Here is a 50,668-nt window from a genome sequence, read left to right as displayed (position 1 = left end):
TTTCAAACTTCTAGACCTTAATATTGTCTAAATTAATCGGATTTAATAGGATCATTGTCTAAACCCTTATTATGGACTATTGTAGGCTACTATTATTTGGTGAGGTTTGATACGAAGAGTCCTAAACGCGCTCTTGAAATGTTTTATTTTATGCTACACAGTATCGAAATATTTATATTATTTTGACTTGATCTTTTCTCTAATCACACTATGATAACACAAGATTAAATTTGGTTTGACTCAGGTTGAGGTTTGGCAACTATTTCGCAGGGCCGACTTCCCTTTTAAAGAACATCCTGTAGGTGGTTTGGAGTGTTTCAACCTCAGATGATTATATCCAACCTGCATATTTTACACTAAATGAAAAAGCAGCTTGTATGTGAGTCGAAGCCGTTTCTGTTCTCAATTTATTTGAGCCGCAGAAAAATACGAAACTCTGAAAACAGAATCGAGTCTGTCTCAAAATGTGTGAAACACCTCCTAGAAAATATGCTTATTTTAAAAATTTTAAAAAAGTAGTATCTTAGTCCTCCTTTGGCGATAGTGCAAACAAAATGAATTTAATCAATACCATATCTTGTTTTCTGACGCCTGCAGAAATCCCCATATCTATATTACTCACCATTGGACTGATATTAGCGCGCAGCACAAGTGATTGTGTGCTTTAACTGATAGTGCACTATGAAGGACGGATGTTAGGATTAGAGCCCAGCCTTTAATAAATCATCACATGTACAACAGGCCAATAGTGACTAATAAAATGACCTATGCTACCTGCAGAATTATTACATGGTTTATACGATGGTGATTTAGACACACAGTTGTTGCAAGTCATCAAACTTTCTAAAGTAAACCAGCGTCTAAAGGAATAATAGTGAACTTCTTATCAGTTTTATTAGAAACTTTTTGTTCTTAGTCCATATTACTCCAGGCTTTATATGTCCAGTTTTTTTTTCCATTTAAATTTTACATACTAATATTCCTGTATTCTTCCCATTATTGTTATATAGGAGACTTAAAACTCAGTCAGTACTGATATTCCTAAAATAATGATTTAACCATAACCTGAAGAGTGTCTGTGACACTCAAAAGTGAATTTATCTTGACCTCATGGTTGCTTTTTGAGAATTACCTTCCAACAGAGGGCCTATTTCTATTATATTCCTATAATATTTTATCTTGACTTGTGTCCTGACGTGTGTCTGTAATACTCAAAAGCGAGTTTATGGTGGCTTTTTGGTAATTGACCTACAATCCTCTAATACTTCTATTATATTCCTCTAATATTTTATCTTTACTTGTGAGTGTGATACTCAAAAGCGAGTTTATGTTGATCTTAAAGTGCCTTTCTCGGGAAATGTATTTCCTGGTGATTCTATAATATTTTACTTTAACATGTAGCGTGTCTGTGATATGAATTTATGACCTTAAAGTACTTTTTTTTGGCATTTTTATTTCCTGTGGTGTATATAATATTCATATAATATTCTATCTGGACGTGTAGCGAGTCTGTCACACTTAAAAGTGAGTTTGATATTTCCAATGATATTTCTGTAATATTGTACCATAATGTGAAATGAGTTTATGTAGACCTTTCGTTTTGGTGATTTTATCTCTATATGCTAGTGAGTCTGTCACACTTTAAAGTGAGTTTATGTAGATCTTAATGTGACTTTTTGGTAATTTTATCTCCTATAATATTCCTATAATTAATCACACCTTAACATGTTGTGAGTCTGTCACACTTTAGAATTTATGTAGCTCTTAAGGTGTATTTTTGACAAATTTATTTCCTATAATATTTCACTTTAATTTGTAGTGAATCTATGGCACATGAAGGTGAGTTTACGTAGCCCTTAAGGTGCGTTTGAGTGATTTTATCACCCATAATATCCCCATAACGTTTTACCTTAACATGTAGTGAGTCTGTCACACTTCGAAAGGGACTTAATGTAGATCTCAGGAGCATTTTGGTGATTTTATCTCCTATAATGTTCCTGTAATATCTTCTCTGAACATATAGGCTAATGAGTCTGTCACATTTAAGAGTTTATGTAGATCTGGAGGTGCCTTCTTGGTCATTTGATCTCCTATAATATTTCACTTTAATATGTAGTGAGTGTATAGCACTTTCTGGTGAGTTTATGTAGACCTTTCGTTTTGGTGATGTTATCTCTATATGCCAGTGAGTCTGTCACACTTTAAAGGGAGTTTATGTAGATCTCTAAAGTGTTTTGGTGATTTTATCTTCTACAATATTCCTATCATATCTTCCCTGAACATATAGGCTACTGAGTCTGTCACAATAAGTCTGAGTTTATGTAGGTCTTAAGGTGCCTTTTTGTATATGTAATATACAAGAAGAAAATGTAATAATTGTAATATTTCACTTTAATATGTAGTGAATCTATGACACTCTCAGGTGAGTTTATGTAGACTTACTGTAGGTGCGTTTTGGTGATTTTATCTCCTGTAGACAGATACGACTGGTCACGTTTAAAGTTAATATTCGTATATTAGACGCACTGTGTTGTTTCTATTTCTGTAATTCTTTTTACTTACTGTCACAGGTTCACTGAGGCTCTTGTCGTTGAAGTTTACCATTTATAACAAGTCGCAACAGCAAAATCAGCAGCGCGCGCGGCTTCAAATTCTTTCCTTGGGCGCGCCCGCGTGCACGACGGAGACAGAACATTTACTCAGGGCGGGCATGCGCACTGGCTGTAAATGCAGCTATGCGCTTTGATTTGGAAATGTTTGACGGGAGTACAAAGCGCACTCGAGGCTCATGGTGATTCGCAACAAAAACAAAGCGCGCACGCAGTTGTAAATGTAAACCATAATAGTTGTTTCCAGTAATAAATACGACCTCGCGGCACCGTGAACGCGCCTCAACCTGGAGGGCAAAGTTCAACACGCTGCTTTATTGCCAGTAAATATTTGAACTAGTCTAGTAATGGGAACTCCCCACTTTCTCTCAATTTCAAACTCTCAACAAAATAGGATTGAATGTGTCTATATTGTATATCTAACCAGGTGTGTGTTGTGTTGAGTCAGTGTCTGTTCTCGAGAGTATAAGGTCACACATAAAAATGACTTAAATTGTACACAGTGATAACTGAAGGTAATATCATGTGTGTGTGTTCTCTGTGAAATACAGCTCTTACTCACACACACTCTGATACAGAGTGTGAAATATAACCTACTACTGTATATACTGTACATCTTTGGCTTTTGGACTAGTTGTAGGACAAAACAAGCAATTTAAAGACATGTCCTTGTTAATGTTAATGCCTTTCTGCCATTTAATTGGCAAAATGCTTAATTGAGTAATTGAGAAACGACTCAGAAGATTAATTGTGAATGAAAATAATAGTTGCAGCACAATAAGTGAAGGTCACAGCATCAAAAGGGGAAGACTGCAGCCAAACTGGACGCAACATTTTCACCACTGACACTCAATGCAAATTAACCGCAATGTAAAATCAAAACAGGATGAAAGAGAAATGATGCTGGACTTTAAAATGTCATCACAGACCTTTTACGGTTAGTTGTATAACTGCTTACTCAAGAAGAACTCAACCAGGAAATTTTGGGTTTTTTTAAATACGTCATCATGCTTCATTTTATACTTTTATTTGAATATCTAAACAACAATACTGGCTTTCCATAAGGCCTCTTTAGACTTTAACTGCTCTCAGCTTGGCCACATTGAGGCAAGTCTGAATTACCAGCTGGGCAGAACAGGCAACTTCCACGGGGCCTCCAGATCCTAAAGGAGATCCCCAAATATTCATTGTTTTTGGTATTTGCACCACTGAATATTAACTAAGGTTGGTCCTGCACTATTATGTTGTGGCCTTATATCAAAATCTAGTCTTTTATTGTTTTAAATGTCATTGAGTTCACAGGGTGCGTATTCCTTGATAAAGTTGTGTTTAATCAGATTATTACTAAATGACTGACATAAAAATCTGGAGTCACGTACCATTCAACAGGAGTTTATCTGAATGTCATGTACATCCTGCTGTGTGCACATATTTAATGGCCACTTGAAGGTGACAGGGTACATACACAACAAACATAACATGGATGAGGTTAAACTGTAGAAGACTATAAAGGAAATGGAGTAAACAAACAAAGAGACAAGAGTCAAATAGGATTTGAAAATATACTGAATGGTTGCACAAAGAAGGCAACAACCACTTTCCTTTTTATTTACTTATTTCATCTAACTTTTTGACATACAACAATGTAACAAGAGGCAGTATGTAGTATTTTTAGATGCCATTTCAATGTCACACTTCTCTGATGTGACATCTGAATAGTCTCTACAACCTTGTCGATCTGGTGTGCCCTAATTAACAAAACAAGCGCTTTTAAACCGAGGCCTCCCCTCAACTATGACTACAATGCTGCTGAGCTTCTGTTGGTTTTCTGCTGCCAGGTCCCTGCAGCAGCTCATCTGATCCTGAACCTACACCGCTGCATCCTATAAACACACCAAGTCCCTGTTTAGATCCACACCTGCAGTTTATTCAGTAGCCTTCCTGGTCTCTATAATATAACAACACTGGCCCTGTAATCAAACAATAGCAGCGCCAGCCTTCATCTTTCTTAATGAGTGTGACATTTATCTCTCAGGGTGCCAGGCAGCTGCTGCAACCCAAAAACAAGACATTAGTCCTATTTGTTAACTGAAGACCATTTTCTAAAGCACACCATATTTTTTAAAGCTTTTTAAATGTTTTTCCAATCTTCCAGGAAGCTTTTGATTTATGTTCATTTTCATATGGTATGAAAATCAAATTGCAAAGACCTGAAAAATGCATGAGATGGAAAATCCATCACAATGAACATCTTGTCTGCTTTTATTAATGTCAAAGTGATATTGTGTTGTAATGCAGTGCAGAACCTCCAATCAATCAATGAAAGTGAACACTTACTGTGATAGGTGACTTATATATAAGCCCATTTCAAAAGTGTCTGCATGTTGATTTGGTACAATACTAAAATTAATCAAAAGTAATGGCTGGTTGGAAAGTAGGAAAAAATGCACACAGTCAAAAAAAAATTGTGGTATGCTTTGAAAAACTTGTTGATAGTGATGTGAAATATGCCTGATTTGTAGTAGCAAAAAAAAGCTAAAACGTGCACAAAAAAAAAACTCGGTGTGGCCCTTTAGCTGCACAACGTCGTCCTGGAGAAAAAAAAAATCTTTTCTTTTACAATTACATGAAGCCTTTTCAGTTCTCAAACTCACAAAGAACAAAACAGGAGAGTTAACCAACAGGCTGAATCCTGAATTTCTGTTCATATTTGAGTGCTTTTGGATTACTGTTACCATGAAACACGTATCACAAACAGTAACTCAAGATGTTTTGCTTTTGCTCGTTTTAAATGCACTTTGGTAGTATAGAGTTCGGTGTACACTAACACACAGCAGTTAAGTCACTGTTTGGCTTTCTGTCCCTTGTTGTATATCATTGTGGTGCAAACTAACCACAGCTCAGCCACACTGCCATAGGTAATAAACTTATGGCAACTTATGGCAACCACAGGTGAGAGACACAAGACTTGTGGTTGCAAAGCTGACCAGTTTTGACATAAATGTTAAATTGCAAGCTGCATGTACAGAAAGCCGCATGCCCCCAGATCCATTTTTCTTAATACATATGCTGTCCAAAGTGGAATTTAAGAAATACAGCATGAGTCATCAGGTGTTTGCTGCTCACATTGATGAAAAAAAAAATAAGATCTGTTTAATATCTGAGAGGGAAGTGGTTTTTAGTGTATAAATTTTGACTTTTCCACTGCAATTTGCATGCTCTAAAGAGATCATTTTGCATTGTAAAAACAGTGTGAGGTGACCAAAGCTTCCAAGGATCTGATTTGATCACTGGCTGACCAAATGTGGACACTTCTGTCCATCACTGTTGGTTTGGGGTTAGGCCCCTTAGTTCCTATGAAGGGAAACCTTAATGCTACAGCTTAAAATTATATTTTAAACAACAGTGCTTCCAACCTTGTGACGACAGCATGGAGAAGGCACATTTCTGTTGATGACCACAATGCCCTGTGCACAAAGTGGGGTTTTCCCAGTTTGACTGGCCTGCATGGAGCACTGAGAGCACTGATCTCAACCACATCCAACACCTTTGGGATGAATTGTGTCAGACTTAATCACCCAAACCAGTGCCCAAACTCACTAATGCTCTAGTGGCAGAATGGGAGAAAATCTCAGCAGCCAGGTCCCAAAATCTTGTAGAAAGCTCTCACAGAAGAGTTATAGCTGCGTATTAATGCTCATGGTTTTGGAACAACATTATCATATGATGGTAATGTTCAGGTGTCCACAAACTTATATAATGTGTATAATATTGATATCATGACAGTAGACAAAGCAGTTCCCTGGTTATAATAACATGATACAGCTTAAATCTTACCTGCACAATAAAGTGATACCATTTTCCTAATCAGACTTTTCTAGCTGAGTGAACTTAACATTTAAAGCCAGTGAGTATAAATATATTTACATTTGATGTTCTGAATAGCTGGGTTTGGTACCATTGATTATTGATGACATCTTTCCCTGGAAAAACCCTTCAAATGCAGCATAAGAATGATTCATTTCACCTGTTCAGCTGAAGCAACAGGACTTTTCCACATTTCCACATTCATGAGGCGGCGCCTTATGTCTTCCATCACTCTGAGCAACATGTGCATGATACATGTCTTCTTCATATGCTCCAGTCAAACTCAACCCATGGACTCTTTCTGAATTTTGTGTCCCATCCTGTGAGCAGATGAATTATTTTACTTTGAGAGGTGAAGTCTTTGATTTCTGTGCTTGTCGCAAGTCACAGCTAGATGAATTTGACTAAACGATGAGCAGATTAAACTAATTAAAACTACTCTTTGTGTGCAGACATTATCACACCAAGCTCCATTTAAAAATGTAGTAATTTAATGTGATTTACTTCCTCACTAGACAGACAAGTAGCAGACTTCAAGCATGCAGCAAATGAATAAATCAAACATTTTTCAGTTCAGCATCAATCCAATCCACAAAGCAGTTCTTATGTCAGCAGAATCTCTATTTTTATATCAAGCGTGTTATGATCCTCTCAGGCAAAAGACAACAGAGCACATCTGGTATGGCCTACATGATGTGTGAGGGCAAAACAGTCTCAGCCTCACAACCCTTAAATTTGACAGAAACCCTCATGGTTTCAAGATAATTTTCCATAACCTTCTCATTTACAGTGTTTCTGTGTAACTATCACTTGATATCAAAAGTTGAACAGATGTCAACCTTGCTTAGGTGAGCATTTGAGCACATTGGCATGAAAAAAGAAAACACCATATTTGAAACTCTGGGAATACAGGCTAATGGCAAAAAAAACATGGATAGGCTCATGTCCAGTGCTATGCTAACTGGTAATCAATGTTATTCAGTTACTACTTTAGAAAATGTTGCTATGTTAAGGAACAAATACGATCTCTCAGCCTCACACTTACACAATATCACAATATCTACAGATCCGTAACTTTATAAGGTGTCATATCTACATTTGCAGACATACCACAATATCATGCACTTGAAATGATAGTTAATGTTAGACCAGGATGAAGAATAGTAGTGTCAATACTATACCAGACACTCATTAGTCAGGAAGTAGTCAGCACAGAAAAGTACAGAACTAAGTGGGAGATAGAAATGGGTGTAACCCTCACTGAATTTTGGGAAACATGTCTTATATATATATATATATATATATATATATATATATATATATATATATATATATATATTCGCCGGTGCTCAGTAAATGCTTGACATAATCTGATACAATTTAAAGTAATATATAGGTTGCACCACTCAAAAGTCAAAGTAAACAAGATGTATCCCAGTATATCAGCATTGTGTAACAAATATAAGAATCAAGCTGGTAGCCTTTCACACCAGTTCTGGACATGCCCAAACCTCCACTCATTCTGGACTTCTGTATTTGATTTTTTTCTCAAAAGCATTTGACAAACAATGGGAGCCTGACACCCTTGTGGCCATTTTGGGGTCTACGAGTAACATTGCTCTGAACTCTGGCAGTGTCAAATGGCCGGTGTATTTGGGTGCTGTATTGACTAAAAAACCTATTTTGCGTTTATGGAAGTCTGATGCTGTGCCTTCATTTGAGATGTGGTTGAGGGAGCTGGGTGAGATCCTCCATCTGGAGAAGCTTAAGATTCAAGATTGCAGGAAGGAGGAATATGTTTGGGGACCAGTGTTGATGGTCCCAAAATGGTCGACAGAATTAATCCTGTAACAGTGGTAACTGTATACATGTTTAATTATTTGTTTTATACACTTTTTCTTGTGTTGCTCTCTTGGTTTGCTCTCGTTTTCTAGCATGAGTCTTGCTTTTTAGCTACCTCGCCCATTCATGTGTATAAAATCTGCCAAATAATTGTAATTGTGTGTTGTTTTACACCACTTTAATGCCATTTTTGAAAGAAAAACAGAAAGATTGCTTTTATGTACCAGTGTGGACTGTATCCAACCTGCAATAAAAATATTCTTGAAAAAGAAAATGCTACTATGAACACTTCTAGGTTGTGATGAGGAAGCTTGTTTGTTTTTATAATTGCGTATTCCCCTTTATTCCATGGTCCATTTCATGCTGCGTGTGCATTCATGTTTTTTACTTATACAACATAGGAGGACTCATCATGGTGCAGTTCTTAGCAACCATGGAAGTCAGTGCTACACAAAGCATGAAATGAATGAGCAGTTGTGCTAGTAACACAACCAAAATGTCTTCTGTCTACTGGATGATCATTAGCTTAGACACGGCTAACACACTTGCAATTTTCTTACCTTAGTTTCTCATCTGCTTGCTGGTTCTCAGGCAAAAGGTTCTGCCAAGGATCTGCAATCTATTTATACTTCCTGGTTGTACCATGTTTGAAGAAAGGAGGGGGGGGGCATGTTTCTAATGAAAGGTGTCTTTCTGAAGCTGGTGGTTACATAAATGTTTGGTACTAATTTTTTCTGTCAACAAATCTCATTAAAAGGCCAAAACCAACAATGAATTGAGTCTAGTAACAAGTTTAGCCTATGTGCTATCAACCTGCATTATTAAAAACACATCAGTGTCATTAAAGGCTTTTAAAAACACATCAATGTGCCACACCGTTGTGCTGGGTGATGTACAATCTAAGTGTGTTTAAAAGATGAACAGCTGCATAGATGAGAGTCTGAAAGCTCACAGGAATGATCCATTTGACTCTCATAGTGTTTCCAAAAGAAAGTCCTTGAACAACTGACACTCTGCTTAAAATCTGTTTGGATAGGAGCATCAGCCAAATGTCTCAAATGGCCAAATGGTGGCTTATTTTACTTCCTTCCTCCAATATTTCATTGCATTTCCAACATTAACAATGTAATACATCCACTTACAGCATGCACCAAAAGTGAAATGTGTTATCTTTATGAATGTATTTTAATTAAATTAGCCTAAGGCCGACCTGATGACTGCAATGCTACCTGATATGACAAGCCAAAATTTATGCTGTGCTGCTAAGAGATACAATTTGATTAATTGAGCAGAGGTTTGATTACAAAATATTGGATTCCATGCAGTCAAAAGAGCATTTGGCCAATAACTGCATGCTGTTGCAAGCCCAAGTACAACAGCATCAATTACTATAATTATATGTGTCCTGAGAAAATGATTCAATTACCGCCAAGACTCCATCTCTGTACCGCAGTAATTCTGACAAAGCTGACACATGACAGTCATTTTGGGATTAGTGACCGTGCTGAGTTGAGCTGCAGTGACTTCACAGCCTAGTCTTTTGCGTGTCATGTGCTTAAAACACACCAAAGAGAGCTGTGGGTGGCTCAGTAAAGAATGAAGTCTACTGCATGAGAGAAAATATTTTATTTGTTTTAAAGAAAACCAATTATCTGACTTCTTTGGTGTGCACAGATACCTCCAGGGGCAGGCACGAAAAACAGAAATCCTGGGTTTAACTCGTCGTCCTTCTTCCTCCTCTTTGAACCATGAATTGCAAGTTCACACCCATACCGGGAATTCTGGGAGATGTAGGAAATCACTACTTGAGGCAGATTAGGCATGGCAGAAAAAAAGTAACAAAACACCTTATGGTCAAAACACTAATAATCAAAAGTATGTGGACACACAAATACTACACCCATATGTGATTTCTGAATATCGCATTTCAAAACCACAGGCATTAATATACTGCAATAACAGCCTGCACTCTTCTGGGAAAAAATTCCACATGATTTTGGAACCTGCTTGCAGATTTGCTCCCATTCAGCCACAAGAGCATTAGTGACGTCCAACAATGATGCTGTGTGATAAGGTCTGGCTCGCAGTCGATGTTCCAGTTCATTCAAAGGTGTCGGATGGGGTTGAGGTCACAGCTCCGTGCAGGCCAGTTAAGTTTTTCCACACCAAACCAGGAAAACCATTTCATTTTGGATCTCACTTTTGTTATGTTGAGACTGTTACCATTAAGTTGTAATCACCATATTGTCTAAAATAAAACTGTGTGCTCCAGCATTTGGAACAACAGTTACACACCAAAAGTAGACAAAAGTATATGGACATGTACTATAATTTGTATGTATTCAGGTTTTATTTATATTGCAATATACCCCAACCCACAATTTTTATTTATAGCCCCATTATAAGTGATTTTTTTTATATGTTCAAAAAGAAAATACTGTACGTAACACATAGTTTCCTGTAACAGTGTTATGCAACAACCGCACAGTTTAATCAATCAGTTTAATCAAGTTTAATATTTTTAGCAACACTAGCAGCATTGCTATATGGAAGGCAATGTCAGACCACTGTGGTCCAGACTGAAATATCTCAGCAACAACTGCCATGAGATTTTGTACAGACAGTCATGGCCCCCAGAGGATGAAACCTACCGACTTTGATCATCCCCTGACATTTCCTGTAGCACCACCATGAGGTTGAGATTTTTGGTTTTTAATGAAATGTCTTGACAACTATTCCCATTCCCATGATATTTGGTACAACCATTCATATTCCCCACAGGATGATCTGAAATAACTATAATGATCCCTAAACGTTTAAACTAGTGCCATCATCAGCTCATTTTTTATTGGTCAATGTATTAGTTTATGACCAGATACCTGCGAACTAATGATATTCCCATCATAGACATATTAAGATTGGCTCCTTGTTACAAAAAACAAATTAACTCCATTTGACACTACTAGACAGCAATTCCTTTCCAGTGAAAATCATGTAATTTTGGGGTTTTACATTTTTTAGATAAACTACAGAATTAAACATTCCTTTATTGCCTGAGAAAATCCCTCCTACTTCTCATGTTACATAAACCATAAAAAAAAAAAAAAAACACTGGACTTACAAGTACATTGTAATTAGCTTTAATTAGCTCATGAAAAGTTGGCAGTTTGGAGACACATGGTTTTCACAAGACAGCAACAATTGTAATGCATGTCTGTATTAGAGAGGTTTTCTGTTGCTGACACAGTACTTTACTTCACTCTGGTATAAATGTGACATCCATTACAGATATCCTTCATAAGAAAATGTGTTTTTAACAAAACAGAATTGCACTGACAACTTGTCAGTGCAATTTTTAAATGGAAGAAGACAGCATGAAATTGCCATTCATCGGCAAAAAATCAGCAAAACAGACAACAATATGTTTCTGTTCACACAGATGAGAACAACCAGTGATCGTCCAGTAGTTACTGAAGCACCACATGGGAAATGTACAAACGGGGTGCATTTGATCAAATAACAAATGCCGTACAAATGCCTCTACAAATGTTAAGCTCCTGGTTGCTTTTTGGCATCAAGCACACACTGTGATTACTATCAGCGGTGTGTCTGCAGCAAATCCCACAACAGACGAGCTCACATGCTAAACACTGGCCTGTGCACTCCCCTAGAGACTCCAAAAGCAGACTTATGTCAAGATTGACTTTCTATGACCTTGTTATCTTTATTTGGCAGTATCAGATTGCAGCTACTGGACCCCCACGCCATTCTCACATGGCCAGGGAGTGAAACTAGGATTCACACACTAGTAGAGAAATATGGACCACTATCAAGCACAGCAGGAAAAAGCCCAGAAAGCCTCTCTCCTGCTCGCGGTTTCTTCTCTCACTCACTGATGAAACCTCCACTCCATCTCTCTCTTTCCCATTCTCTCGCTCTCAGGGGCACTAGACATTTATGCTGAGGAGAATTATTATTTTTCCATCTCAAGGTCTGCACAAAAGAAGAAGGAAAAAAGCATCCCCCACCTGGCTTGTCCCACTCATCTATTCTCGACTCTATTCCTTTCCACTCCTCTCTCTCCGTTTGTCATTTACTCCCCTCCACCTCTCAATCTCTTATCCCCCTCCCCATTTTCTCTGCTTCTTTCTTCCTCATTCCTTCCCCTGTCTGTCTCCCTCTTGTTCTGGTGTGTGTGTGTGTGTGTGTGTGTGCGCAGGACTGCTGGCGGTGCAGAATTAGTAGGTGAAACTGAAAACGGATTAAGGAGCCAGAATCCAGGGAGTTCACTAATGGGAGGGCTGGCTTGGCTGCCTGCTGCGTCTGGCCATCAGCTGAGGCCAATTATCTAAAGGGGCCACATCTGGCCTGGTCTGGCCCAGTTTGGCCTTGTAGAAATGGCTGTCTGGTCACTTAGAAAGTCTCCCTCCTCAGAGGACACAGGGTGGCCTCACAGAGAGGCTTGCTTTGCTGAAATTAGTCGATTAATTGATAAGCTGATTATTAAATCACAAACAAAAATTTTGAAAGCATAATCATCGAAGGAAAACTGTCAAACATGCAGGTTTCAAGCATCTAATATGTGAGGATTTGCTGTTTTCCTCAGTAAACTAGAAATTATGATGGGCATTTTTTACTCTTTTGTGACAGTTTGAAGACTAAAAAATCAGTACAAATAATCAACAGATTAATCAGTATGAAAATAATCTTTGTTTTCATATGTAGAGGCTTGAAATAAAAGGTCATAAGTTGAAGTGAGTAAGACACTGGAGCCTTAAGCTCTGACTCATTAGTCAAAGCTGCATTTAGTGACTACTGACTGTATTTCATCCGTTCTGAGACCCTGTAGATTCAATTATTTGCTCAAGTAAAAGTCTTGAGACATGCGTCACAAAGCATAATTTCTTATAATTTTAGGGGGGAGGGGGTCAATTGTGTACAGTCTGAGGTTTTTATGCATTTTATGTGGATATTCAGAAGGCCCCTCATCCAAGACAAATTCCCTTAAGAGTGATAAAGATTTGGATTTATTCATAACTGCTCTAACCTGGCTTTACTTCAGAGAATGTTCTCAAATTTTGCAGGGTTTCAGGTTTTCTTCAGCACCGCTATCCAGCTAACAATCCTGCTTCATGAGACAGGCCCGTGGTTTTGAGTATGGACAGCCCTCCATCCACAGGAAGTAATGGATACAAACATGAGAGTGAAATCCAAACGTTCTGTTTAACAGCACTGACTGAGAGCTCTTTGACAGAAAACTGGACTCATAATGTTACATCTTTTGGCTGCATCACCCTTTTGCTTAGCATAAATGATGAGTTGAGTTGGACATGAATTTCCTTACTGACATGACCTTTCTAAATATTGAAATCACAACACAAGTTAAGAAAATTGGCAAGTTCAGGTTCTATGCAAGAAATTCCTGTCTGTGTACAAACTGAACCATTATCATTAATAATCTGTATTTTACAGTTAAAGCTTTTACCTCAGCTTTCAAGTTCCTACTGCCTGGAGCAACATAAGACAGCAGAAAATGTCAGCATGTATCTCAGAGTAGGAGGTATAAATGCAATGCCATGAAATGAAGCTCCTGGCACAAGTTCAAGCATGAACACACTCACCTGCCTTTGCCAGCACACATTACTCGCAGCTCTTCGTGCTATAAAAGTGTCCCACTGTCATGGTGAGTTTTCCTACTCAACCTATCACAACCTTTCTCCAGCGTCTACAGTCCTCAGGATCTCAAGAGTCTTGATGTGTGAATGTGGATCCATGTAACAGGGCCAACACAAAACCTCCTGTGCTAAATGAATTCATAGTTCATGCCGTTGTTTCCAGTCTTTCTGGATTGAGAGTTTAAATATTACTAACTAAATATTACTTATATGCAGTGGTGAAAAGTAACTAAGTATATTTACTCAAGAGAATAGAATTTATATATAAGTTTATATAGTAAAAGTCATTCTTAAAAATTCAACCAGGGGCTTATGACCCCTTACAAAAAGCAGCGTCTCGTACGGGCTCCTTATCACGTTTATGAGTTGTTAGCACTTCCACCAAAGTCTGTATCCTGCTCTAAACTCCTCAGATGGTTTCCTTTAAATAACTTTTTGGAGACCGAGGAGGTAAAATTATCCAACATTAAAGGTGCAGTGTGTAGGATTTAGTGGCATCTAGTGGTGAGGTTGCAGATTGCAACAAAATGAATACCCCACCCCTCCCCCTCCCGTTACAAGTGTGTAGGAGAACCTACGGTGGCCGCGAGACTTGCGAAAAACATGAAAGGCCCTCTCTAGAGCCAGTGTTTGGTTTGTCCGTTCTGGGCTACTGTAGAAACATGGCGGTGCAATATGGCGGGCTCAATGGAAGACGACCCACTCCCTATGTAGATATAAAGGGCTCATTCTACGGTAACGAAAACACAGGTGATTATACACTAATTAAAATATACTGCTAGATGCCACTAAATCCTACACACAGCATCTTTAACAAAAAGTATAAATTGGAGTAAAGTCAAATAAATGTATACAAATTTGTGAAGCAGAATTTAGTTTTTTCTTCTTTTCTCTCCTATTTATCAGATTTATCTTGTGACTTATCAGATCTTGGAGGGGTCATTTATCATATTATCAGACATAGGGACAAATTTTTCTGCAGAACCAGTACTTTTACTTCTGATCTTAATAATAATACTTTAACTTACATAGGATTTTAATTGTACTGGCACTTTTACACAACTTAAGGATCTGATTTCGACTTTTTACCTGATTCCTACACACAACCTATGAACATTAAAGAAAGAGCTGCTTCAGATGCAAGTGTTGGCATGCTGGTGTCCACCTCAGACGGTACAAATGAGATAAACAGTGCAGTACAAACAGAGGCAAGTTGGTTTCATTACAAAGACTAGAATTGTCTGGTATTGTTTCCAGACTTGCAGTTGTCTTCCTGTACAAAAAGCAGTTTGAGGGGTGGCTGCATGGGTCAGTGTTGTGCAAGTTAATACACAACAGATGCAATGGTTGTCTAATGCTGGTCAGAACTTGCTTATACAGGTGAATGAATAGTGGGTTAAGTGCTCACAAATCATGTATGCAATATGATATATATCTAACTTTGGCCATGTGCTTTATCCTTACCAACATGTGTGTGGGCCTGGATGGCCTTCACTGTGAAAAGGGAAAACAAAGTGAAGATTTGACAAATTATCTAATCTAATGTAAATGCAGCCCCTGTAGAGCCCATAAGATTCAAGTTACCATGTTAGCCAAAGCCTGGAAGAGGATAAAATACAGGAATGGGAAAACTGAACTTAACATCCAACGGCAACATTACTCCAGAGTTCATGGTTTTGAACAGGGCTGTGATACAGCAGTCATCCAAAAAAACACACACATACAGTATTATGCACCAGCTTTTCAATATGAACAACCCAAATGAGAGGTCATGTGAGACGAAGCATGAATAAATGGAAATCAAGTGAAACATTGACAGCGAACAACTTACAATGCACTCATCCAGCCCAGTCAATCTGTGATGCTTTACACCAAATTTAAATTCATCACTTCTTATGGGTGTAGATTTTCCCACCAATATCCATATCTGACACCTGTTTTGATTTGGACAAACAGAATAAATATGCATCAACTCATGTGGAAGGAATGGGATGTTCTTTTTCTCCCGCAGCTGCAATATTTGTATCATAAATATAATAACTTTGACATTTTCACAATGCATTGGTCAATTGAGTGTAGAAGTTTCTGGCCTTGAAACAATCATTGATGACAAAATGCCCAATTCTGTCATGTAGGAGCTAGGAAATTTGCAGTAATTTTGATGACCTTGGCTTCTCAGTAATTACTTACTTACTTGCAAGTCTGCCCCTGATAGTGGAGGCACCACTCATCCATGCCGTCACGCCCAAGCCATCACCCCCGAAGCGACTGTCAAAATGCAATCTCACCACCTTTTCAACTCTGTGCATTAACTAGAAAAGTCACTGCTAGGCATCCTTGGCTATGCCACCCAATCCTGTAAAAGGTTAAGGGGCAGAGTGTCTATAACCTGGCATATCTAGCGTTTACAAGATGCTAACAGGACACTAATTCTTTGATGATGTGCCCCACAAAGGCTCTATTGCTTGTGGAGTTTCCCATGGTTCCTGGAAGGAGCACTTTAAAATCAATCCTACCATCTAAAAGACTGCAGCTTACTTTCTGTTTATTCCTAGCACATACTACACTACTGGAGACAAATGATGATCCAGTAGTGCTCAACGTAGTCCAAGGAACAGTTTGACATTTTGGGAAATACAGTTATTAGTTTTCTTGCTGAGAGATCAATACCATAGTGCCGAACAATTTCTCGGATAAATCCAGGATAAAAACTCAGAGCACAGAGAAAAGCTTTTTCAGCATAGACTGGAAGCATGAACACAGTCCTACTGATTTGGCTTTTATTACACTCTTTTCTCTTAGCTGATCTTCTCCTGATGGCAATCCAGTCAGGAAAACACAGCAGCACTATCTGACTCATCCCTTACCAAATCGTAAATCAAATAAATCCCCCTTCCTACTGACTTTGACCCCTGACTCATTTCGCTCCACTCTCCAGCGCCAAAAGGAGAACATGTGGTCTGGTGGAGGACTGACAGGGAAAAGTATTCTCTGGATCCTTGCTGGACAGAGTACAGCAGAACAATTACACTCTATTCTAATTCCATGTGTGAAAACCACAGTGACACACACGATGAAATTAAATCTGCCAGAATCAGTTAGTAGAAGAATTCTGAATCTAAACCGCAGAGCAAGATTTTCTACAAAGCCTTTGAAAGTCCATCTTATTCTGGAGTCAGCGCGGAGTTACATCATTGTAAATCAATTACAGACAATACATTATTTCACAAAATCAAACTTTTATTCTCATAGACAGCTTATACAAAATATGCTGTAAAAGACAAAAATAAAATATCTTTTTATAGATTTTACTCGAGACAAACGCAGAGGCCTGCAGAACATAGAGACTGAAAATGCTTCTTTTTTTTTCGTGAGGAATATTTATTTTAGTGTGTGACTGAAAGTGAGGAAACTAGGAAAAACTGGAGAAGCTGAATCAAACTTTCAGATTAAAGACAAAAACATTACATGGAAAGTACAATTTTGTCGATAAACTTGGCCATTTTGATGTCCCGTTTTGACAGTCCTCCACAGTCATGTGTAGTCAATGTAATCTGGACCTGTGAGGATACATAAACATAGTTTGCAATCACAAGTAACCACAGATCAGCCAGAACAAAGGATAATTAATGCTGAATCAAGTTTAAATTTTTTTTATGGTCTATGTTACACAGACACAGTTTTTTTTGTAGTGTTCCTTTAAGTGTTGCACCTAATGCTGTTTTGCAACCTTGAAATAATAATATGTATATGTATAATAATGATGAGAGGTGTCTGTTAGTCCTCTGACTGCAAAAACATTTATGCATACTTGAAGAATCAGCTGTTGAAATTGCTGTATGATGCTGAAGGAAATGTTGTCTTGCTATGGTAAATTAAAGGGCTCATTTGTTTACTTTGATTAGTTACATTTTTGCTGAAAGCTAACTTTTATGTTGGAGCTATTTCTTGACAAACATCAGTTTATCCATCAGCCCGGTCCTTCTGTGTGCGTTGCCAATTTTATATTTCTGTTTCATGAGCTTTAGAGGTGTTAGTAGGTGTACTTTTTAACTTAGAGCAGAGGCTAGGCTAGCTGTTTCCCCCCAGTTTCCAGTCCTTATGCTAAGCTAGGCTAGCCACATCCTGACTCTAGCTCTGTACTTTGATATTGATCTTCTGATCTAACTCTTGGAAGGACAGCAAATAATCTGTCTTCCCAAAATAACTCAAACGATTACTTTAAGCCTTTATCTAGAAAGAGTGACAGATATTGTCTGGTTATTTGGCTGTAACTGTGATAAGTTCAGTGCATGTCCAACTCCGCCTCTAGCAGGCTGCATTTAGGATTTGAGTGGAAGTTTTTGGCTCCACCTTTGAGATTTGCCTAAACCAATGAGGTTATTCCCTGGAGAGCAGTAAAAATGTTAATAAACTCTGATTTTAATATTGACAGCCAAGAAAACAGAACATGATTGAATATTAATAGAATATTAGCAGGAGCTCACTGTACAGCATCTATTTTGTTGAGGCTGAACCTCAGTCAGCGTGGGATTTATGTGTAAGTGTCTGGTGGAAAGTGCTGAGGGGGCCCAGAGACCTGTAGCACCATTCTACAGCCACTTTAATAAAGAGTGGATTAGGAGCAGCATTCCTCTCAGAGCAGCCCGGTCCACCACACAGTAACTCAGTGGCTACAGCCTAATGCTGAGAGATTTTCAGGGACTGGGTTTGTCATATCAACCACTACTTTATTTCTGAGGCAGAGTGAGAGAGTGTGTGTGAGTGTTGGGGTTGTGGGGGCTACGTGGAGGGGAGGCAGAGATATTTGCAGAGCTTTTCACAAGAAAAACGATGGGATTACAGTGTGAAGCTACTGCGTTTTTTTTGTCACTCTGACTAACGGAGTGTGTTTCAGACCTTTGAGTGGAGAGCTCTCCAGAACCGGCGAGGATTGTTTGACATGAAAAAATCTGACTTTATCCGTTGTTGATTGATCTCAGGGTGTCTGTAATTTGTTATAAACCAACCGTAGCATTGCAAACATGGCAGTAAGTCAAACACGTAGTCGTGATAACAGTTTGATTATACAAAGCGTGATTTCTGTAATGGATACTAAGCAAATGCAGCGCTGAAAGTGACTGTACGATCACTATTACAAAGTGTGATGTAGACAAAGTTATTACCTTATTATAAACATTGAACCATTCTGGGTGATGGTTCAACTTCTCTGCCTGCAGCGCCACCCGTGACATGAAGCCAAATGCCTGGTTGGAGGAGAAACAATCAACAATCAATCAATTCAGGAAGTGGATTTATCTTATAAAATACTACAAAGTTATTACCAAATAACATAAACGGGATGGACAAAATATTAGAAACACCTCTCAATATAATACTGTTAAACAGCATCACAAACTACAGCTCCCCAAATCATACAGTCATTAGAAAAATCATCATATTGAATCAACACCTCTGTAAAGATGTTTCAACACAAACTGAACATTATAACCCTCATAAAGGTATCAGACTACATTAGTTTAATGAACAGTAGGTGGACCTAATTAACTGGCAACTGAGTGTATACACAAATACAGACATTACACACATCAGAGGTCTTAAACTACAGCTGCAGAGGACCAGAGCAGGAGACAAACAAGCAAATTTCATAAGTCCAACCACATGATTATGATTTATTGTTGTATTCGGCACACACATTAATTTATTTCTTCAGTTTTTGGCTGCAAAATTGAAGCAAAGTTGACTATTTTAAAACTGCAACAATTAGTCAATGAATCGATTACTGGCTTAAAGGAAAATTAATCAGAAACTATTTTGATAATTGCCTAACCATTTTGTAAGCAAATATGCTAAAAATTAGCTGGTTTCAACTTCTCAAATGTGATGATTTAATGCTTTTATTTGTCAAACATTACAGTAAACTGAATATTTTTGAGTTTAGGCTTGTTAAATCGGACAAAAGACATCACTTTTGACTCTGGGAAACCGGCATTTCCATTATTTTTTAGACAACAATAATTAATCGGCAGATTAATGAGTATTGAAAATAATTGTTAGTTGCAGTCCTACTTTATTTCACATTTAACGTTTAGCAAGCTGTACAACTTGTCAACATAAACATTTAAGCTATGACCAAATACATTCTGATTTACCACAGTGCACTTGACACTAAAAAAATACATTTGTAAACCTGAAAAGAAAGATTGGGCTGGAGCACAGACAGATTCAAGAGAGGTAGACAACAGGTTATATTGTGTATATATAGTTTAATGCCAGAATTTAAAAATCTTAGCTGCAACGGGAAAGCTGCTGTTCTCCAAGAGTCCAATTTAAAGTACCGTTGCTCTACTAAACATGTCGAGCAGTATGCTGGAGAGGAGAGGAGAGGAAAGGAGTGGGAAAGATGAATTGCTTAGCTGCTGAGTGTATATAGGATTTGAAATTTATTATTTAAGAAACATAATAACACTGGAGGGTGTTTTGTCGGCGATGTGTCCAAGCAGCCCCTCTAAGAGACAACAACCTGGCAAGTGGCCCCCAGATAATTGATGGTAAAAATGCACTTCATAAAAAAAGAAGCTTACAATAAACATAGTAATTTAGTGAAACTACTAAATGAAAACATTTAATTTGATTTGACAAAATTTTCCTTAAAGAAATTCTGGATCTTAGAAAATTAAAATATACGTTCATAACAAATGTCACTGGACCCCAAAAAGGTGTCGAAGCACTTATTCAACTTTTGCTAACAAGGTCTAAAAAAAGTAAAATATGTAGTGGCAGACGCCCACAGCACAAAGAGCAATGCTGCCATCTGAGGCGCGGAGAAGCACAAGTCAGCATCTCTGTGTATGCAGAAAACCCTCATGAAGGCATGTGTGCATACTTCCACACCCACGTAAGAACCAATGCATGGGCGCACTCAAAAACATACACACTCTTCATATTTCGGGTTTGGCATGTGGCTCTCTCCAATCACAGGCCATCCAGGGAGTGATTATGGTTATTCTAATTATCTACAAAGAGGAGAGTGAAATCCCTCGTCAACCCACTGTGAAAAGACGGGAAAAAAAATCAGGTAGACCTATTTCAGAGCAATTTCCCACTGCAATCTCAATTAAGCCCCTAAATACTTCCTCCCTGCCTAATTAAATCAACTGAAACGCCATTGTTTACAGGCCATGGCTTCGGCCCTGTCCACCACCTGACATGACGAAACAGAATTACTCTCGCAGAGGAAATTGCGTTTATCCTTTTTAGTGCATTGTAACCAATTTCTGAGACGTCCTGTTCAGTGCTCGTGCAGCGCGGCGCATGTAACTCGATCAGCAGCTTGATCAAATTGGTTATCAAGAAAACCGTCTCCTGATCAATTTAAGTAATTGACATATTCCTGCAACTTGACCCCACTGGCACTAATTTGGAGTCCGAGGCGGTCTGCTTTTTCTCACTTCTCATTGGCTCTAATGGAGATGGTTAAGCAGCCTGTCATGTCAGGTGTTGTTCGAACATGTCCTCTCTCTCTCCCTCTCTCTCTCTCTCTCTCTCTCTCTCTCTCTCTGTCTCTCTCTCCCTCTCAGGCTAATCTGCTGCTGGGGAACATTGATTGACAGGTAAAAGGATTCTGTGTGGGTTCCTGCACATTGTCCCATTTCAAAACACCATGTACTTTCTAAAACTCACTTCCCTGCCTGGATTCTGTTATGGAACAAAAACTCACCCCTCGGCATTTTAAGACACTCCCGATCTCATCCACGACTTTTCTGTCCACACTTTGTGATGCATTTTTACATTTTCTTTTTTTTCTTTTTTTTAATTTTTTTTGCTCAAAATGTTAATGTTGAATCTCTGGTGCAAACAGTTAGTGTGTCCACATGAAAACTGATATTATTAGCCGATATTGGCTTATCACAGATACACAGTACAGATCTCGGTCCCAATTCTCTGTCTCTAAAAATTAATTAGTCTGGCTCTACATAATGCCTATGTCATTATTTGATAGGTCCAAATGCTGAATATGGCCGGGCTACACAACTGTAAGAAAATAGGGCTGCATTTTATGTGAATCACTTTATTTTCGCCAGAGACGAAACCTTTTTCAGCATCCTGGCCTTGATCAGCATATGTGACTCATGGGTATATTTCCCCTTTTAATACAGGGAGGATCACTTTGAGCACTGCATGGTTGCCAAATGGGTCACACCACTCCAAAGTAACATTATCAGAGTAACACAGTTGTGGGTTCACTGACATCGCAACAGGCATGCAACTGCAAACATCTGCAGTTGCATCTGTATGATACACTTCCATTGATATCCGAAGTTGGCAGAAAACTTCCGAGTCGGGACCAAAAATTGGTCACTTCAGTTCAGTTTTAATTCAAGAAGTATATTTTTCTTCCAAAGCCAGCCATAGTGAAGCTCGCCAGTGATTAAGAACAAATGCTGCATTAGTATCCAAATAAGTGTGTTTTTTATTTGCATTTTGAATCAACTGAATTGACAGTGAACCAACTCCCACCAGAGCTTAGGCTCATTATCCAAACTTCAAAGTGCTGAACAATAACACGGGCCGCGCTGCTTTTATCGAGCAAAGTGTCACACTTCCCAAAAAATTACATGTCCCCGTTCAGACCTCATTGATGTGCAAAACGAACCACAGAGCAAAATTCAATTTGGTGGAGAGCGGAATGTGAAACAGAAGATGACAAGTTCAGCCTGTTTGCAACATGAAACCTGAGAAAAGGAGGACAAAAATGAGGAGAGAAAAAGGCAAGAAAAGCAGTAATCTCTCACTACAAATAAATTGGAGTTGAATGTCTAAAAAACCTGAAATCCTGAAAAGGCCTGAAAAATCATGTCCTACATCACCCTTTCTCTCACAGGTGGTGGTCCCTCGGGGGCAGTAAGGAGAGTAGCAAGGCACAATACTGGCAAAGTGTTGGTGCTACGCCTGTCTGTCACCCGTAGGTCATCTCAACGCCCTCCACTTGGGCCCAACAAGAAAATAAAACCAACCCTCAACTCCCAGCTGAGGTCTTATGTCAACAGAGGTCAAGGACTCTCCCTCTCAAAGTGCTTTGTTTACCCCATTTGTATTGTACGGGCCACACTTCTAGAGCCAACAGGTCAGCCAGCCAGTCGGCTATCCATCCTTCCATCCTTCCAGCCAGCCAGCCAGCCAGCCACTCTCTCCAACTGGCCCAACAAGCTGTAGCTGTCAGAGTCAGATAATTTGACATGACATTATGCAGGCCCCCATCTCAAATAATCAGAAACACCCGACAGCAGACCCCCGCTATGCCCTTTTCCTCTCGCACCCGCTTTTGAGGAGCCATTTTGGTGCTATTACAGCATGATTGTCATACAACACTGGATGAGACAATTTGACGTCGGAGCAGAGTGGTGTTCTCTCTCTCATTGCGGCCGAGGGCTGGAATACAGGACTCAGTTTCAAACACATGTGTCTGTTATTTACAGATCGGTTTTCCACCGCTGCGCGGTCCAGGGGCTTAGAAACGCCTGCTCTGCCTTGCCAGGACTAAGTGCATGCAGATTGCGCCTACTCTTGCTAGCCTCTGACAGACACACAAGCACACTGATGCATGTACGAATGCACATATGCGAACCTTCTCAGCGTACACACAAGTATGTGCCGACACACACATGAAGACAAGCATTCTTGTTTCCGCAGCCGCTCTCCTCCATTACACACCACCATGACTACCCGATGATTACCCTGCGAGCCCCATCATCACCCGCATCAGCGTCAGCCTCCTGGAAAACCGGCGCTCCTCCGCAGTGAAAGGCAAGAACACTGTGAATTGTACAGTGGTGGTGGCGGTGATGATGATGATGATGATGATGACCACACCTCTTATGTCTCATTTCTCTTCTTTCCTCAAACAGCTACTCAGAAGCTTCCAGCTGGCTGGACAAGGCTGCCCGCTAAGTTGACATGTAACTTAAAGCAAAATATCGAATAATTATGAAGCGAGCTGCCAAGCGTTGAAGTTCTTTCATGAAGAAGAGAGAGCTCTGCTGGGCATATGTAACTTAGCGGTATTAATCTTCTCAAATTAACGTTCTTGAAGTTGTGAAACACATAGAGGAGCTTCAATTTGATACTCTGACAAAGGTGATGCACACCGCCATGCTGTGAATACTCATTAAGTGACTAATATCCTGTGTAGGAAATGTTCACACATGTCAGCTCCTATTTATATAAAGAGTGTCATGTTGGCGTTAAGGCCAACTTATGCAAACCCCTCATTAACTGCAGGGTTACCAGCAAGGGCTTAAAAGGACATTGGGCTCGTCAAAAGACAGCAGACGTCAGGGCCATCTTAGTTTACCTAAGGACTGATAGCCAGATTATCTAACCACCTACGCTTGGGTGCCACACCTAGCGGCTTCCCTCCAGCCATTTTCACAAGATGAGATGAATGCAGGACACCTCCAGTTCCCAGGGAAAGTTCCATTTTAGAGACGGAGGTGGGAACTGAACACCGCTGAGCCGATTACCAGCCTCTCGCTCTGAATAAGGGATATGGCATGAGCGCTTGTGTAGGGTGAGTATGTATACGTGTGTGTACATACTGGGTTTAGATGACTTTTTGAGGCTGACAGACTGAAATTTAGGACATTTTTTTTTTTTGCTGCCATTATTGCCGTAAATGGCTTTTGAACATTCTGAATATTTTCATGCCATAAAATTACAAGGTTTCTGTGTTTTTGCCAGAAAAACGTCTGAAACTGTTTATTTGCGGGACCAAACTGTCCACTGACTTGAGGGTTAACAGCTCTTTGAAAACAAGAAGACTGACAACCACATCCATTCCATACTTGAGAAACTAAAATACAAAATACAAAAAATTTCAATTGAATAATTAATTGAGTTAGAGCTGATTATTTCTACTAGTGAAATAATCCGACATAAATGACATAAATCTGTTTACACAGTCATGTTGTGGGGAATCACCTCCCTAATGGGGGCAAAAAGCAACTCCTCTTAAACTAAATCATTAAGTTTAGGGTAGGTTGTAAGTAAGTGGTAGGTTGGTTTAAAGTTAAGGTTAGTTTACGGTTATGTTAAGGTTAGGGTTAGGCATGTGGTGGTTATGGTTAAGGTTAGGATAAGTCTCCAGGAAATTAATGTAAGTCAATGTAATGTCCTCTAAAGTGATGGAGACACGACTGTGTGTGTGTGTATGTGTGTGTGTGCGCGTGTCAGGAGGGGGATGGCTCAGAGTTTGGTTTACCCAGGGGCTCAGTTTTAGTTGTAGGACAACTTATTCAACACAAGCAGAGCAAGGCCCATAACGAGAGGCAGAGGCTTGAGGGAGATTTGGTGGAGAGGGAGCCCCTGACTGAATATAAAAAGGGGGATCAAGCCTCCGAGAACGTAGCGGAGGGAGCAGAGAGAGCTGTCTGAACACAGCGGCGCTCTCCTCAGAAATCACAGCAGCTGCCTCCGTCTCAAAATTGGAACTTAAGTCCAGAGGCTGTGTGGACACGCCAACTTTTTCCGGTGCTTCTTGTCTGCGGTGAACCGCAACTTTGGTGTGTTGTTTGTCCCGTATGTGTCATATTCTTTTTTGTTTTTGTCACATTATTTTGAGCACAAATATGATAATGTAAATGTTGCGTTTTTTTCCAGCAAACATTTCAACATAGAATAACTTTCTATCATGACCTCAGAAATGTTTCTAAAGAAGCTTTGTGGAGTTTTACTGCCTCTTGGCATCAGTCTGTGATGTGTATGCTCATTGTGAGATTTAATGTGGCCACATTACACACCTCGCTGTCTATTAAATATTTAAAAGGTCCGGTTGCTAATCCATCCAAACTGAATTTCAACAATTCAACAATTCTACAACCCAGTGAGCAGACACCACAGAGTGAATGAATGAATTTAAAGAGTATAAGAATATCTTGCATAATGTTGTTTAGTACAGCAGCATATCAAACCATGAATTTTGTCAATCCTTTCACTCAAAATGTATTCCATCAATGCTAATTTGCAAGTAAACGCTGTTTAATATCTTATTTTTGGTGGATGATGCCAACATTTCAGATTTATGTTAGCGGAAACAGTCAAAAATTTCAACTTTGCTTATTTTGGCTCTTTAGTCATTGTAGCTGTACCGTTGGAGACGAGGTTTAACTATTGAAACATTTAAACTCATCCTCTCTAGATAGTCGTATCTCAGCTAAATTAACTAGGTAATCTCCTAAGTATCCTAATAATCTGTTCATTAATCAATCCATCATTGAGTCTATAAAATGTTGGAAAATAGTGAAAAACCTTCATAATTTCACATAATCCAAGGTGATGTCTTCATATTAGTTGCTTTGTCTGAGAAAAAAACAGTCCACTAAAAATATCACTAAAAATCTTCTTTGAATGTCTGGAAAATTAATGTTTGGCTGGTTAAGCGATAAAAAACAATTTCGCACTTTGCACGCAGAGATTTACCTGGTAAAAAGTTTCCCTTGCTGAGTTAAAGAACCAGTGTGTAGGATTTAGTGGAATCCAGTGGTGAGTTTGCAGATTGCAACCGACTGAATACCCCTCCCCTCCCCGTCCCCTTCCAAGCGTGTAGGAGAACGTACGGTGGCAGCGAAACTCGCAAAAAACGCGAAAACCCCTTTCTAGAGCTAGTGATTGGTTTGTCCATTCTGGGCTTCTGTAGAAACATGGTAGTGCAACATGGCGGCTTCTATGAAAGGTAATCCACTATCTACGTAGATATAAAGGGCTCATTCTAAAGCAATGAAAACATAGCGATTCTTATTTTCAGGTGATTATACACTAATTAAAACATACTTATGAACGTTATATTCCATTTCTGACAAGTCCGCTCTACTAGATGCCGCTAAACTCTACACACTGCACCTTTAAGGAAGGATTAGTTCACTTTGCAAGAGACATTCGATATAATAATCAGCCATTTTTCCATCCCAAATGCAGCCTTTGAGTGATTTTTTCCCATCACTGTACGATGACTGAATATTTGTGGGGAACTATGGAATGCCGTCATTGTCAACCTCATCTAACTTAAAGCAACAGTTGAGCATGCACAGCTCACCTCTCCTATACAAACTGCATCTTAAGGCTACCCATTTCAGTTGTGTCACATGAATGTTTCCACTTCATCCACAGAAATGTAAAGCAGATGGTCATCTGTAAACATTCATAACATAAAGCTCAATGCGTAAACAATATCAGAATACAACTTAAAAACATGCACAATTCCAACCAAAATGTACAGTATTAAAAACACACACACACAGACAGATGTTTCAACGTATGATTGCAGGGATTCTCACTGACCAAAGCAACTCCAGAAAGAGGATTTCACCTCTCAAACCCGATTAGATACTACCGGACTTGACGAGGAAAATAACTCAGTTACTTTTCAGACTACTGCCACTAACAGTGCACTGTATACCCACATGCCGCAGATAAATTACTAAGGCGGTTACAACAGCATCATAACACTTTCCACTTGCCGTAATCAAAGAAAAATAAACTAAAAAAAAAAAGCAAGTCCAGCTGTCTTTTTTAGTTCATTTGCAGCTCTGTACTTCATGTATTCAGCTCCACTTCAACAGACTACCACTGTAGATTTGCAGTCTTGGGTGCAGCTCTGCCGCCCCCTAGAGACCACAAGGGGAAGTGTTTCAACTCACAAGAGAGGGGATTTGTTATTCTCATTATAAACTCTAGGGGATCTGATTTCCTCAAGCCCATCACTCGGAGATAAGTGGCGAATGGAAATCAGCCAGCATGTCGCTCCTCATCTCCATTCCCCGCCAGTAAAAGCCCTTTAAGAACAGCCATGAAAAATGAGCTAGAGAATTTGTGAAAATGCACCAGAGCATTGGGGGGTGACTGGAGAGAGAATAAAAAGAGAAAAAGAAGGACAGAGAGACAGACAGAAAGAGTTGCCAACATGTAAAATTGGAACAACGTGAGCTCATTCCCCAATATGGGGCACAAACTGAGAATGAGAGACAAAGACAGACAGACGGAGATGGGAAAGGGGAAGGGAGGGTGGCAATGACGAAGAAAAAAAAAAAAAAGAAAGAAAGCAAAGCCCATCTACCAGAAGGAATGATGGGGTTGTTAGTGGTTTGTGAACCAGATGAAACATTTTAACCAATTTGATTGTTTGTGAAAGAAATCATTCTGATCGAAACCCCAATTGCTGCCAACTGGCCGCCTGGCGTGTCTCAGGGTAATGCGGCCTGACATGTCGGGGTAAGAGGAGAGGCTTTAGAGCCAGGAGGAGCAGATGGGGGAGGTCAGCGCTCACCCCCCGACTTCAAACGCGAGGAAGTGTAAAAACAGACTATTTTAGGGGCTAAAACAACTAACGACAGGATTAGAGGAAGTCCGCTAAGTGGCCTTGAGATGCTGCAGTTTACCTCATGCAATACAGAGCTAAAGCAAAGTGCTGTAGCAAAAAAACATCTAAATCTAACTTGTTTTTCTATGTTTCTTTTACCATCAGAAGAGCCAGAACTGCTATGAATTACCACATAGGAAACAATAAGTGTGATTTTGTTGAGAAGCTGTAAATAATTGTTTTCTGATACCATCTGACTTATCCTGATGTGATAAACCCCACCCGTCTGGCACAACAAGCATGTCAAATTAAACACTTTGTGGTGTTTGTAGTACTACTTGAGGCGGGCCTATGTACTCAGAAAAATCCTTTTCACAACAGAAACATACTACAAATATATATCGGTGGGAACACATATCTGTGATAAAATATTTTCATCTCAAGGTTCACTTACTAGCTTTTCCCGGAGCTTTTGATTGTGTCCCATGACCTAATGAGTGGTCATATATTGAGGGGAGATCACAACTCACAATGTTACGTTCTTGGGTCACGATGACACCTGAGCAAGTTCCATTCACTGAGGAAGACCATGGGATAAAGTCAAAAGCTCAAGATAAAGCTAGTAAGTGCAGAATGTCATGTAAAGAATTGTTTCCAAAGTTTTGACCAAAACATGTCTGTAAAATCAAGTATCAAAAACGGTCAAGTATTGAAATTGGTCTTGTTTTCTTATTGTTTGATTAAATATTTCCTGATATAACTCATACGTTTTTTTTAATGGTGATGGAGGTCGTGTGGCTCAGGTCCTATGTGTTTGGCAGCACCTGGAAGTTGCTTGACGTCCTCGTAATCAGATTCTTCATATACATTATCAACCCATCTATAATTCTGTTACAGTGTTTTTACATGTTGTATTCCTGTAATTTTCCTTAACCAAATCGAGTCTAAGCATAGAGGATGTTGTATTACATTTCAGATTGTAAAGCCCCTTGAGGCAATTTTGTGATATTGGGCTAAAACTAAAGTCAAGTTTTATTTGTGTAGCCGCTAAACAAATAAAACTTGACTTTAGTTCATTTTAGACTGTATTTTATTTGGGCGAAGTTCTGGTTCAGCTGCTAGTTAAAACACAGATGCAGTGACAAGTCTGGCATGTTTTGTAAAATGGAAAAAATAGATGATTTTTGTATTGAGTTCTGAAAAACAAGTTATTCAGCTGAATGAAAAAATATTGAGATTACTATTTGTTGAAATAATGAAAAGATTGTAAAATAGGCTTTTTTTCCAGATAATTTTTTCAGATTATCTGATCAACACATGGACACAAACAATAAATGTGTATAGATAGCTTTCGTATTATATCTCCCTATTCACTTTTCCGTATAAATGACATTTTTTATTCTTTTGTGTTGTTTATGAGCATAATTGAATAATATGTTATATACCTTATATATTTGTTATATAACTACCTATTATTTGTTTTTCTTTGAAACATGAAAGTCAACAGCTGGAATTTGTATTTATATGTGTAATTAATCTACGCCATGTAATCCAATGCAGGATAGGCTACTTCAGTTGTTGAAACAGTCATTCATTCATTGTAGCAAATATTCATACTCCTCAAAGAAAGGGATTATAATAGCCATACTAATTTGGTTCTTTGAATGCTTTAAATAAGTAATACTTTAAATTTAAAAAAAATTACTTATATGTCTCATAACAACATGAAGCTTCACAAGCAGTAACACAACTTATTACTGCTTTTATCCCTACTCTCCACAATTTTTCCTATGCAGTGCCTGGTTACGCTCTGTCTTAGTTAGAGGCCCATACACACCCAGTTGATCAATGACACACACAGACAATGTAGGAATGATGCCATCTCTCATAAACAACAACTTTTCAACTGTCATCAGTGCTTCCCTTTGCAGGTAGGAACATAAAACAAACCAGGAACCAAATAAAACCACAGAAAAGCAGAGGAGGAACCTGCCCCCCGCTACACCTGCAACCAATCAGTACATAAACACAGATGAATTTATGTGTTTCCGGTTGGAGAGCTGGCTGTGTGTTTGGCGGTCTGCGTCCTGATCCCCATCAAACCTCCAGCCAGCGTACAACAGCCCCCTGAAGACCACAGCAGAACGCAGAGGCAGACAGATTTACACCGTTTCGAAAAATCTGATTATAAAGTCTACCGGCCGTCTGGAATAAAAAACAACAAAGACTGAAACTGCCACGGAAATATAATGAAAAAACAATATACTCACTCTAACCATCTGGATAGTGATGCCTGACGTGATTCATACATTATTTTGTCTGATATTATCATCTCAGTAGTAAGTTATGAGAGATTCAGATTGTCACATGCACAGCAACACAGCAGATGGCAACACTGAAGGCAGTGAAATTTGGCCTTTTTGAGCTCTAGTTCCAATAAGAGTATATAATAAAATGAGGGATAAATATAATAAAATGAGAGAAAAATATACAAAAATATACAAATATACATTATATTGCACATACATGGTAAATAGATAAATAAGTGTATTGCACATAAGTGATGGGCGATAAGTACTTCTGATGAAAATATAAATATTGTGTAGTGGGGACGAGAGAGAGAGGAAGAGAAAGAAAGAGGAAGAGAGACTATGTGTGTCTTATGTATGTTCACAAAGTCCCAAAGTTCAACCGTCTGATGGCTAGTGGATAGAAGCCGTCTCTGAGTCTCAATAATTTGAGGAACAAAATTGTTTTATTCACTCAAACTGTTTAAGACGGATTTCTTGGTGTCTGTTTCTTTAATTTTTTTACAGTGGCAATTAAAGAGAGAACGAGTGGTGAAAAGTTTCCATGGTAACTCAGATTAGAAACACAAGTCTGAACCCAACACTAACCTGAAAGAAATAAAAAAAACACCTGACTTTTGCAAAAAAATGTCTTTAACTCAAAAGGTCTAACCTGGTCAGGAGTTCATTAACATAAATAAACACACACACCTGATTAAAGGTTTTAAAGTGAAGCTCTTTGAAAATGGCATCGCGGTCCTCCACCTCCACCCAGCCTGTGGCCCTCAGCTCCATCACCTGCTGATCCCGGTCTGCCGGGGAGAGCCAATGGGAGTCTGATGACTGGAGACACACACATAACACACAACTCATGAATGTGTACACTTACTACACTGGAATAAGCACTTACTGTGAGTTTATTTTCTTATCTACAACTACTGTGCAGTGCACTATAAGCCTTAATTAATGTGAACAGATTACTCAACAATATCACATTTTTACCCATGGTAAAAACATATGCTATATTGCATTTATTCATGTCACCTTCAATGTAGCCGTTAACTGAGTGCTATGACTGCTGCGTCCGCCAGGTGGCAGCTTAACACCAATAATGAATACTGACGCTGCTCTAATTAAGAACCAATCAGGCAATGGCCACGGAAATTAAAGTTATATTCATATGCTGTAATATTCATAGGTGACTCTATCTATTTTTAATTATTGAGCCTGAATTATTCATCTGTGCATCTTAAAAAAAAACACCAAACCTCATTAATAATTCTTTATCTTTTTATTATTGGCATATTTATTGGCAAAATGACACTGGTGTGACTTGTTACAGCTCGCTCTTCAATTCGGCATGAATATAATCTAAAAATAATAACCTGAAGTCGAAATAAACAACTTCTAAGACATCGCAAACTGCTCCCAAAACTGCAGCCCAGATTGGCGGAATATCAGGAAAGAAACAGACAAATTCATTCATAAAGTTAACATTTCACGTGAATGTTGTCCGGTGAGTTTTAAAAATTCATGCCGATTTGAAGACGGGCTCCGTAGCGACTCAAAACATTTACAAAATCTGCCCATGAAGTGTGTAAGTTTACAAGTTTGCATGTAAACATTTAATTCATAGCTTTTTTACTGGAGTTTGGTGTGCGCTTTTTACCCATACGACCCCACGGCGCTGGTCCCGTAGAGCTAACGATACCTGCTATACTCATGCCTACAAGTTATTATAATGCTTGGCTTGTCTCATGAGATTACACTGACACCAATATAATTACAGCCTAGCATGCAATACACACATAAGGTGTTTATAGGTGCTAATGATAAAACACCGACTGTCACTCACCATTTTAGACGCGCTGGTCCTGGACAGCGGAGGCAGGAACAGGCTGCTCAGCCTGAACAGGCGGCTGCAGGGCCATGAGCTGCTCGGCCTCAGGATAAACATTAACCCAGACATCGGCTGTCCTCCTCCCCTATTGCCAGACTACCACCTCTACTGGGTGTCCTGCTCTCATGCTGGTCATGCTCTCACAGTTTACCGCGGCTGTTCAGTTTATTGCCTGATTAAAATCTCATATTTACTATGGGGGTCTGACATATGGTAAATAAAACAACCTGCAAACCAGAATAAAATGAATGAAAACTCAATTATATTTCCAGTGCAGTATTACTGCATGTATTCTTACTGAAAATACCATGTGCTTAAAGTGAATTATAATATTTATGGCAGTATAAAATGTGGATAAACAAGTAAATTAAGGGTGAGTTTCCTCTTCACTGCAGCCTTTGCTTGATATGTAATCCACCTCCTACCTAGAGTTACAGCTTTTTTGTACTTTATACATCAGGATTATGGCTGAAAGTGAATATCTAATACAAGGCACAGAAGAAAATGCACAAAAAAACAGAAACACAAGCTTTTAGATTAGACTTTAACATAACCAACTCCAACAAATCATTATATTCTTTAATGTAAACCAAGTTATTCATTTTGTTCATCAAACAAATTTAAACATCAGCAAATTAGGAACTGCTAGTTTTAATAACAAACACAATCGGTTATCAAATAATTCTTTACATCCAGCGACTTGCAGTCTGTATGTTTCAGTCCTGATGCTCGTGCTCCTGTCCCGGTATGAGCCAGCGGATGCTGTCTGTCCGCAGGATGGCGTACGTAGTAAAGCCCATGATGAAGAGGACAGAGAAGACCAGCAACCAGTCGATGCTCCTCACCGGGACACTGGGGAGGGGGCCCAGGCGGTCTGCGTCTGTCACGTTTCTGTTGGGGTCCGCTTCAAACCCTGGAGCACATACACAGTATTTCAGAAAACGAGACATTCTTGATGAGCAGCGTTGGTACACGATTTAGTATCTATGTCACAAAAAAAAAATATGCAGATATTTAGTTTGTAAAGAGGAGATCCTTTTCTCCTGTCCCATAAAATTGTCTTTGGACCATCCAAATTATTTATTTATTTTTTGTAAGTCTACGTGTTAACGTGCACCAACTTTCATGAAGGATTCTGAGAAGTCAGGTGTCAGATATCCAGATGTAGCAGCAACAGGTGTTTTCTTACCACAAGTCAACCTCGTAGTGTATGAAGCAAACTTTGAGAAATTAAATAAAGACATCACTTCAAGACTTCCAACACCCAACAAAGTGACCTAAGTGATTGTGCATAATGTCTTCCAGCAACAGAAGCAAAGTCGTAACGCCTGTCACTGAGAACGAGCAGATTTTTTTCTCTACTGTCAAAATTATTATTTCATCACGTGTGGTCACTAACAGGAAGTGACCAATCAAAACCTAAACAGCAGCAAGTGAGCGCTCACGTCATGTTGCAGTCTCAAACATAAAAACAAGCATTATTTCGGACAGTTTCTAGATTAATTGTACCTGTCTGGTTAGTGATGAAGGAGGTGAGCATGTCCAGCGTTCTGTCTGTGTGGTTGAAGCGAGCCATGGGTTTGGCCCCCTGGAACAGCAGGATGTTGGGAACTGCCACCGTCCCAAACCTCGTCGAGAGGCTGGTGGAAGACACGAGAAAGACAAATGACAATTTGGTTTTAGATATCTGATCTGATATACAGAATTATCAATCTAAAGGCTGCAAAAAATTATCTTAATGAAGCTTATAATGTTCAGTTTTGGTTGAGACTTTTTCAAAAGGGTGTTGATTCAACTCTATGGTGTTTTTGAGGCTGTAGTTAATAGATTGATCTGCATTATATTTAAAGGTGTTTCTATTGTTTTGTCCACCACCATTCACAGTGCATACATGAGGAGGACAGAATATTACAAACACCTCTCAATATAATTCAATCCAATACAACATCACCACTAATTATGACCTTAAATGTTATCATCAAAGTTTGGATTTTCCTGCGAACTCAGTGTACAATTAGCCTTGCTTTAATTTATTCTGATATGTGTCTCAAGCAAAGAACATGTGTGAGCACTGTCTAAGCTTACAGAGAGTTTTTAGTTAACATAAGATTGGTTTAAGTAAGATTTTTAATGTCCACACACTTTCAAATGTGTAGTTTTGCCAACTTACAAACACATAATATACATATTTTCAACTTCTCCACAGTGGACATTTCTGTTAGATCAACAGCTACAACAATTAGTCAGTTAATTAATCAACAGGTTCCAGATTCTCAAATTTATTTCTGTTTTATATCATTGTAAACAAAGTATCTTTGGGTTTAGGACTGTTGGTCAAACAAAACAAGACATTGATTGACATCACCTTTATTGGGCAATTATACTGGTAATTTTTCAGTATTTTCTGACATTTTATAGATAAAACAATTAATTGATTCATCGATAATGAAAATAATCCCTTGTTGGATCCCTAATCTAATTAGCTAGTTTGCTAGTTGCTTATAAAAATGTGTCTACCAGTTACTAGCTGAAGTTACGCGAGCCACAGAGAGAGAAAAAATCAGAAATCACTTGATGCCCTTATAAAGAGGCCTGAGTTTCACTGAGGAAGAGATGACACATGTAAACCCCAGAAAATGAGAGAATTCACCTGCTGTGCTGCGAGGCATCCAGTGCCAGGAAATGCATGCTGGGAAAGACTCGAGGCAGGGCGTTGAAGTGAGGTGCGAGGCTGGCTGAGAATTGGCACCAGGTGGTGAAGAAAAGCACCACAGAGCACTCTGTGCTGTTAGCATTCAGGTACTCCATCAGGTCCTGAGAGAAATAAAGAACAATGACACACATTTAGCTTCCTCTCTGTGAAAGAAATAGCAGATCTCCCACTCCAGCATTTTATTTGAGGGATAAAAACAGAAGGATGTCTGGACTTTTTTTGGTGCCAAGCTATAAAGTACTGAGTCAAAAATGTCCTCTCAGGTATTATGGCACATGCATAAGAGTTAACAACATAGTACTGAGTGTCTGAAATAGCTCCCTGGTCTAAACATCAGTCTACAAACTGCTCACTGTGCAGAATACAGATTGATGTGGTGCAGAGTTTGACCCCGGAAGGCTGTTTTCACAATTATCTGCAGGAAGTGGAAAGTTTCTCTGTGCTCGCTGAAAATTTGATTTTAAGGGACGGCCTACGAGCATGATTTGTGACATCACAAATAGTTTGGAAGCCAATCCTGGTCCAATATTCAATTTACACAAGTGTGACATGGAAACTTGAAGCCTCCAGTGCACATACACTGACTTTTCAGTGAAGTAGGAGACATCTTGTGTCCAGCAGTTAAACTTTTGTAATGAAATGTATTTGTATATTTATAGATTCTGGAATTTTTAATAAGAGAGAAGGAATAGATGCAATTAAAGCACACATTATTGTTCCATGCAGAGTATTTTTGCATGTCTTAATACATGTCTGGAGGGGATCTTTAATGGCATCCCTCAACTAGTGAGCCTCAGAGGGAAGCATAAATACCTGTGAAGCGTTGAGGACCTGCACAGTGAAGTTGTCCATTCCTGTGATGTTCCTCTTATCACAGTTGACCTTGTATGTCTTCGCCGTCTCTGTGGAGTTCTGTTCCTCTGTTGCCGTGACTTCCGCATGCACCATGTCAAGAGTGACCTGCAAGTAAAAATTAAAGGAGAAGTCAACTACCGGGTACTTCACTCATCACTGTGTTTATTGACTTAATTGACGGCTTGCTTCTACAGAATTGATGCTCAGATGACATCCGAATATAAAATCTAAACCCAAACAAAGCTTAAAGGGAGACTTCACCAATTTTACTCATGAAGTTCAGTTTATTATGGAAGGGAGTTTTATAAAGTGTGACTTTTGTGACTTTTAACAAACCTTCTGTTATAAATTGAGGGCAGGGAGTTTTAAAGTGTCTGGTAAAGGCCCAAAACCAAAGCCACACTATATTATAGCTACTCATATTCACATCTTTTTGTCATAGTGGTTCCAGTTAGTAACCTGCTGTGACATGTCAATGCTCCTCTCCTCCAGTGATGCTCCTTTAGCAGCCGGAGCAGGTGAACCACACAGGGCGCTGTTCTCGTCACAAGGCGGGGAGAAGCCTGACTGAAAGTCTTTCACATTTTTGGGGAAGAGAGACTCAATGTCAGATGGATCGATGGGGGTTTCAGTCCCCATCACAGCGTCTGCAATCTCTGCTGTCTTGAACTGCCTCTTCGGCAGAGATTCCAGGTCTTCTGTCTCCACAAACTTGGGGCTGTTCTCCAAGTCGGACACTGCATCCTCTGACAGCACGAGCTCCAGTGATTCGTCATTCTCTGAAAAGTAAATTATAAATCAAGCTCAGTATGTAAGACATTTCTTTCATGGCTGCCCTACTGCTAGAGATGAGCTTTTGGTAGTTTCTCTGAAGATAATCTATTACTTCTAATAACAGCTCTCTTTTTCTCCGCCTTAAGTTGACATTAACCTCCCATGAGAAGTGCTGAGTGACCTGAAAGTCCTAGATCTTTTTACATAAGGGAAATGTTCCATTAAAGGAAGTTGCACTGAAAAGGGCTAGCCTGGTTCCAGATCTCTGAATCACAACTGGCAATGAAACAAAATGGCAATTAAGTCTGATTATCAGGCTAGATAAGATCGACCGAAGAATATGTACACCAGAGCGGCAACGATTATTCGATTAGTCAATCAACAGAAAATTTATCGACAACTATTTCAATAATTGAGTGATCGTTTAAGTCATTTTCAAGCAGAAATGCCATATATTTAATGGTTCCAGGTCCTTAGATTTGTTGTATGTAAAGTAAGAATTTGCTTCCATTACAGCAAATTAAAAATATAGGGCCGTTGGTCGGACAAAACTTTTCAAGATGTTACATTGGGCTTTAGGAAACTGTGACAGGAAAAATTTTTTCTGTTCTTTCATATACCAAAGGATTAATCAATTAATCAAGAAAATAATCAGCAGACTAATCTGTAATGAAAACAATCATTAGTTGTAGCCCTAATCTACACTTTGTTGCCCATTTAGATTATATCTAGCTAAAACGAACGCAGTCTAAAACAACAGCCCTGCCTTAAATAAACTCTACCTTCAAGGAGGTTTTTGTATTCAGTTTTTGTTGAAACTGATTTTAAAAAAGGCATTGAGTCAACTTTATGAACATTTTGAGGGTTGTAGTTTGTGGTACTGATATATTGTATCACAAACTACAACCTCAAAAAAATGGATTCACAATTTTTCAAGTCTTAAAACAACAGTCAGGTGCCAAAATTAACGTTGAAACAGGTTTGTCTTGCCATAATCATTCCTCTTGTTCATACTGGCCATTAGAAGATCCCTTCATAATGCACTTACAATGTAAGTGATGGGGGAAAAAATCCACAAACTTCCTTTATCTGAAGTTAATATGAAGCTTCAGAAAAGTTCTAAAAATTGATTGACTAAAAAATGAGTCAAATCAAGTAGATTTCTTTCAACATTACAGTGTTTTTTAGTGCCAAAGTCCCTCTTTCTGTTATAATACTTCCTCTGCAGCTCAACAGAGAAACACAAAGAGGGAATTTGATGCTAAAAAGATTGTAAATGTGGCAGATATCCACTTGATATGATTAACCCAGACTGCTGAAGCCTCATATAAGCTTCAGATAAACTTTTAAATGCATTTTTGCACAAAATAATTGTTTGGCCCACCATAACTTACATTAAAAGCACATTTGAAGGGGATCTTTTAATAGCCAGTATGACCAGGAGGCATGATTACAGAGGAAAACCTCCTTCAGTGTTCATTTAGGCACCTGACTGTTGTTTTGAGACATACTTGAACCTATCCTTTAATATCGATGAGAATAAACATTATGACCTTTAAGCATTCAGGATTAATTGCAGGGCTGTTATGTTAATAAACAGGCAACTGAGGATATTTTCACAGAGCTACTGCAGTATATATTGGTGCTCAGCTAATGTGATCTCAGAAATGTCAAATTAGTTTTAGCTTGGTGCATAAAAGTTCCTAATTTTACTCAAACCTCTTCATTACTAGTATTTTAACAAATAAAGCTTAACGTTATTAACCGTGACTTCATCACTACCACTAGAAATTCGAGGTCAAATAACGTTAATGGGTTCATAAACGTTTGATTATCAGTTTACAACATCAATAATGTCCAGTTTGGGTTTGGAGCACTGGACAGGGTCCTTTTAGATGAGTCGACATCTGGCTAAAACGTGAACACCACACTGACACAACTATCTTCATGAAATTAGTAGAACCAGTTAGTTAAAAGTTGACATTAATCCTTTAACCGCAGTGTTTTGCTAGCAATGTCTAGCTAACGAGCGGCTGCTTGTCTCTTACCTTGTGCTGTCACAGACGAAAACGTCTGAACGTTAGAGTGATACAACGTAAAAAATAAAACATACGAGATGTGAAGTGTGTTCAAAAACCCCGTCATAATTTTCAAATGTAGCAAGATGTAAATATGATCGGTTATCACGACATTTTGAGATGTGATATGATGCTGTTGTTGATCGGCTCATAGGAACGAATGTTTCTATGCTGCGACGGACGACTGAAAATGTTACACCTCCGAATTCAGCTTCCGGACCAGATAGATAAGCTTTATGTATACAGCTTTAGAGCAAGTCGCTGTTATGCAGTGGTGGAAAGTAACGGAGTACATTTACTCAAGTACTGTACTGAAGTACTTGTACTTTACTTGGGTATTTCCTTGATGCTACTCTATACCTCCATTCCACGACATTTGACAGCTTTAGTTACTTTTTAGATGAAGATTTGACCCAATGGATAATAGAACAAGCTTTTAAAATACAATACATTGTTAAAGGTGAAACCAGTGGTTTCCAACCTTTTTGGCTTTTGACGTCTTACAAATAACAGTGTGTAGTCAGGGTCATGTTTTGGTCCTCAGACCTTCATCGGGCAAGATTCATGAAATTTAGTACAAAAACGATTGATTTTTGTGATATATTGCAGTGAAAGTAGCAACATGGAGCATTTGAGGTTAAATAGTTGTCTGTGCAATTTCATTAAAGATGAGAGGTTTGTTGAAGTGGTGACTGGTCATTTATTTCTAGGATCTGGCAAACAGAATCTTCCTAAAAAGTTTTAACATGTAAAACACTTGAAGTCACACTTAAAAAGATGATTTTTTAAAATTAAAAATTATATAAGCTACCACAGAGTACTGTACCAACTGTTACTAATGTTTTGTCATGTACTTTTTGGGTAATGTTATACATAAAAAAAAATTTAAAAATAATAACAGAAATGCAATTTTGCAATATCATTACAAGAGCTAATATGCAGCACAGACAGCAGTAGACTAAAAAGTAAACATTAAATTTTACAAATTACATTCACAAAAGACTAAAATTACATTTTTTATATTTATTATTAATTATATTACAATAATTTGACAAACACTTTTGTCTAAAGTGACAAACAAAAATCCAAATACATATATATATTGTGACATACAGTACATTTCGTAGTTTTAATTAATCCCATTTATATAATCACCAAATTCAATTTTAAGGAGGAAGAAAACTGAATTGTCATTAGACATTTCCATAATATTTTTCATGCACAGCATACACTACAATGAAAATGTAAATATAATGTAAGTATCAAACAAGAAACAAGTGTAATCGATATGTAGCAAATTCACAGTTCATTGTAGCGCCACCCATGATGTTCAATCTCTAAGAGATGCAGTGTAGACGCACTCTAACAAATACCACATAGCACCACAGATAAACAGCATAAAATCTCACTGTGTAATAACTCATTTATACTTGAGATCACACAACTCAGCAGTGCCTCCAGCAGGATCTGGAAGCCAAAATCCGGGATAGAGAGGCTGAGTGAACGTGGTCTGGACTCTGTGGAGGAGAGTCATGGTTTCAGAGACACTGTAGAAAGTCAGAATACCTGCACTGTGATCCAGGTACACTCCGACTCTGGAGGACAGAGGACCTGAGATGGGAGTTACGATTTTATTATGTCTGAATTGAGTTGAACCTCTGCTGTTACATTCTAATGTCCATGACTTTTCATTAAATCCAAATCCACATTTGTCCATGGTCCCTGTTCTGCTAATATCCTTGTATGTGACTGCGATGTCAACCTTCCCGCTCCACTCCACCTCCCAGTAACAACGTCCAGTCAGACCCTCTCTACTAAGGACCTGCCACCATTCAAGAAATCTGTCTGGGTGACTTGAATATAACTGTTTTACTGCCATTAATGTTGCTTTTTTGTTGCTCTCACACAGTGACAAACATGCATGTGCTGTATTAGGATCCAATGTGATTTTCTGTGAATATCTCAAGAACTCAGCTCTGGTCTTGGGCTCGTCTTGTGCCAGTAAAACATCCACTTCAGTCACTGTCTGTGAGATTTTTGTCCATTCTTCACTCAGAACAGCCTGCAGTTTAGTTGTGGCCTCTGACACAGCTGTAGTCACATCCTCAAAGTACCGGAGAGAACAGATATTGATGCTGGGTAAGTCTGTAGATTCACTCACTTGAGAGAGTGAGGGGTAGTTGTTTAGAAAATGAAGGTGATCTTCTGTGTGCGAGAGCTGGTCCAGCTCAGCATCTTTCCTCTTCAGCTCACTTATCTCCTGCTGCATCTTCTCCTCAAGCTCTTTAACTCGACTTACTTCAGTTTTCTGCTGAGATCTGATCTGCTGCTTCACTTTAGAGCTTCTTTTCTCAATGAGACAGATCAACTCCTTGAAGATTTTCTCACTGTCATTCACAGCCTTATCAGCAGACAGATTGATAGCCTCCATCTTTTGTTGAAGCACTTTCACGTCTTTCTCTCGGTCCTGGATTCTCTGTTGGATTTTTTGCTGACTCACTCCCAGCTGTGTCTGCTTCTCAGCCCTTTCTGCTGCAGCTGAGACTGTGTCGTGGCCTTTATGTTCATCCATGGAGCAGAGATAACAGATACACTGCTGATCAGTGCGGCAGAAAATCTTCATCACCTCGTCGTGGTGAGAGCAGATGTTCTCCTGAAGCTTTAAAGTGGCTTCAACCAGCTTGTGTTTCTTTAACGGTGGTACATCATAGTGAGGCTGGAGATGTTGCTCACAGTAAGAAGCCACACACACCAGACAGGACTTGACAGCTTTCAGCTTCCTCTCAGTGCAGAAATCACAGGCCACGTCTCCAGGTCCCGCATAGCACCGATCAGGTGGAGCAGCTTTGAGTCCTACTGTCTTTAGTTCCTCCACTAAGTCTGCAAACATGGTGTTTTTCACCAGGACAGGCCTCGGTGTGAAGCTCTGCCTGCACTGAGGGCAGCTGTAGATTTTCTTTTGATCTTCCACATCCCAGCAGTCTTTAATACAGCTCATGCAGTAGCTGTGCCCACAAGGAATAGTTACTGGATCTTTCAGAAGATCCAGACAGATCGAACAGCTCAGTTTTTCTCGGTTCAGCTGAATCACTTGCTGCGCCATTTCTTCTCTAGACGACAGTGAATGTCAGTGAGTTTCACTTTCTTTTACCGAGTAAAAGCTGTGCTCACGTTCATTCGCTGATCTGCAGCGTATGGGCTTTTCAGCTGTTGCATTTCATCACATGGTGTTTACACCCATCCTGACACTGGCAGATCTGTGAAAGGGGAGGGAACTAAAATATCTCAACTGAATGGATTCTGAACAGAGTTTCTATGAAGAGGTGAAGAAGGAGGGATTATGAAGTTGTGTTACATTCCAGGAAGAGGAGTGACTGGAGAAGTGCAGTGTGTCTTTAGTCCTCCTTTATAGTCTACAGTTCAGATAACTGCGGAATAAAAATGGACTACATACACTGGGAACTCCATTTATACAACACCTTTCATATGCATAATGGAGCTCAGCATGCTTTACATAGAGAGTAATGGCTGAAAATAAAATAAAATTAAGAGCAGACCATTTAGGCAATTAAAACTTCAAGATACATCCAAAAAAATGAGGGGGAGAAGGATAAGATGTTAAAAATATAAATAAAATATTAATGACATAAAGTTTGAATAAATGCTTACAAGCCTCAGTGGATATTTCTCTCCTCAGATCAAGCAGCAGAGAATTTGTCCAGAATTGAGTCCAGAACTACAAACGGCAGCTTTACTGTTTTTCTTGTTTGGTAAAGTGAGCAGCAGAGAGTTTGTTGATATAAGGGACACATCTTTGTATTATGTCAACCAATTGTCAGGGGAAAGTCCATGAATGCATTTACAGACAAATACAAGAATCACACTCTTTGCTTAGCCAAGAATTTACAGCTGAAACTGAAACTGTGAAAAGATTTAGAAACTTTTATTATCAATGCTGTCACTTTTATCAAATGACTTTTAAGTAAAAGTACATAAGTATTAGCAGCAAAATGTGCTTAAAGTATTGAAGTAAAAGTAGTGGTTTGGTCTCTCTGACTGATATATTATTATATATGACATCATTAGATTATTAATACTGAAGCATCAGTGTTAGAGCAGCATGTTATTGTTGTAGCTGCTGGAGGTGGAGCTAGTTTCAACTACTTTATATACAGTTAGTTAGTTTAGTCCAGTGGTAAAATCTCAGGAACATGTTTCAGCTCGTTAGAAAGACAGAGGTGACTTAGCTAAGGGTTTCGTATGGTTATGGTTTGGGCAGCTGGTTAAAATGTCATTTTAGCCTGCGCCCAAACCACAACCTTGAGCATTTAAGCATAATATCTATTGAAATATAAGATATTTAAGAAGCGATTTATCCTCTTTTCCCTCATTTTTTGGACGTATTTGAAGCTCTATCATTACTCTTTATGTAAAGCACGTTGAGTTGCATTTTGGATATGAAGGGTGTTGTTTATATCAGTGTAGTTCCCAGTGTATGTAGTCCATTTTTATTCTGTAGTTATCTGAACTGTAGACTATAATGGAAGACTAAAGACACACTGCAGTTCTCAAGCAACTCCTCTACCTGGAATGAAGCACCATTGTTTAAGCCCGCCCCCCATAGAAACTGCATTCAGTTGAGATATTTTAGTTCCCTCCCCTTTCACAGATCTGCCAGTGTAAGGAAGGGTGTAAACACCATGTGATGAAATGCAACAGCTGAAAAGCCCATACGCTGCAGATCAGCGAATGAACGTGATCACAGCTTTTACCCGGTAAAAGAAAGTGAAACTCACTGACATTCACTGTCGTCAAGAGAAGAAATGGCGCAGCAAGTGATTCAGCTGAACCGAGAAAAACTGAGCTGTTCGATCTGTCTGGATCTTCTGAAAGATCCAGTGACTATTCCTTGTGGGCACAGCTACTGCATGAGCTGTATTAAAGACTGCTGGGATGTGGAAGATCAAAAGAAAATCTACAGCTGCCCTCAGTGCAGGAAGAGATTCACACCGAGGCCTGTCCTGGTGAAAAACACCATGTTTGCAGAGTTAGTGGAGGAACTAAAGACAGTAGGACTCAAAGCTGCTCCACCCGATCGGTGCTATGCGGGACCTGGAGACGTGGCCTGTGATTACTGCACTGAGAGGAAGCTGAAAGCTGTCAAGTCCTGTCTGGTGTGTATGGCTTCTTACTGTGAGCAACACCTCCAGCCTCACTATGATGTAGCACTTTTAAAGAAACACAAGCTGGTTGAAGCCACTTTAAAGCTTCAGGAGAACATCTGCTCTCACCACGACGAGGTGATGAAGATTTTCTGCCGCACTGATCAGCAGTGTATCTGTTATCTCTGCTCCATGGATGAACATAAAGGCCACGACACAGTCTCAGCTGCAGCAGAAAGGGCTGAGAAGCAGACACAGCTGGGAGTGAGTCAGCAAAAAATCCAACAGAGAATCCAGGACCGAGAGAAAGACGTGAAAGTGCTTCAACAAGAGGTGGAGGCTATCAATCTGTCTGCTGATAAGGCTGTGAATGACAGTGAGAAAATCTTCAAGGAGTTGATCTGTCTCATTGAGAAAAGAAGCTCTGAAGTGAAGCAACAGATCAGATCTCAGCAGAAAACTGAAGTAAGTCGAGTTAAAGAGCTTGAGGAGAAGATGCAGCAGGAGATAAGTGAGCTGAGGAGGAAATATGCTGAGCTGGACCAGCTCTCTCACACAGAAGATCACCTTCATTTTCTAAACAACTACCCCTCACTCTCTCAAGTGAGTGAATCTACAGACTTACCCAGCATCAATATCTGTTCTCTCTGGTACTTTGAGGATGTGACTACAGCTGTGTCAGAGGCCACAACTAAACTGCAGGCTGTTCTGAGTGAAGAATGGACAAAAATCTCACAGACAGTGACTGAAGTGGATGTTTTACTGGCACTAGACGAGCCCAAGACCAGAACCAAGTTTTTGAGATATTCACAGAAAATCACATTGGATCCTAATACAGCACACACACGTTTGTCACTGTGTGAGAGCAACAGAAAAGCAACATTAATGGCAGTAAAACAGTTATATTCCAGTCACCCAGACAGATTCTTAGAAAGGTGGCAGGTCCTTAGTAGAGAGGGTCTGACTGGACGTTGTTACTGGGAGGTGGAGTGGAGCGGGAAGGTTGTCATTGCAGTCACATACAAGGATATTAGCAGGACAGGGACCAGGGACAAATGTGGATTTGGATTAAATGAAAAGTCATGGACATTAGAATGTAACAGCAGAGGTTCAACTCAATTCAGACATAATAAAATCTTAACTCCCATCTCAGGTCCTCTGTCCTCCAGAGTCGGAGTGTACCTGGATCACAGTGCAGGTATTCTGACTTTCTACAGTGTCTCTGAAACCATGACTCTCCTCCACAGAGTCCAGACCACGTTCACTCAGCCTCTCTATCCCGGATTTTGGCTTCCAAATCCTCTTGGAGGCACTGCTGAGTTGTGTGATCTCAAGTATAAATGAGTTATTACACAGTGAGATGTTGTGCTGTTTATCTGTGGTGCTATGTGGTATTTGTTAGAGTGCGTCTACACTGCATCTCTTAGAGATTGAACATCATGGGTGGCGCTACGATGAACTGTGAATTTGCTACAAAAAATGAAAAATATTATGGAAATGTCTAATAACAATTCAGTTTTCATCCTACTTAAAATTTAATTTGGTGATTTTATAAATGGGCTTAATTAAAACTACAAAATAAATAATGTACTGTCTGTAATAAACATATATATATGTATTTGGATTTTTGTTTGTCGCTTTAGACAAAAGCATTTGTTGAATGATTGTAATATTTTCTAAGCAATGTAATTTTTGTCCTTCATGAATGTAATTTGTAAGATTTAATGTTTACTTTTTACTCTACTGCTGTCTGTGCAGCATACTAGCTCTTGTAATGATGTTGCAAAATTGCATTTCTGTTTTTTAATTTTTTTTAAAAAATAATGTATAACATTACCTAAAAAGTACATGACAAAACATTAGTAAAAGTTGGTACAGTACTCTGTGGTAGTATATATAATTTTTAATTTAAAAAAAAAAAATCATTTTTGCAAGTGTGACTTTAGGTATTTTTACATGTTAAAAATTTTAGGAAGATTCTTGAAATAAATAAATAGTAAAAGTACATGAAAAAACTTTGCACAGACAACATGTTTTAGATTTCACTTCAAATGCTGTATATTGCTTCTTTCACTGTAATATATCACAAAAATCAATAGTTTTTGTATTAAATTTCTTGAATCTTGTCTGATGAAGGTCTGAGGACCGAAACATTGTTAATAAAGTGATTAGAAGTGATCGACAGTGTGTGTGATGTTTTGGTCTTTTCACACTTTTAGTTTATGATCCGACACACCTGCCCATAAGACTTTCTGGAGGGAAAGAATTTTGCAGTACTCGTTACAGAACACATTTCTTTCTGATCGTCAGTTTTTCCAGATATTTTGGTATCAGACAAACACTCAGAGAGATCAATCAAGTGATCAAATAACCTCAACTTTATGTTGGAGGTGACAGGTAATTTCACCAGAAAAGCATAATCATGATATTGATTTTAAGTTTGTGAAATGTTTGCAAAGGAAACATTTCAAAACAACTTGTCAACAAACGGTGTTACTTTCAGATTTATTACACAACTTTTGAACATTCCACAACAATCATGCAGGAATAAAATGGGAATTATACAAAGCTTTACCGGCTTCGCCAATCACACTTTAGTAATAACTGGGCGATCACGTCGCCTCAAAAACACTCAAAATGTGAAGTAATATTTTTTGGTGTTTTTACCCATCCTTACACTGGCAGATCCATGAAAGGGGAGGGAACTAAAATATCTCAACTGAATGGACTCTGAACAGAGTTTCTATGAAAAGGTGAAGAAGGAGGGATTATGAAGTTGTGTTTCATTCCAGGAAGAGGAGTGACTGGAGAAGTGCAGTGTGTCTTTAGTCCTCCTTTATAGTCTACAGTTCAGATAACTGCGGAATAAAAATGGACTACATACACTGGGAACTCCATTTATACAACACCTTTCATATGCATAATGGAGCTCAGCGTGCTTTACATAGAGAGTAATGGCTGAAAATAAAATAAAATTAAGAGCAGACCATTTGGACAATTAAAATGAGGGGGAGAAGGATAAGATATTAAAAATATAAATAAAATATTAATGACATAAAGTTTGAATAAATGCTTACAAGCCTCAGTTGATATTTCTCTCCTCAGATCAAGCAGCAGAGAATTTGTCATTTTGAGTCCAGAACTACAAACGGCAGCTTTACTGTTTGTCTTGTTTGGTAAAGTGAGCAGCAGAGAGTTTGTTGATATAAGGGACACATCTTTGTATTATGTCAACCAATTGTCAGGGGAAAGTCCATGAATGCATTTACAGACAAATACAAGAATCACACTCTTTGCTTAGCCTAGAATTTACAGCTGAAACTTAAACTGTGAAAAGATTTAGAAACTTTTATTAACAATGTTGTCACTTTTATCAAATGACTTTTAAGTAAAAGTACATAAGTATTAGCAGCAAAATGTGCTTAAAGTATTGAAGTAAAAGTAGTGGTTTGGTCTCTCTGACTGATATATTATTATATATGACATTATTAGATTATTAATACTGAAGCATCAGTGTTAGAGCAGCATGTTACTGTTGTTGCTGCTGGAGGTGGAGCTAGTTTCAACTACTTTATATACAGTTAGTTAGTTTAGTCCAGTGGTAAAATCTCAGGAACATGTTTCAGCTCGTTAGAAAGACAGAGGTGACTTAGCTAAGGGTTTCATATGGTTATGGTTTGGGCAGCTGGTTAAAATGTCATTTTAGCCTGCGGCCCAAACCACAACCTTGACATATAAAAAGCCCGCACCCCCCCCCCAACCCATTTTGTGGAAAGGGATGTCATGATGGCATTGGAAGAGGCAGCATTTAAGCATAATATCTACTGAAATATAAGATATTTAAGAAGAGATTTATCCTCTTTTCCCTCATTTTTTGGATGTATTTGAAGTTTTAATTGTCTAAATGTATGTAGTCCATTTTTATTCTGTAGTTATCTGAACTATAGACTATAATGGAAGACTAAAGACACACTGCAGTTCTCAGCCAACTCCTCTACCTGGAATGAAGCACAAATGTATAATAACCAAATGTATATAACCCCGCCCCCCATAGAAACTGCATTCAGTTGAGATATTTTAGTTCCCTCCCCTTTCACAGATCTGCCAGTGTAAGGAAGGGTGTAAACACCATGTGATGAAATGCAACAGCTGAAAAGCCCATACGCTGCAGATCAGCGAATGAACGTGATCACAGCTTTTACCCGGTAAAAGAAAGTGAAACTCACTGACATTCACTGTCGTCAAGAGAAGAAATGGCGCAGCAAGTGATTCAGCTGAACCGAGAAAAACTGAGCTGTTCGATCTGTCTGGATCTTCTGAAAGATCCAGTGACTATTCCTTGTGGGCACAGCTACTGCATGAGCTGTATTAAAGACTGCTGGGATGTGGAAGATCAAAAGAAAATCTACAGCTGCCCTCAGTGCAGGAAGAGATTCACACCGAGGCCTGTCCTGGTGAAAAACACCATGTTTGCAGAGTTAGTGGAGGAACTAAAGACAGTAGGACTCAAAGCTGCTCCACCCGATCGGTGCTATGCGGGACCTGGAGACGTGGCCTGTGATTACTGCACTGAGAGGAAGCTGAAAGCTGTCAAGTCCTGTCTGGTGTGTATGGCTTCTTACTGTGAGCAACACCTCCAGCCTCACTATGATGTAGCACTTTTAAAGAAACACAAGCTGGTTGAAGCCACTTTAAAGCTTCAGGAGAACATCTGCTCTCACCACGACGAGGTGATGAAGATTTTCTGCCGCACTGATCAGCAGTGTATCTGTTATCTCTGCTCCATGGATGAACATAAAGGCCACGACACAGTCTCAGCTGCAGCAGAAAGGGCTGAGAAGCAGACACAGCTGGGAGTGAGTCAGCAAAAAATCCAACAGAGAATCCAGGACCGAGAGAAAGACGTGAAAGTGCTTCAACAAGAGGTGGAGGCTATCAATCTGTCTGCTGATAAGGCTGTGAATGACAGTGAGAAAATCTTCAAGGAGTTGATCTGTCTCATTGAGAAAAGAAGCTCTGAAGTGAAGCAGCAGATCAGATCTCAGCAGAAAACTGAAGTAAGTCGAGTTAAAGAGCTTGAGGAGAAGATGCAGCAGGAGATAAGTGAGCTGAGGAGGAAAGATGCTGAGCTGGACCAGCTCTCTCACACAGAAGATCACCTTCATTTTCTAAACAACTACCCCTCACTCTCTCAAGTGAGTGAATCTACAGACTTACCCAGCATCAATATCTGTTCTCTCTGGTACTTTGAGGATGTGACTACAGCTGTGTCAGAGGCCACAACTAAACTGCAGGCTGTTCTGAGTGAAGAATGGACAAAAATCTCACAGACAGTGACTGAAGTGGATGTTTTACTGGCACTAGACGAGCCCAAGACCAGAACCAAGTTTTTGAGATATTCACAGAAAATCACATTGGATCCTAATACAGCACACACACGTTTGTCACTGTGTGAGAGCAACAGAAAAGCAACATTAATGGCAGTAAAACAGTTATATTCCAGTCACCCAGACAGATTCTTAGAAAGGTGGCAGGTCCTTAGTAGAGAGGGTCTGACTGGACGTTGTTACTGGGAGGTGGAGTGGAGCGGGAAGGTTGTCATTGCAGTCGCATACAAGGATATTAGCAGGACAGGGACCAGGGACAAATGTGGATTTGGATTAAATGAAAAGTCATGGACATTAGAATGTAACAGCAGAGGTTCAACTCAATTCAGACATAATAAAATCTTAACTCCCATCTCAGGTCCTCTGTCCTCCAGAGTCGGAGTGTACCTGGATCACAGTGCAGGTATTCTCACTTTCTACAGTGTCTCTGAAACCATGACTCTCCTCCACAGAGTCCAGACCACGTTCACTCAGCCTCTCTATCCCGGATTTTGGCTTCCAAATCCTCTTGGAGGCACTGCTGAGTTGTGTGATCTCAAGTATAAATGAGTTATTACACAGTGAGATGTTGTGCTGTTTATCTGTGGTGCTATGTGGTATTTGTTAGAGTGCGTCTACACTGCATCTCTTAGAGATTGAACATCATGGGTGGCGCTACGATGAACTGTGAATTTGCTACAAAAAATGAAAAATATTATGGAAATGTCTAATAACAATTCAGTTTTCATCCTACTTAAAATTTAATTTGGTGATTTTATAAATGGGCTTAATTTAAACTACAAAATAAATAATGTACTGTCTGTAATAAACATATATATGTGTATTTGGATTTTTGTTTGTCGCTTTAGACAAAAGCATTTGTCGAATGATTGTAATATCTTCTAAGCAATGTAATTTTTGTCCTTCATGAATGTAATTTGTAAGATTTAATGTTTACTTTTTAGTCTACTGCTGTCTGTGCAGCATACTAGCTCTTGTAATGATATTGCAAAATTGCATTTCTGTTTTTTGATTTTTTTAAAAATAATGTATAACATTACCTAAAAAGTACATGACAAAACATTAGTAAAAGTTGGTACAGTACTCTGTGGTAGTATATATAATTTTTAATTAAAAAAAAAATAATAATTTTTGCAAGTGTGACTTCAGGTATTTTCACATGTTA

General features: G+C 39.0%; 5 protein-coding genes across 5 annotated transcripts; 2 read left to right on the top strand and 3 right to left on the bottom strand.

Moving 5' to 3' along the window:
- Positions 1-17,212: 17,212 nt before the first annotated feature.
- LOC122995252 (pterin-4-alpha-carbinolamine dehydratase 2-like) lies at positions 17,213-32,702 on the bottom strand. The gene is made up of 4 exons (XM_044370322.1): positions 32,490-32,702; positions 31,346-31,477; positions 19,159-19,239; positions 17,213-17,553 (listed from the first exon to the last, which is right to left on the bottom strand). The coding sequence occupies exons 1-4, from the start codon at positions 32,601-32,603 to the stop codon at positions 17,458-17,460; spliced, it is 423 nt and encodes a 140-aa protein (XP_044226257.1). The 5' UTR covers positions 32,604-32,702; the 3' UTR covers positions 17,213-17,457.
- Positions 32,703-33,064: 362 nt separating this feature from the next.
- txndc15 (thioredoxin domain containing 15) lies at positions 33,065-39,165 on the bottom strand. Its single transcript, XM_044370321.1, has 6 exons — positions 38,925-39,165; positions 36,562-36,881; positions 36,061-36,207; positions 35,185-35,348; positions 34,044-34,174; positions 33,065-33,447 (listed from the first exon to the last, which is right to left on the bottom strand). Exons 1-6 carry the CDS (start codon positions 39,019-39,021, stop codon positions 33,251-33,253), a joined length of 1,056 nt encoding a protein of 351 aa, XP_044226256.1. The 5' UTR covers positions 39,022-39,165; the 3' UTR covers positions 33,065-33,250.
- An 852-nt stretch (positions 39,166-40,017) lies between these two features.
- Positions 40,018-42,069, bottom strand: LOC122995249 (tripartite motif-containing protein 16-like). The gene has a single exon (XM_044370319.1). The coding sequence runs from the start codon at positions 42,055-42,057 to the stop codon at positions 40,375-40,377; it is 1,683 nt and encodes a 560-aa protein (XP_044226254.1). The 5' UTR covers positions 42,058-42,069; the 3' UTR covers positions 40,018-40,374.
- Positions 42,070-43,777: 1,708 nt separating this feature from the next.
- On the top strand, positions 43,778-45,652 carry LOC122995250 (tripartite motif-containing protein 16-like). The gene has a single exon (XM_044370320.1). It carries the CDS (start codon positions 43,778-43,780, stop codon positions 45,458-45,460), a length of 1,683 nt encoding a protein of 560 aa, XP_044226255.1. The 3' UTR covers positions 45,461-45,652.
- Positions 45,653-48,369: 2,717 nt separating this feature from the next.
- LOC122996210 (tripartite motif-containing protein 16-like) lies at positions 48,370-50,226 on the top strand. Its single transcript, XM_044371816.1, has one exon. It carries the CDS (start codon positions 48,370-48,372, stop codon positions 50,050-50,052), a length of 1,683 nt encoding a protein of 560 aa, XP_044227751.1. The 3' UTR covers positions 50,053-50,226.
- Positions 50,227-50,668: the final 442 nt, after the last annotated feature.

Source organism: Thunnus albacares, chromosome 13, assembly GCF_914725855.1.
Source record: "Thunnus albacares chromosome 13, fThuAlb1.1, whole genome shotgun sequence".
Taxonomy (NCBI): Eukaryota; Metazoa; Chordata; class Actinopteri; order Scombriformes; family Scombridae; genus Thunnus; species Thunnus albacares.
Note: the sequence above shows the minus strand (reverse complement) of the source record. Positions and strands in the feature narration are given on the sequence as shown.

Coding starts and splice junctions, on each gene's coding strand:
- LOC122995252 (XM_044370322.1), bottom strand. CDS start 32,603: ATGTCTGGGTTAATGTTTATCCTGAGGCCGAGCAGCTCATGGCCCTGC. Junction 31,478..32,489: donor GGACCAGCGCGTCTAAAATG/GTGAGTGACAGT, acceptor GTGTGTCTCCAG/TCATCAGACTCCCATTGGCT. Junction 19,240..31,345: donor ACTTTAAAACCTTTAATCAG/GTGTGTGTGTTT, acceptor TCCTCCAACCAG/GCATTTGGCTTCATGTCACG.
- LOC122996210 (XM_044371816.1), top strand. CDS start 48,370: ATGGCGCAGCAAGTGATTCAGCTGAACCGAGAAAAACTGAGCTGTTCG.
- txndc15 (XM_044370321.1), bottom strand. CDS start 39,021: ATGACGGGGTTTTTGAACACACTTCACATCTCGTATGTTTTATTTTTT. Junction 36,208..36,561: donor GCATTGACATGTCACAGCAG/GTTACTAACTGG, acceptor TTTTACTTGCAG/GTCACTCTTGACATGGTGCA. Junction 33,448..34,043: donor CTTCATCACTAACCAGACAG/GTACAATTAATC, acceptor TATGTGCTCCAG/GGTTTGAAGCGGACCCCAAC.
- LOC122995249 (XM_044370319.1), bottom strand. CDS start 42,057: ATGGCGCAGCAAGTGATTCAGCTGAACCGAGAAAAACTGAGCTGTTCG.
- LOC122995250 (XM_044370320.1), top strand. CDS start 43,778: ATGGCGCAGCAAGTGATTCAGCTGAACCGAGAAAAACTGAGCTGTTCG.